Genomic DNA, 72,089 nt, shown 5'->3' with positions numbered 1-72,089 from the left:
TCAACAACAAGATGTGTATCCACATCCACATCACCAACAATATGTAAATCCAAATCAACCATAACAATAATAACTTTTACATCCTCAATATGGATTCAGATCAACAACCATATGCAAATCCTCATAATCAACAATCTTATTACTCACAATAAGATGCTCTATGATTTCTTTGTTAGATCCATCCATCTACTCACAAAAGCCAACACATACCCATCATCTTTAGTAAAGTCAACCTTCACGTCTTCCTCGCCAACAAAGTGCTTTCTTCTTCGAAAAATCTTTCTAGATAGCCAGAAAACTCTCTTTCTAATATGTAGATGCCAACTCAAACAAGACTTCATCATATCTTCAATCATCAGATTAAATTTAGCCCAAATTGAATCCAACTTATCCATCATGTTCCTCTTAAAGTTTAACTACGTCACATCATCAATCTGATTGCAAGACTCTAGCTTCCTCACACTCAACAATCTTCTTTCCATCTTGACAACCTACCTCAATTCAGTAGTTATTAATGCAAGGAAAACTTCGTCATCTCACATCAAAGTTTCACAACTAAAAAGATCCATCTGTGAGTCCTCTGCAATTGCAAGATAGAACTACAATCTGCCACCTCACAAAAGAGATATCTAGGGATCCATAGTCAATCAATCCACCACACAACTAGCATAAGATCGAAATATGATTTGATACCACTTGATGTAGTGAAAGGTAGGTATACCTCCAAAGTAGATGAGCTAGCCCCTAAAAAATAATCACACATCAGAATATAAACAATAACATAAATATTTAGATCAAAATAACACCTATTCTCATAATAGAATCATAAGATTTACATCCAACATGGCCGATTGCAAGGAATTTTGGGTTACACCCTATATAAAGAAGAATAAAACTCAATCCTCATATGAAAAGATCCAACTCCTAACTATCATCCCTCAATATTTTGCTAGCTACTTCATTCTTTAGTGATTCATCCCTACTTGGTTGAATGACTCTAGACATCACAAGACCCTCTACTTTTACTAAGCCAAGCCACAAGTTGGCCTAGCAAGTTACATTAAATAAACACTCAAGCCACAAGTCAACCTAGTAGAATATAAAACACTTAGGACAAGCCCCAAATTTACAATCATAACTAACTCATAATATGAAATAAAATTATGTGGCCTTATCCATAGGTCCACACACCATCCAACGATCCACATCTAGGATCGCACAAGCCAACTCCCATGGATTGAAACTCACAGAAATAATCTCCAAACTCCACCCAGGAAATAAGGAACACATTACCAACAACCACCAAAAGAGATCTAACTCCAATATGATCACTCCAATCATAATGTACATAGGACACCAATAGGCCTCAAACATTACCTTAACTGTGAAAAACATAGGGTCCAAAAAATCCTAGCTTGATGCCCCTACATCATAAATGGAGTAAGTGTGTTTGCAATTGGAAATGTTTATTGTGTAATAAAGTGATATTGACTATATTGTAGCTTAAAGAGAATAGAGTAGGTATCTACTTATTGTCCCCCCTCCATACCCCCCCACCAATGATCTCAAAGATAGAACAAAACTTTGGAAATTGATGGCATGGATTGATGAGATACTATGGATAGTAGATGGAGATTTTAACATGGCTTAATCATTACAAGATAAGATGAGAGGTATGGGGTTTGAGAGGAATGATTATAGAACTTCTTTATGAGATCTTCTATTGGTATCAAATGATAAAATATCTCAAATTGTTTGACCCTTTGGTAGGAAAGAAGCAATAAGTTAATGTTATTTGGTTTACTTGGTACAATTTTCAATAGAGGGATAAGAGGATCTATAATAGACTAGATAGATTTTATTTTTAACATAAATGGCATTAAGCTCAACAAGGATGCTAAAGGATGCAATTTTAGGGTAATCCTTTATACCATTCTTTTCATCACCCAATATATATTTTGGTCTCTTTATGTAGCTCTCCCCTAGCATCTTGGGGATATGGATACTCATTTTCCCTTAATCAAATATCTATTGCAAGATGAGGATGCTAGTTTTGAGGTATATATTATTAGATAGTTCAACTAATAGAACTCTCATATTATTAGGTTATTTTTAATTCTTGAGTTAGATAGTTTAGAGTTGGAAGAAATTACTTCAGATAGCAAGGAGAAAGAAAGACAAGTATGGAAAGGTTAAGGAACCTTTCCTACATAATAAACTCATTATGTTGAAAGTACCATGCAAAATGACCCATATAACATCAATGCCACTATTATTCTTAGGAGAGGCAAGGATAATTTTAAAAGGTTGTAAAATTCTAGAATCCATGGTTGTAAAGTTAGATCCAGGTTGGATTGGCTAGACCATAGTGATAAGGGGTCTAGGCTAATTGTCCAACTTCTTAAAAGTAAAGAAAGCATGAAAAGAATTGATATTATATGGGATGATGGTAATAATCTTACTAATAAAATATATATTGTCATTATGTTTAACCACTTTTATTCTATTATATTTTTCTCTAAAGATGGGGGCCAAAATGTAAAAAAGATCGTAATTTGAATAAAAAATAGTATTCAAAATAAATTTAATACAAAAGATGATAGTAAGTTGGATGTTGAATTGAATATTAAAAAAGTCTAAGATGTTGGTTGGGCCTTAAGTGATGGAAAGGCTCTAGGCAGAGATGACATGCCAATATAATTCTATAAGAGTAATATACAGTGGATTATTGAGACCTTCTTAAGGTGTATAAGGAAGGTATAATTGAAGATTCTATTGTCAACAACAAAAAAAATAAAATTAATGAACTCATCAGAAAATATGCTAACAAGTATCTAATAAAGAACTGGAGACCTATTAGTCTTCTTAATGTGTTTTAAAAAATCTTAGTAGAGACTGGAAAAGGCCCTCCCTAAGGTGGTTGAACCCATCCAAACCAAATTTGTTAAGGATAAATCTACCCTAGATTTTCTCCTTGCTTGATGGGAGGTCCTGAATTGGGTGAAGGACTCCAATCTAAGAGTGGTTGCGTTATGGATAGAATTTTAAAAAGCATATGAGAGAATTGAGTGGAATTATATTTTTCTAATGTTGGAATCTCTTGTATTTCCCAAACTCTTCTATAAAATGGTCAAAACCCTTATGAAGGATGCATAAGTTTGTGTGGATATGAATGGGGTAAAGTTTGACTCTTTTCCATTGTTTATATCTATAAGATAAGGCTGTCATTTGGCTCCTTCCCTCTTTATTTCAATATCAAATGCTATGTACTATTTTTTGAGCGAAAAATCTACCTATGATAGACTTCAAGTAATATCTCCTCCAAATGGGGATGAATTGTCTAGCATTAAAGTTGTGAATAACACTGCAAGTATGGTTCAACTGAATGAAGGAAACAAGAATAATTTGATGAAGAAGCAATATCTCTTTTTCATTACTTATGGTAGTAAATTTTCTCTTTGAAAATATGTCACGTGTTTTTCGAAAGAGAACCCCTCATTATGGTTTAATAAATACTTCCTCATGTGGGGGGTGGGGGTGGGGTGCTAAAGATGAAGTTAGGTAACCAAGTATTCCATTTTATGTCTCCCTTAATCTTCATGAGATGTGGGAGTGGGTAAAAGGGAATAATGAAATGAAGCTGAGGAAATGGAAAAATTACCACCTCTCAATAAATGGAAGGTTTCAAAAAAATTAGAAGTGTATACACTAATCTAATATGCTAAGAACACTAATTTAATGAAAACAAAAGCATTCACACATTAAACCACCATAACATATAAGAGAGACTAAGATAAGCCCTCAATTGAGAATATGAACCATTGAGAGGTTCTTTCAATGAATGCCTTTCTTGTTTTGTGGATGAGTCTATTTGCTTAGATTTGGTATGTGTGCTCAAATTCTCAAGATGGCTTCAATGAATGGAGATGGGTAATGGAAAATTGGTAGCTTTGTGAGCTCTCAATTTGGCATTATAAGGGTATGGGTATGGATTTGGCTCTCAAAATAGCATTATGACTTTACTAAAAGGATTGTGATGAAATGGGTTGGGAGGGGATTCAATTTATAGGCCAACGGGTAGAGGGATGGATGGCTTAGATGCAAGGAGAGATGAAAGCTTAAGGAGGGCTAGGATGCACTCAAAGGAGAGCACATGGATTGTGCTTGTTTAGCACCAATGGGAAGGTGACACTTGTCACAAGGAGGATGAGTGTGAGAGGATAGGATAAGGGGTTGGTTAAAGGCTTGATGAGAGAGGTTGAGTATGTAAGAGGGATGTAAGAGTCATGAGTGGGAGAGGTGTAAGAGTTACGAGTGGGCTTGTAAGAACGTTTAAGGGTTTGTGGGCTTCATCAAGTTTGTGGTTGGGATATTTTGGGGGGAGACTTTGGTTTGGTTTAGGAAAGTCTTAAACTTGTTTAGGGAATGTGACAACATTAGGGGGTGGATTAGGCTTGGGTTTAGGATTAGATTAGGGATGTTAGAGATGTGCAAGTAGATGGCATTAATGAGGTTGGGTGAGTTAGTGGCTAAGCTTGGTTAGTATGGGTGGATGGGGTGGATTAGGCTAAATGGAGGATTAGGGATAAGTTAGGGGCTTTTAGATTTGAGGGATTTATTTATCAAATAGATTTATTTAATAAATGGGGATTTTAGAATTAGATAGGAGAATAGGATTTAATTGATAAATGATAGGTTATTTGATTTATCAATTAGGACTATAGATGATTACTTAAATTAATCAGCTAGGGGATGACAAAGGATTAATTAAATAATAATTTAATTAATGATGCCTTTAGAGATGGCTAAATTAGATTACCAAAGCGGTGTAATCAAATTTAGGTGTCTACAAGAAGATCCTCTCATCCTACAACATCTATTACACCTTTGCATGGTTCTTATCTAATTATCAATTTGCCCACATTTAAAAGTCAATTAAAAAGTTTCTATGGTAAAATAGTAAGGGGGATCTAATAAGAGACATGCAATTAGATGAAAGTGATGTCTTATGAACAAGGAAATAGGTATATTTGTGTTGAAATATTTGAGACTACAAGGAGTAGCTTTGGCTACTAAATGGATTTTCAAATCTCTTGTCAGGTTGGAGCCTATAAAATATTGATAGGGCACAAAATATCATATCCACTCCTAGTAAAGGACTATTTTGGAAGGATACTTCTCTTAGTTATCTAATTGTAGGAAGCTTTAGTGTCAAACTAGTTGATTATGTACTATTTAAGTCTCTTTGGAAGGAGTGGGACTTAGTGAAATAATTGTTTACTAATAATAGAATCTTGAAGGAAAATGGAAAAAATTATAAAGATTGATTTGTGTAGTGGAACCTTCAGAAAAGGACATACCCTTAACACATATATAGGGACACTCTTCTAAAATGTGGGATTCTAAGGGCATTTAGAGATTTCAAGACATCCTAAAAGATGGGCAATTGGCATTTTTCCAGGCCATATCCCTCAAATTTGATATTTCCCCAACCCTGTGGAGAACTTGCCATATCATTAGGGATGCATGTACCTCCCTCACTCTCCCCAAACATGTTAAATGTGACCTAGTTTCTTATACATAGTTCAAATGGCCAAATGATTCCTTTCTTCCTACTTCCAAAACTAATATTATTTATAAATATCTTGTGTACCCTAATTAATTGTTTTCCCATATTAACATGTGTATTTTGGATGTTGGATGGATATTTTTGGAAGTGTTTTGTGCATTTCATAGATGGTCATGTGTGCTAACATTAATATTTTGTCATTGATGTCAACATACTTTTGTTGTTTTAGATAGTGTGTTTTATTTGTTTAGATTAGATGATTTCAGTTGTTCAGATGATTTATTGAAGATCTTATGTTGATATTATGGTTGGTCTTTTAGATATGTTTGGAGTTGATTCGAGTCAACTCACAGAGGTTTGAATGATCAATTGAGTGAGTTATGACTAATTTATCTGTTTACTATATTTCACTATTCTTGTGTAAAATTGTTGAGAATTTTCTTCAAGATGGATTGGATTTTATTATCTCGGTTTCTTCAAATCTAGTAGTATAGTTGGGACTTAAAATTATTTCCTTAGCTAGTGTTTTTCATGATTCAAAGTTTGGAAAGCTATTCTTTTGGTGTGACAGAGTTTAGTGTTATTGTTGATCAGTATAAAGATAAGTGTGCATTTCAATTTCGAGATGTAGTGAAGCTTATAGATGCTATTCATGCTACTTTATAGTTTCTTGGATCATTTTGTGATTGTGTTGATGGTTCACATTGACTATGGTAATTTTCTAGTGCGATTGATATTTCTTCATTCAAGTTCTAGCCAACTTGAAGTAATTTGTTATAATTCTTGGTATGAATTTGATGATGCTATGACATCTTTGAGATTTCCATTTTGGGTTCAATCTAAGTATTTATCAACTTGATTTGAATCACTTTTTAGATTGAGCATAACATTTGTATCATTTGGTGTTGTAAGTCTTGATCGACCTAGTTATTTTTTTATTCATTGTAATGCAAAAACAAGAGAGATCATTTTTTGTAATTGAGAGTAGTGTGTGTGATAAAAATGTAAAAGAGGTAAAAGAGGCTATTATATATTCAATTATTGAGGAATATATTTTACTTCGTATATTGGCATTGAAGATGATCCAAATCATTTTGGTTGTAATGGATAGTTTATTCACCTTATGAATTGTAATTAGAGATTGATTGGTAAACCCAAATGAGGGCCAAATACAATGTTGTATAGTGAGAAGTGAGATTTGGGTTGTTATCCCCTTTTTTATCATATGCTCTAAACTAGACAATATTTTTAGCAGAGTACATTCATCTTGTGGGTTTGAATCCCAAAAAAGTGTTCCCTTACTAGGGTTTCATAAAGAACATATTGAGTGTTATGTGTTATGTTTTGTGGATCTTGCATTACTATTTATCATTAAGATCTATAATTGGTTTATTTGGTTTGAAGACACAACTGTTAGTGTACAATTGATTTACCCTCCAATTATGCTTACCTCCTTTAGGGCCTACTAGTGTTGACTTGACACTTAGATCTTGACATGTCTTCTTTGGGGTAATATTTAAATAACATCTAACATATTCTTGTAGAGCCTAAGATCCCTTTTCATTTGGAACCTCTTGTTACACAAGTTGAAGTTTATGAAGCTAGATGTTGATATTAACATCTGCACTTCTCTTAAAGTCCCCATTCTGTTATGCATATTTTTTTAAAGATTATTGTTAGCCATTTTGTCCCTCCTTCCAAAGTCCAAAATTTGGGGTGGCAGTCATGTCCAATGAGAAAATATTTGAAATTTAAAATATTAGACGTGTAAAAAAGATATATATAAAACTTTGGTCATATGCATTATATCCTAAGTCTTCAGGTTGTTTCACATTATAAACACCTCAGAGGGCTTGTATCTTCTCAGCCTTCCAATTTAAAGAGATCGACAAAAGTCATTATGTGATTATGTGGAGCTACTAAATTTTTATTCATAACGACATAATGACAATGTGACATGCATCCAGGTGGGGCCTCTTGCTTTGAGTCATGTCCAGTAATTTGTAAAAACAATGTGGGTCATAGATCTCTGGATAGATCTAAGGTTGTCATTTTTTCGCTGTGGAAAGATGAACGAAAGATAATTATAGTGGCATAATGACATCACGCTGTGTGGAGGTGGTGGGACCAGCCCATGCAAGGAGTTGTCAAAGTTTTTCTACCATAAATGGGGCTCCAGTTGTCAGGTTCCTATTCACTGCAAATATAAGCACAAGGAGAGAGGGTATTCTTTCATAGTCATCTTTGCTTTCCAAGATTAGTGGATGTCGCTTTATTGCTATGGAAAGTTACACAATGAATATACATAGTGAGATAGTGATGATACAAAATGTGTCCTAGCGAGCTTATCATAGTTCATAAGGTATTGTATTTTCTCCACCATCAAATTGAAGACAGATCAAGGGTTGTTGTTATGTCGCTATAAAAAACTGCTAGATCTTTAGTCATAGAGACATAATGATAGGTTGACATGTGTCCTTGTCGGGCCAAGTGGTGAAGCTGGAATAGAGGAAAGAAAATCAAATGTCACCACACGACATGCTCTTGGAAGGTTGAAAAGTCAGTAGAAAATGGTAAGTGAGTTAAGCTTAACTCAAAGGAAAAAGGTGGCAAAGTCATGAATAGTGGGCAGTCAAGTAGTCAACATAAAAATGGGAAGACTAGTGAGGTGGCAAAATGTTTTGATATCATTGGGTCACGTGGTAAAGGAAAAGGTGGAATTTGTTTGACTTGCTAATATATCTGATTTGGCACATCGTAAACATGGAGAAAAGTAGCTCTATAATGGTAATTCAACCTTTTGATCATCTACAACCACTTTCATTATTCTCCATGCTTATTTAACATAAAGGACATTCAATCATTGCTCTGTGGTTATCCATTTTTCTAATTATGCATTAATGGTCGCCATTTCTGTCTTCTCAAGGCTCTGTTTGACGATTGATATGATTTTCATGTATCTAGATGTGTACAAAGATCAGATCCTCCCCAAATAGGCAATGATTGTTCTTTGCAACCTTAATGGTAGTGGTTGAGCTTTGCCTTAGGGCAGAATCTATCTTAGTTATGCTTGAACTATGAAAGCAAATTTTGTGACTCTTCCAAGGGTCGGTCATTTTTTCTCTGATTCTATAGCATTGCATTCTATGCTTTGCTACTATAATTTTCTTTTGCTTGTGAATGAATATATTTCTCTATTGTGTCTCATCTCCCTATTAATATAAGTGCAAAACCTTCTTGCCTTTGTTAATGTTTTTTTCTCATTCTTCAATCTGTATGATAGTATCTATGTTAGTTTGTGGTGACTAATCAGGAAAGTACTGTACATACTTCATAAATTTTTTGAAAAAAAAATTTGGGCCCTATCTTAGTGGGATTTTGGGCGGACATGTAATTATTAATTATAATCCTAAAGCAATAAAAATATTTGTATAAAAGGGCTTAGTGTTAGGGATTGTTTCAGTGTTGTGATGTGAAAATTGGCTCTTGCGACGGTATTAAGCTGTATGGGATTACAAATTGTAATTAGGTTGTAATCATTGGATCATAATAATATTAGACTTGTTGTTTGGTGGACATAGCCTAGGGATTGGGTGAACCACGTTAAATCTTGGTGTCTTGTGTTCTTTTCTGTGTGATCTATTATTTTCTGATATTATTTATATTTGCATGTAATTTTTATTTTTGTCTATGGTTTAATCTTAATAAGTGGTATCAAAGTGAGGTTGTTTTTCAGTTATCCTCTACAAGAAAGCCTCACAATTGAGTGGGAGTCTCACAGTTGAGTGGGATCAATGGCATATGAGGGTAAACTAAGGGTTGACAAGTTTAATGAGTAGAATTTTCAGTTATGGAAGATGCAAATAGAAGACTATCTTTATCAGAAGGATTTATGGAAGCCATTGGAAGGCAAAACCAAGAATCAGGGATCTATGTGAAATGACAACTGGGATCTTTTGGACAGAAAGGCACTTGGAAGCATTCAATTATGCCTGGCACCATCGGTGGCATTTAATATTACAAAAGCAAAGATGATAGAAGAGTTGATGAAAACCCTAGTGAAACTATATGAAAAGCCCTCTGCTTCAAACAAGGTATTTCTCATGAAGCATTTATTTAATATGAAAATGACAGAAGGTGGATCCATTGTGGATCATTTAAACGAGTTTAACACTATTACTAGTCAATTATCTTCTATGGGTCTCAATTTTGATGAAGAAATTAGGGCTCTCTTGATTTTGTGTTCTTTTCTTGAAAGCTAGAATGGCTTGGTAATGGATGTGAGTAATTTTGTCCGTGGATCTAGTACCCTAAAACATGATGATGTGATCGGTGTTATTTTGAGTGAGGAAACTCATAGGAAATCCTCAGGTGGGTCTACATTAGAAAGTGCTTTGAACACACAAAGCAGAGGCAGAACGACTGAGAGGAAGTAATTCCAAAAATCATTGGAAATCAAGAGGAAAGTCAAAGGGGAGGAGGTCTCAATCAAGAGGACTGAACAACTACTAGTACTTTGGGAAACCAGGGCATAAAAAAAAAGATTGTTGGACTTGAAAGAAAAATGAAGGAGATAAACTAGATGGAGACAAGGAGACAAATATGGTAAGTAACAAATCTGAAGAGGATGCTTTGCTTCTATCTTTAGAAAGTGTTGAGGATTCATGGATTTTAGATTTTGGTGCTTCATTTCATGCTACAACTCATAGAGGTTATTTCATTGATTATGTCCAAGGGGATTTTGGACTTTTTTATTTGGGGGATAATGAACCCTGTCAGATTATTGGAAAGGGAAAAATTAAGATTAAGTTGCAGCATGGGAATCATTGGCTACTACATGAGGTAAGAAATGTTCCATGGCCGAGTAGGAATTTAATTTTAGCAGGGAAACTCAGTGATGAGGGCTGTGTAGTTACTTTTAATGATAAAAATTAGAAGGTTTCAAAAGGTTCCCTTATAGTAGAAAAAGGTGTGAAAGTAGGTGCCTTGTATCTTTCTACAAGTCATATTGTTCCTTCTACTTTAATTGTTTCAAAGAAAAATGAATGTTTAGGAATAGTTGCCACAGTTGATTAGGGGGAACAAATAGCTACTGCAAATTCTGATATAGCACTATGGCACAACAGACTTGGGCACATGAGTGAGAAAGGTATGAAAGTAATTCATTCAAAGAAAGTTTTACCAGGTTTGAAATGTGTTAATATGGATTTCTGTGAAATTTGTGTGTATGGAAAATAAAAGAGAGTGAGTTTTGTGAAGACTAGAAAGGAAAATAAAAAAGGGAAATTAGAGCTTGTTCATACTGATGTATGGAGACTGGCTCAGGTATCTTCCCTTAGTGGCTCTCATTATTATATTACCTTTATTGATGATGCAACTAGAAAAGTATGGATTTATTTCCTTAGACAAAAATCTGATGTATTTCAAACTTTCAAGAAATGGAAATGCTTGGTGTAGACACCCAAAAATTGGAAAAAACCTAAATCATGCAATTCTGATCAATCAATGCAAATTAAAGAGAAAATTAGAAGAAACACAACAGACTTTCAAATAAAAGATCACATCAAGTCATTAATCATCTATCAAATCAACAAGACTTAAATCAACTTTAAAAGAGGAGAAAAACAATTTAAATTCAAAAAAGGATGAAGAAAAAGACAAAGTGTTGAGAATAAATAAGACATTTATTAAATCAACGAAATCATTTATCCTCACAAAATTGAAAATCTCCCTTTTTCATTTTAAAAGAATTAGAAATATCCTCAATTATCCTCAAAACCAAGTCTATTGGACTCTTCCTCCCGGTCTCGTATGAGATATTTTTAATTTCACTTTCACCCACCAGTCAAAAGCGAAAATCTTGATTCTTACCCCAACCCCTTCCGAAATCCTATAAATAGAGGGAAATTCAAGAGGCAAAGGACCCAAGTTTTAGGCATCTTCACTATAGGCACATTTTGATTCATCATTTTAGCATTATCATTTTAGCAAGTTCGTAGCATTTTAGTATTGCTTTTATGTTATTTAGCATCATTTATTGCATGTTTAGCTTGTTGCATATCCATTTTGATAGCATACAATCTGCATTATAGTCATAGATCTTGCATGCATTCTTGTAGATTTGCATTTTTAGCATATTCCCATTCTAGAACTGTCACTAAGATGCTAGTCTGAGAGCTATTTTAGTAGTTATAGTTAGGAAAACATGAGACACTTGTAAAGATTACATTTTGATGATAATATCTTGGTTTTATTTTAGTTAATTGTCAGTCTATACATTCTACATTAAAGTTTCATGAATACGTGTTCACACCGTGTACAAATTGGCGCCCACCGTGGGGCTAAACTAAAAGCCTCCCTATTTTCAAGTTTTTCAGTCTAATCTTTCATTTCTAGTGTAGATCTATGTTTCCTGCTATTCTCTTGTGTAGATTTGATCAAATACAAGCTCTACAACATTTAGGAGGCCTCGTATTAGTGAGAACAATGTCCCAAAGTCTTCCCTAAGTGTACAAGAGCTGAATCTGAATCTTCTGACGCTTCTGCTCTCTATTTTAACTCTTTCTAGAGATATTTTGATGCTTTCAAACTTTTTTTTAATGCATCTAATCTTTCTAAAGTGCATTTAAATTTTTCAGTAACGCATTTAAATCTTTCTGCAACACTTTTGAAGTTTTCTAGAATGCATTTGATCATTTCTAGAGTGCGTATAAAGCATCTTAGAGAGCATTTGCTTTTCTTATAGCACATTTCCTAGATTAAATAACACATATGATGCTTTCTACAATGCATATGAGTATTTCTATTACGCATTTGATAAAATTTATAGTTTCCTAAATTTAACTTCCAGATCCAAACCTTGTTTGCTGACAATTCCCTTCCAAGTAAATGAAAAACTTCTAGATTGTAGACAGCGTGCGAGGGGAATGAAGACCCTCCTAAAAATTCCTAGCCTTTGCTAGCTCTGAATTAAGTAAGTGGACCTCGACTCTTGTCAAGACAAAGTGTGACATTTCAAAGTTCCAAACATAGCCCAATAGAAGTGTTCAATCTCATTGATCCAAAATAGAAGTAGGCCTATGCTCTCAACTCATTAGGGTTGATCAAAATGCTTGACCTTTTATAAAGATTGGTTACAATTGAACAAGGAAAGAATCCACACACAGTGTAACTAGGAGTCCCTCTGTCTTTAGTAGTATAAGGGCAAGTGATTAAACCTTTGTGTTTGTTGTGTTAGGGAGCCAAACAGTAAGGATATGCTCTCACTCTCCTCGAGTGATCAGATTCTCGAACCTATTTGTGACTTCCATTTCTCACTTTTCACTAGGTGGGGTTATCTAGCCATGGAAAGGCTACCTCTCGAGTTGCCTTAGTAGGGCCAGTGAGAGGGATTGCCTCCCAATCTTGTATTCCTAATCAAATGCAAGCCACCCATGTTCAGAATATAGCCTTTCTCGAGTAATCCTATAAGGATTGCACCAAACCTCCCTAGCATTGGTGGGAAGCTCTCTATCATAAGAGAGGTAAATCCGCACATAGTTGGTCAAACACTAAGACCCACTTCAGATAACCTTGTTAGGAAGCCATTTTCTTGCATTTACTAGGTGCATGTTGTTTTACATTTTGTTTTGATCTTACTGCTATCATGCTTGCAAGTGCTTTAAACTTAATAACAAACACTAGTGTGGATCACAATCCATCGAGAAAGACAAACTTCAAACTAGTATCAAGAAACCAAGTCCAAGACAAAGACACTGCTGAACAACCCTAAAAGTAGCTCATATACTGCATAAAACAATGCTTCTGAAAATCCCTATAACAATTTTGATCTCTATTATCATGCATATTCCTATTAAACAACACATATGAGCCTTAAAAAAATGCATTTTCCCAGTTGAATGACGCATCTAAATCATTAAACAACACATGTAATATTTAGAATAGCACATATGAGCATTGAAACAATCCATATGATCAATTAAACAGTGCATCTGACCAATCTTGTGAAACATTTGAGCAAAAACATAAAACATAGGCCATCTGCATGCACAATAATTGTGAACAAATGACCAATTTGGATACCCTTTTCCTTGCTGGTGTAGACACCTAAATTTGTCCAAAACCCATTTCCTGACCAATTAAATAAATATTTATTATTTATTTAATTCCCCTACCTTTAATTAAATAGATTTTACATTTATTTAATTATGTTCACCTTTTCTTGATTTAAATAAACTAAGGTTTCTTTAAATCCTAACCTATTCCCCTTGCATCCTAACCCATTCACTTTAATTAAGTAAAGTACTTCGTTTACTTAATTAACCCCTTCTAATCCCACTTGGAATTAAATATTAAATTTAATTATATTTGAGCACATGGCTACTAACTTTAACCCTCACCAAACCTCACTTTCCTAACCTAACCCATCCTTCTAATCTAGGTCAACCCACTTATCCACTAATTAGTCCTAATTTCTCATCTAATTACATCCTTAATCATTTGCACAATCCTAATGAAAGGATTAGCAAACCCTAGTCACATGTGACATGTGACTCTTACACACTTACAACCTTGTCCCCCTTCACATGTGAACAAAAGGTGTCTCACACATGTGTGAGAAACCTTGAGCCTCCAACCCTCTTACACATGTCATTGACCCATCACTTTCAAAGGTGTCTCACACATGTGTGAGAAACCTTGAGCCTCCAACCCTCTTACACCTATCATTGACCTATCACATCAAAGGTTGCTCACACATGTGTGAGCATCTTCCCCCTTTTGAATGGTCAAAAACCCTAATCCACATGGAGTCTACTTGGCCTCACCTCATTGATCCTGAGAGATCCTAGCCCTTAATCTTGCATTTGATCTTAGTTGTCCATTTCATCTCTTTTCCTATAAAAGGAGAGCCCTCTCCTCATTTTCCACAAGCACTATCTACCTCATTGTTATGATGCATGATTTGTGAGCAACCACATCCCACAACAATGAAATCATCTAAACTTGATGATTTCATGAGGTTTGCATATGTGTTATTTTCAATAGTTTAATGCTCTTTTTATTTCATGTTATCTTTGTTTACATGTTATCTTGCATATTTTGAGGTTTGCATAATCATGTAGGAATAGATGCATTAGTTGCTTAGTGTTGATTCCGTTGATTACATTTTTATGCAATACAGCTAGTATTTTACAAAGTCTGAGAGATTCCATATTTGACCAAAAATATCTTTTTTCGAAACAAGTAGAGCTACAAACACCATTATCAACCCAATAGTTATCATCACTTCCTTTTGCACATCAAGCCAGAAACATTCGGAGACACACATCCATTCCTTACTTGACTTCATGAAAGTAAAACTTAGCCTATCAACATTAGTAAACACCTTGTCTGATCTAGCTTGTTACCATAAACAAATCACGGTCAACGGGAACCCTTGCCTTTCAAAAAAAAATCCTAAGAACTAAAGGAATCCAACTCATGTTTCATGCCACCACATAAAACCAATACAGCTACAAAACCAAAGCTATTGCCTATATGAGTGAGTGCTAAAATAGCTAACATAACCATTAAGCACACAAAACCTTTAAATCTCCTCGAGCCTACTACAACAACAGATTGCCCATAGAATGTAGCTATTCGCAAGTCACCCTTGTTCAATCAAAACTCATAATCTGTGGCCACAATGGGTTCACCTAACATATGGGATAATAGAAGTATTGAAACTAAGATTGAAGATTTCCAACAAAATCTCGAGCTTGTCGACATCATGGACAAGATATTCGAGAAGCATAAGGAACATTATATACAAGCGTTAGCACAACAAGGTGCAAAATTTCCATCTAACTTTGATGTGACTAACTTAGAATGAGATGAAGAGTAGTCACCGCTAGACGTTGTCACTCTAAAACTACAAGACCTACAAATAGAAATGGGAAGAATGAAGAAAGGAAAAACATAGCCTGCAGAATTCAACCTCGAGAAGGTGTGTCCTCTCCCATTTGATAAGAACATTACCTTCACTCCTTTCCCACAAAATGTACAAATACCAAAATATGATAAATATTTTGGCACATTAGATCTGCAAGACCACCTCAGACAATTCTATACCTTGAGTATGGAATTTGTCCATGACACGACGTACTTGATGCGACTATTTCCTAAAAGCCTTGGAGGGCAAGCCATGGAGTGGTTCTCTAAGCTACCCTCCAATATCAAAACCTTTGACCAAATAGCTTCCATGTTCATCTCCCAATATTCCTACAATATCAAAAGGGAAGTTACAATAGTCAACCTATGCAAGACGAAACAACTCCCTGGCGAGTCATTCAAAACTTTCTTACAACGGTGGAGACATACTTTCACTAAGTATCATAGAGACATACCTGACAAAGAGAAGACTGACATCTTCATTAATAGTCTCTCCAAACCAATGAATTACTGGCTCCAACTCCAAGGGCCCACAGATTTCAAAACCACCTTAGAAAATGCTACTAAGGTAGAAGAGACCTTACTAATTAATGACATCATTAAACTATCAAAAGATGGTAAGGGCTTTTCAAATAACTCCATGCAAACTCATAATTCCTTCGATTAGGCTACTAATAAACAAAAGTCGTGGTGGAAAAACAATAACAAGAACACTGTTAATGATGGGATGGTTGAAGCCAACCATGTCAAACCTCAAACCCAATCCCATCTAAACCAATCATATGTTGTTGTCAACAACACTAACCCAAACACACCCCAACAAGACAATGCCACCCATTCTATTGACGCAATGTGGAAACCCCCTTAATGAAAAATCAACAAGTTACTTACAATCAAGCTCCCCCTACCTACAGATATCAATCCTTTGATATACCCAAGGTGTATACTCCCATCGGGGTGTCTTACGAGAGTGCCTTGCAAACCCTCTTGGCTGATGAACTCATTATACTTCTCGAGACCAAATCCTATGAACCCCAAGTCAAACTAAAATGGTGGAATGACAAGCACATTTGTGCTTACCATCAAAATAGGGGGCATTTAAAAAATAATTGTTTTGTCCTTGACGGGGCAATCCAAAAATTAATCAATGATGGAGTCATTAAAGTAAACAACCTTAGCAATAATGAAGACCATGCGGCCTTCAAGATCCCCTTCATAAGTCATGAAATAGGTGAATCCTCCAAAGTCAATCAAAATGCACCCCCTCACACTAAGGTTAATTATGCGCATCATTATGACAATACCATTAACATGATTTCCAACTTTGATGACACTGTAAATGTCATCATAGTTAAAGATAACAACAAAAAATAATCCTCAAATGTCGTTACCCAAGGCCAAGCCTCTAAAGTTATCCTACCAGGACCTATGACAAATCTCGATCATGCAGCTGCAAGCTACTCCTTGCCCAAGTACAACCTGGTCAACCAATTACTTAAGACTCTGGTCCATAACTCTATTTTTGAACTATTACAGATTTCCCCGGAGCATAAAGAAATACTCACCAAAGCCTTAGTACCAAATGACCCGGATGTGAGTAGACTTTAGAAAATGGTCAGCAACCTAGTTGCCCCTCACTATGCATCTTTTTCAGCCCAAGATGACATGTTTGTCATCTAGCCCCAAAACTCTCCTTTGCATATTAAAGTCTTTATCCATAGAAACAGAGTTAAGCAAGCATTGGTTGATGGTGGAGCAGGCCTCAATATTTGCACACTCAATTTAGTAAAAGCCCTAGGGTATACAGAGGATGTTGTTGACCCAAGAAAGAAAATTACCATCAAAGCTTATGACAATGAGGAATGATCCTCCAAAGGCATGGTTATTTTACCAATCAGACCAGGACCAGTTGTAAAAGAGATTGTTTGCCAGGTCTTACACCTACAATTAACTTATAACATCCTATTGGGAAGATCATGGATTCATGACATGTAGGTCGTTCCTTCCACTTATCATCAATGTCTTAAATTTCCTTACACGGGGCAAGAGGTGACCATACTGGGAGATAAACACTTTGTCCAATATTGTAATTCCCTTGTCCCTCACAACAGGGAAGAAACTGACACACCAATAGATGACATCAACCAATCTAGAACCATAGACAGTTCATGCTCTACCAACCGAAACAACAACTACTCATCAATTTCAACTAAGGGTAAAGAGAAAGTGGGTTTTTTAGGTCCTCCCGTTCCTTCACCATCATCATCCAAAGACCCTAAATGGTCACACTATAAAGAAATGGATAGATTGATGAAAGAATTTGATAGTGTAAATTGCATCTCAAAGGGGTGGGTTAGTACTTAGTCTCCCTATTTGATCCCTTGCTTTCTTCGAGATCTCATGGAAAACCGTTACCCACCAAGCCTTATCATGCACATTTTATTAAAGCAAGCAACACACCTCCAAACTTAGTGGCAGAAATCAGTCAACAAAACATTGATATTTCACCCCACCTACATGGAAAAGGTTTTGACCTAATGAAAAAGATGGGATACACGGGAGATGATCCTTTAGGGAAAGGGACATGCATTATTGAGCCTTTAATGGCACAATTCAGATCCAATAGGTCCAAAATGGGGGTAGGATATGATGAACAAGACAAGGCACAAACCTCTTCTGAAGCTCATCCTAAGCATAGTGATTCCTTCTCTTCCACCTTAGCATGGGTACCTAAACAAAAGGATGGTTACAACCAAAAGACAATTGACATCATAAATGTGCATCTATCCCTCTTAGGGTCACATCCCATAAAAGAAGCATCTATAAACACCTCTAATAATGAAGATGACGATGATTCCACTAAATGGGAATTTGAGTCATTATCTGAGGAGTCTCTTCACGATAAAGAATGTGATGTAGTTCACATACCCACACCTAATAGTTTGGCTACACAAGGAGCAATCTCTAGTTCGAGACCCACTTCACTGAGAATCAGGATATAACAGAGCAACTTAGAAGATGATGAACATGTTGAAGGGTTTCAATTTCAAACCCTATTCCCTGACTTCTTTCTAGTAGAAGTTAAAGATGACTACTACAAGTCTCTCACAGGCTCTACTTTTCCCGATACTCTAGAAGAAGCTCATGTCATAGATCTAACTGATATAACGTATGAGCCATCCAATGAAATCATGTCTTTAGACCCTATTGAACCCTTTCCATATTACAAATCACTACCCCTAGTCCATCCTGAACTCATTAACTAAGATACAACAGAGCCTTACCACATCCCTCATTTTGACACAGATTGTGAAGTCTTCATCTACCTTAACGTGGTTGAATCATCTCATTGACAAAGAATATAAGAAAGGCATATAGTCGAGTCTAGTATCAATTACCTCAGTCACACTAGAATGGGTCAAGCATTCCACAACCCCAATGATCACTACCAAGTTGTGGCTGACCTCGAGAAAAAAATAGAAACAAATAGAAGTGACACATCCCAAGGTGAAAACCTAACTGTGGCACCCACAAATAGGGTGATTGATACTTTGCTCGAATACTCCGAGGAAAGATCTTCCATCTTGATTGAGCCAACAAAACTAGTCAGCATTGGTATAGTGTAAGAACCAAGGGTCATTTATTTAGCACAATCCTTAAGCATAGAGGAAAGACAAGCATTCATCCGCTTCTTTGAAGAAAGACAGATAAAATTTGCATGGTCTTATGTAGACATGCCCAACTTAGACCCAAATTTAATCCTCCATCATCTCAACATTTCTCCAGAGGCCAAGCCAGTAGAAAAAAAGCTTAGAAAGATGCATCCCCATATAGCTCTATTAGTCAAAGTAGAGTTAGAAAAGTTAATCAGCACCAATTTCATCTAGCCCTTGGCATATGCATCATGGATATCCAACATTGTTCCCATAACAAAGAAGAATGGTAGCATACGCATCTACATCGATTTCCAAGATTTAAACAAAGTATATCCCAAATATGATTTCCCCCTTCCTAACATCGACACCATTGTTGATCTAACAATGGGTCATTCCATGTTTTCACTCATGGATAGGTTTTTAGGGTATAATCAGATCAGGATAGCACTGGAAGATCAAGAAAAAACAACTTTTACTTATGAGTGGGGCACATTTTGTTGGAATGTAATGCCCTTTGGGCTAAGGAATGCTGGGGCTACCTATCAATGGGCCATGACCACTATCTTTCACGATATGATGCATATCTTTATGAAAGATTATGTGGATGATATCCTTGCCAAATCCTATAGTCGAGAAGAACATTTCCCCACACTAGCCAAGATATTCACCCGCATAGAAGCATTCAAAGTTAGGCTCAATCCCAAGAAATGTGCTTTTGGTGTCAAATCAGGCAAGCTCCTAGGATACATTATCTTGACCAAAGGGATAGAAGTTGACCCTAAAAAGGTACACACCATAATCAGTATGCCACCTCCAAAGGACCTAAGTCAGTTACACTCTCTTCAAGGCAGGCTTCAATCAGTTCGTCGATTCATTGCTCAGTTGGCAAAAAAGTGTATACCTTTTACACACTTGCTACACAAAGATATAAATTTTAAGTGCAATGATAGAAGGCTTTTGACTTACTCAAAACCTACTTGATGAATTTGCCCATGTTGGTACCTCCCATACCACAAAAACCTTTGTTATTGTACATTTCTAAAATGGATAAATCAATTGAAGCCCTCCTAATGCAAGAAAATGACCAAGGAAAAGAACATTCTATCTATTACATCAATTGTACCTTGGTCAATTATGAGCTCAATTACTCTTTTATTGAAAAGGCTTGCCTAGCCATAGTTTTTGCTTCCCAAAAGCTATGTCACTACCTTTTAACACACAAAGTCAGGCTCATATCCAAAATTGACCCCTTCAAATATCTTCTCAGCAAAACAACATTAACCGGTCGATTGGCTAAATGAGTGATGATCCTAAGTGAGTTCAATATTGAGTATGTTGATAGGAAGGCAATCAAAGGATAGGCCATTGCCAATCAATTGGTAGATGCACTTATAGAGAGTTCAAATCCTATCCTAGCAAATTTCCTAGATATGTACATTCTTTAGACATAACAAGTAACATGGAAATTCAATTTTGATGGTTCCTACACACATCATGGATCAGACATCAATATCTTGTTCATCATGCCACTAGGTGTTACCATCCCTAAGTCTTACAAACTACTTTTCCCTTGCACCAAAAAAATGGCTAAATATGAAGCTTTGGTCTTGGGTCTCAAGCTAGCTTTAGAATGGAAATTGACAACACTAGAGGTTTATGGAGACTCCTAGTTGATCATCAATAAAGTGACCGACACTTATCAGACCAAAGATGAAAAATTATTGCCTTATAAACATATGGTCGATACAGTCAAGGCATGTTTTGTTCACATCACTTTTGAGCAAATTCCTAGAGAGAAGAATAGAGCAACAGATGCTATGGCCACCTTGGCCTCCTTACTCCAGGTCCTTGAGCAACATGTGCAGTATGAGTTCTTAGTAGAAGAGGTGGTTCAATCTATGTTAATTCAATCCGATTCCCTTATCATTTGCCACTTAGACACTTTTGATTCCCTTTGGTACAACCCCATCATCACTTACCTCCATGATAATACCATTCCTTCTGACCACTCATGTACTAAAAAATGAAATTTCATTTGACAAACCTCACATTACACCTTGGTGGCCGATACATTGTATAGGAAAGGTCTTGATGGTACTTTATTTAGATGTCTCAAAAAGGACGAGTCTAGAGTTGCTATGCAGGAAGTCCATGCAAGGATTTTCGGGGCACGCTCTAGTGGGTTCACACTAGCAAAGAAGATTCTTAGGATGGGCTATTTTTGGCCAACCATGGAAAAGGATTCTATAAATTATGTCAAAACCTAAAAAAAATATCAAATCCATGGTAACCTTGTTCATGCACTAGCCCAAAAGCTCAACCCTTTGGCCACACCATGGCCTTTTTATCAGTGGTGATTTAATTAGAGCCATCCATCCACCATCCTCTAGCAGACATAAATGGATTATCACCACCATAGAATACTTCGCCAAGTGGGTCAAAGCGGCACCACTTGCTGACTCCACGGGGAAACAAATCTCTTCTTTCATTCTCAACTATATCATTTGTCAGTTTGGCATACCCCATGCCATCCTCATGGACAATGCCCTGTACTAATTGATGAATTATGTGAAAAGTTTCACATTATACACCACTCCTCATCAATTTATTACCCTTAAGGCAATGGCCAAGCAGAGGCCACCAACAAAACCATTATCAACATCCTTAAGAGAACTGTCAATGATATTGGTAGAGATTGGCACTTATAGTTGAACCTTTCCCTTTGGACCTATAGGATGAGTGTTAGGACAGCTATAGGTGTGACACTCTTCTCCTTGGTATATGGCTATGAAGCCATCCTTCCTTTAGAAGTTGAGATCCCATCTTTGAGAGTTACTCTTTGAGACATCCTATCAGATGGGGCTTATAGAGTGGCCCATCTAGAATAGCTAGAGTTGTTAGAAGAACATTAGCGTGCAACACATGAACATCTCAAAGTGTATTAGAATAAGTTATCAAGACATTACAACAAAAAGGTCAAACCCCACATTTTTTAGATTGGTTACCTAGTGCTCTGAGAGTACCCTAAGAACCAAGTGGTTAGAGAAAAGAAAGGAAAATGGGAGGCTAATTAGATTTCTCCTTATATTATCACAAAGTCTTTTAAGACTGGTACTTACAGACTTTTAGATTGTGATGGCGCAGACCTAGCAAAACCCATCAATAGTATTCATCTCAAGAGATTTTATGTTTAGAGCCTTGAGAAACACATCAAAAATAAAAAAATACTAGAAAATACCCAAAAAATAATATAAAATAAAAATTGTACAAAAGAAGTGAGAATGCCACCCTTGGGTTGAAAGGGGGTGAGAGACAACACCTTTGGACTTCCCTGAACAACACAAGTCATTCAATGCTGAAAAATAGTCAAGACAACCCTCAAGCAACTACCTCTGGACAAATTTTGCTTGTTTGAGGCTCATCCAACATAGTCAAGTTACTTTCACACATACCTAATTGAGGAACACTTGGGGGTCACAGTTTCGTCATTCTTTAGCATCAGATGTAGTTCATAGCAATAGAGATAGCCAGTATGACAACAACAACAAGGAGCACAAAAAATTTAGAAAAATAGGGAGTTTGATTATGTATTGAGATACCACATACATGAATTGCAAGAAAATCAATGCACATCTGAGCTATCCACCTTGACCAATGATCACCAATGCTTATTTTAGCCCTCATTCAACTCGTTTGATGTCCCAAACTCCTTTTATTACTCCCCATGTCCCAAATGTAGCCATCCAAGCCCATGTTAATGCCTTTTGGCCCATTATGGTCTCCTTGCCTCTTTAGGTGCCTCACATGGCCCCAGTTACCCCTGTATTCTAACAAGTCTCACTCACATCCTCATTCCACTCCCAAAAATTCCAAAATCATCGAAAAGTACCAAAAAAGATAAATTCAAAAGTCATCTAAAAGTACCAAAAAAAATCAAACATTACCTAAAATTACCAAAAAATTCAAAAACTGTCCAAAATTATCAAAAAAAATTTGAATTTTGCCAAAGGCATTCAAAAGGGGGTCATAATTACTAAACATAGCCATGAACACTCAAAAAATTAACAACACCCCAAAATTCCTGTCAATTCCTACCTCACTTTAGCTCAATTAGGCTATACAACAAGACATTATAATTTTTGAATCCAACACATCTCGTTGATATTAAGAAGTAGCCCTAATCCTCACCTCTTTGGGTTGCACTGACCCTTGCCCCCTAACTTGCCTCACTTGGGCCCAAAATTAACACTTGGAGTTCTGACTGATCCACCAGCTCCTCGGAGGTTCACCGAACACGCTTTGCTCTTTGCCCTTGCCTCATCGACTTTCCCTAGCTAGCATCACCCTCTTGTTGCGATTGATTTGGTGAGCTCGACATACTTTAACTTGCATGATTCCTGCAACTTCTCAATATATCTAATAATCACATTCTACTCTTCACCTCACCTTGTTCCATTCCCATGTTATCCGCTTACTTATAACCGTTAATCACTTGAGACTTGTTCCTTACTAGCCTTCCACGTATTCACTCTCTGCACCCTGCCGCACTAGTACTCAGTACACTTGACCCTTGGCTCCGACATTCAGCCATCCTAATTCTCACTAATGCACACCGCCTGGTAGCATCTATTGCTAAATCACCATCGACACATCCCATGCTTTCTTATTTGCCTAGTACAATAGTTGCTCCTTGGCAAAACTAAACAAACTCGATACTATTATGCACAATTGGAAGCATGCCTGGTCTGCAAATAATGGTTTTCTACACTATCATGTGCTTTTAGTACCTCGATGATATGCTTAACTAGAGGTACTAGGATGAAGTCATGATATTTTTACTTGTTTTTCACTGTTTAACTCCAATGATCCTTTGGTTTTGTGCTTTATTGGTGTCCACTTGTAAGTGCCTCCTCTCATTTGGAGAGCCATGTGTACCTCGACCAATTTTGTGCACAATCTTAGGTGAGGTCTTCTATATGACATGTGACTGTTTGCATGCCTATTTTTATTCTTTTGAAGCTATAGTTTTTGTTTTTTAGTTGTTGTCATATTTTCATATACATTTTTCATCTTTGCTAGTACTTCTCGGCATGACATAGTATTCATATCACTATAGCTAAGCTAGTGGTGGTTGTTCTTAGTCATTTTTTTATCACACGCTCTATGATGACAATTAGTTTGCATCTCCTTAAAAAAGTGACAGTTAGTTGCATTCATCTATTTTGTATTTTCATCTTGGGTTCCTTGAAAACAAATGGTTGGCACATAAATTAGGATGTAATTCACAAATATTAGTCAATGAATTCATGATTGGTTATTGAATAATGAATAATAACATCAACATCAACATCAAGACTAACTTCTAGTGCTCAACTATCATGGACTTAGTCTCTTCGCAACATCCACACTAGCATTACACCTCATGATTTCACCTTTTCATTCCACTCATGGCGTTATGTGGCTTTCAAATCTTAGATAATTCTAGTTACTATCCAATTTCATCTCCTCATCTACTACCTTGCCTGGCTTTTGAATCTCAAACAATCTTGTTTAACCACACTCCATCTCATCTGATTCCCTACATCATCTTTTCTCACACTCCATCTCCTTTCATTTTGCTATATCATCCATTCATTCTGTGGCTTTTGAATCTCAAAAGTTGACACTCCACCTCACAGCCTCCGAATCCCAGACAATTTCATTTCCTTCCATTTTTTGCCTTCACTCACACTTCATTTGTCACAACCCATTTTATCACATTTTCATTTATCTTTTTATCTAATTTCATCCTATCTCCACACTTGGACATTCCTTTTTTTTTATTCTCGTTTTACCATGTTCGATTCCATGACACTTTGTCACATATTCGTGCATTTACATTTTTATGTTCTTTACCCATTTCATCTCATTCCATATCATTACATTGCATTACCTCCCATCACAATAAGTTTCATTTCATTCCATATCATTATATTACATTACATTGGTTTCTATTTCATTACTTCCCATCTTATCACATATCATCTCTTTCTTTAGACATTTAATTTCATTTCGTTACTTATTCCATTCCATTTCTTTCATCAAATATTTCATTTCATCACATCTCCATTTCCTTGCCATTTGATCACATTTTGTATTCACTCACCTATTTCATTTCATTTCATTACCTATCATCCTATCATATAGCATTTGGTTCATTAGTCATTTCATCCCATTTTATTACCTATTTCATTTCATTTCATTTCGTTACCTATCTCAATCCACTACTTATTACATTTCATTTCATTTCATTACCTGTTTCATTTCATTTCATTTCGTTACCTATCTCAATCCATTACTATTACGTTTCATTTCATTTCATTAACTATTTCATTTTATTCGATTTCATTACCTATTACATTTCATTTCCGTTCATTTCCCATTTATTTCATTTCATGTCATCGCATAACACTTCGTTCATTAGACGTTTCATTCCATTTGATTACCTATCATGTTATCACATATCACTTGATTCATTAGATGCTTCATTCCATTTTATTACCTATTTCATTTTATTCCATTTCATTCCCTATTACATTTCATTTCATTTCATGTCATCACATATCACTTTGTTCATTAGATGCTTCATTCCATTTCATTACATATTTCATTTCATTCCATTTCATTACCTAATGTATTTCATTCCATTTCATTACCTAATGCATTTGATTTCATTTCATTACCTACTTCATTTTACTTGCATTTCATTTCATTTCATTACCTATTTCATTTTATACCATTTCATTACCACCCCATTTCATCTCATTATGATCCATTTTTCACAAATTCATTACATTACATTAGATCATGTTACATTTCATTATATTCCATTTTATTTCATTCCCTTATGACCAATTTCATTACATCACATTTTATTTTTACCACATTTCGTTTCATGTCCTTACATTCATCGTATCACATCACCTTTTCGTTACATCATTAGGGACATATCATCTAGATTCTAAATCATTATCCATATACATCAAACATTCACATATATATACACATCCGCATCTACTACTACTATATCCATCAAATAAAGAAATCACATGCACGCATAAGTCCATGGTATAACAAGTGCACACATCTAAAACATCACTAAGCCTAGATATCTCATAAAGCCACATGACAATTAGACAATCCATCAAAATGCTAAAATCACATGAATATCAGCTAAAATGCACCATCACAAACATCACATGATCATATAACATGAACGTCCATAAATCAAGGATCAACTAAGTACATCAGCATAAATGTCCAATGAACATCAAACACATAATCATACATAATAAGGAATGAGGCCACAATACATAATGAACACTCATCCATGTGAAGGGGCCTAATCTGACGATCCCTGCTCATTGGGGGCCCTGTTGCTGACCAAACTATCTCACCACTTGCTTGAAACAAAACTACTCTATCATAGCAGGTACTCGACCAAGTAGATACCTCAGACCAAAAAAGTACACCATCTCATCATCATCCTCTGCCCATGGCTCTGTGAACTTGTAAGGTCTCCACACAACCTCATCCATGTCATCCAAAATCCACTACCAATGCTCTCGGTCTTGCCCAAATGGGGCTGCATGATCATACCAGAATAGGTATACATGAAGGGCATACATTGAGGCAAATGTCACACACACACACACTAGATGAGTAATGGGCAAATGCTCCCATGTCCATATCTTTAACAAAACCACCCCTGTTGATAACAATGACATGCTAGAATACACCACCTGATTAAATTGTGATATAAATGAGCCAAAAAATAGCTACCCCATTCAAATATCCATGGCTTGTTGATCATATCATGTATCAGTCAACCCCATTCAACCAGACACTCTCACCCTCAACGATCTAGCAACATAAATCCCACTATCAACCTAGCCAACACTACAGACAATGCATCATGTTGTAACATCTAAAATTGGGACATGTTGTCATCACCAATACTATAATCCTTGAATAAGTCTTGAAATGTAGCACCATCGGTAGTCTGATCATAACAAACCAAATCCCCTACAGTCGAGATCCAAAAAATCCTGTATACATCCTCGAGAGTCACTGTCATCTCCCCCATCAACAAATGAAATGTGTTGTAGTTCAAGTGCCACCGCTCGGCCACAGTTGTCGATAATCCCCTGTTCACTCAGAACTAGGGCATCTATAACAAATATATGAAACCACATTTGTCTATCACCTGACAATCGACCCACTACCTCTAATGGCCACATATATAGTCCTTGTACCATGAGCTTTTTCCCACACACCTGTTGATTCATCAGACAAACAAAACACGTCAGTCTTCATCACAAAGTGATCATCAAACATCAATCTCATATTTATATCTAGCTGCCTAGCTACTGGTTCTACCTTGGGCCTATTGCTCATCTTTCTCTATCCTGAGTCAGACTTGCTTGTCTTCCCTACTCTGTATCTTGAGCTTAGGCATCACCTATCTATCATCAGATCGATCGTACAACATCACTTCACAAATAATCGACTACTATTGTTTACTCATTATGACCATCCTTGGCTGACAGATTAAGAATCTAGTCTTTTGCATTATCTTATGCTCAACTCAAGCCCTACACTCAATTTTTGCACTCCGATAATCTTTTGCACTATTTCCTAGGACATATGTGCTATCAAATCAATTCAATGCGTTAAAATAGGAAAATGCACTATTTTAACATTCGAAAGCACTCTTTTATACATCATATGCGCTATAAAATGTATATGCACTAATAAAATGCTCTATGTGTTGTTTAATAGGGAATAAGTGCTATTTAGTGCAAAAGTGTTCAAAAATATAGCATATGCGCTATAAAAGCACTCGGATGCACTAAAACTTTTAAATGTGCCATTAAAACCCCTATATGCGCTATTGTTTTATCCTATGCACTAATTCGCCTAATATCTAGGATTTTATATGTGCTGATTCGCCCTATGTATGTGCTAAAACATTAGTCGAATGCATTGAAAGAATGCATCTACGCTAAAAGAACATATAAATGCGCTAAAAGACTAATATTACCACATTTGCCCTAAAAATTCACGCAAAACTCCAAAAACACAAGTAAAAGTACAAAAATCTTGAAAATAGAGGATCTCAATGATTTACTAGGGCATTGTAGTCTGCTAGACACTCGTACTAATGACCCCTCTCGAATTTGTGCTCTCGTAAAAGGACCACCACCCTCGCTGACTCAAAGCCCCAAATCACCAACTATAAAAGGGGAGTGTAGAAATAACAAGGGTAAAAAGTCTTTTGCCCTATTTAACCCCTCTAAGGGGCATTTATGTCACTTTTTCACCCTATTTACCCATTATTGGCATCTTTTTTCTCACCAAACCGAAGTGGGTATTGTATCAAACCCACTTGATCATCTTTATCTGTCAACTATCCAACATTTCAAAAATAAAATTGGAACCTACTTAATCTTCACACTTCCATTATTTTTTTCCAATTTCATTTCTAAGGGGGTAGTATATCCATATCAAATTGGGGCATCAAAATTTTTTGAAAAATAAAAAACGTTCTACCCCAGCCAAAAACATCAAGACTACCAAAACCAGACTATCTAAACAAAAATATTGCAACACCGTAATCAAATCATCAAATCAACAACAATCAAAACATCAAATCATCAATGATTAGATATGAAACCATCAACAGACAGACACCACGACAATGGTGAAATGTCAAAATCTCATCGAACAGACATCCAATCATCAGAAGCTAACCTAAAATTAGAAAATCAAGATAGTCTTTGAACTAATATGCTTCCCATATTAGCTCAAAGAGGGGCATTTGTAGACACCCAAAAATTAACAAAAACCTAAATCATGCAATTTTGATCAATCAACACAAATTAAAGAGAAAATCAAAAGAAACACAACAGACTTTCAAATTGAAAATCACATCAATTTATTAATCATCTATGAAATCAACAAGACTTAACTCAACTTTAAAAGAGGAGAAAAACAATTCAAATTCATAAATGAAATTAAAAAAAGGAGGAAGAAAAAGACAAAGTTTTGAGAATAAATAAGACATTTATTAAATCAAAGAAATCATTTATCCTCACAAAATTGAAAATCTCCCTTTTTCATTTAAAAAGAATTAGAAATATCCCCAATTATCCTCAAAACCAAGTCTGTTGGACTCTTCCTCCTGGTCTCTTATGAGATATTTTCAGTTTCACTGAAAATATTGATTCTTACCCCAACCCCTTCTGAGATCCTATAAATAGAGGGAAATTCAAGAGGCAAAGGACCCAAGTTTTAGGCATCTATACTATAGGCACATTTTGATTCATCATTTTAGCAAGTTCATAGAATTTTAGTATTTCTTTTATGTTATTTAGCATCATTTATTGCATGTTTAGCTTGTTGCATATCCATTTTGATAGCATACAATCTGCATTATAGTCATAGATCTTTGCATGCATTCTTGTAGATCTGCATTTTTAGCATATTCCCATTCTAGAACTATCACTAGGATGTTGGTCTAAGAGCTATTTTAGCAGTTGTAGTTAGGGAAACATAAGACATTTGTAGAGATTACATTCTGATGATGATATCTTGGGTTTAGTTTAGTTTGTCATCAATTTATCTGCATTCTACATTAAAGTTTCATGAATACACATTCACACCATGTACACTTGGTTGAAAATGAGACTGGTAAGAAATTAAAATGTCTTAGATCTGATAATGGTGGTGAGTATTGCAATCATGAATTTGAAGATTATTGCTCCACTAATGGTATTCATAGACAAAAAACTATTCCAAGGACTCCACAGGAAAATGGAGTGGCTCAACACATGAGCATGAATATAATGGAGCATGCAAGGAGCATGAGGTTGCATGTTGGATTGCCCTTACACATGTGGGTAGAGGTTGTCAATATTGTTGTATATTTGATTAATAGAGGTCCCTCTACTCCTTTGGGCCATGGCATTCTGGAGGAAGCATGGACTGGTAAGAAGGTGGTTATTCTTTTCTCAAAACCTTCAGTTGTGAAGCATTTTCTCATATAGATTTTGATAATAGAACCAAGCTGGAAGCTAAGTCAAAGAAATGTGTATTTTTTTGGATATGGCATTAATGAATTTGGTTATAGGCTTTGGCACTAGTAAATTTGGACTCAATTTGTAACAAATTTTGGTCAAAATTTTGACCCAGGTTGGTTGAAATTTTGACCAAGCAATTCATGGCAATTTTTCTTGTTGAAATTTTGACCACCTTACAAGTTGGTCAAAATTTTGAAGAATACATTCATCAAAAAGTCTTTGTCTTTGGTCACTCTAATTTTCCATTTTTGTTTGAAATTTTGACCAAATATTGGTCGAAACTTTTCAAGAATTGGTTGAAATTTTGACCAAAAATTGGTAGAAAAATTTCAAGAATTGGTCGAAATTTTCTCCAATTTTTGGTCAAAAAATTTCAAGAATTGGTGAAATTTTGACCAAATATTGGTAGAAAAATTTCAAGAATTGGTCAAAAATTTGACCAATTGTTGGTGGAAAACCATGAGGAGATGGTTGAAATTTTGACCAAACTATGAGGTTTAAAAAAAAAAAAATAGAGCGAGTGAATCCCCCAATGAATGCCTACCTGTGGACTCTCTTTTAGATCATCTTCTTGGACTAGTGCAATTTTGGAAGAGGCTTGGCAATGATTGTCATTGTATAGTGCGTCTGTTCAGCAATTTTGAAGTTGATCTAATGGTGAGCCCTCATCTAGCATCAAGGTTTCACATGAAGATTTTCCATGACAACAAGGTTTCAACATAGATGGAATCTCAATCCTTCTTCACATGAAGGGGATATTCACAATTTCCAAGTTTCATTAACTAAACTGGTAGTACAAATTAAGAAAAATAAACACACTAAATATCAACTTAAAGAACATGTAAGTGTCTTGATTTCTTCTCTCAAATCCATGATAAACAGTTCAACTCAGCCAATCAACACAATAGATAATTGTTTTGTCCTCAATTCAAAGAGCAATAAGGATATTACTAGAAAGATTTACAAATAATAGTCCTATGGAAAAGTAGAAAAACAGTCAAAGAAATAATAGCAAATAGCCTTAAATTTATTGGGGAAGCAAAAAGATATACAGTGAAATTGATATTATTGATATTAAGAGAACAAAGGTCAAAGAAAAGATAGAAGAAATAAAAAGGAGTCTATATGAATTAAAGTTCATAAAGACCTCAAAGAAATGACTGCAACAAGTAATGATACACATGTTGCTAAACAATTTTTTTTGAATGCCAATGAGAACATATGCCACTTGTGGTAAAATAAGTATAGTATGGAAGATGCTTGGACTCGAATAGGATGTTTTAGAGAAAACTAAATTTCGAATACATTTCCAAGAGTTGATGTGCAACAATGAATAGCCAACAAGTGTGGGTTACTGAAGTATTTTTCTGAATTCTAAACAATGCATGACCTGATCATAGTAGAGCTATGCATATGCCTTACAAAATCACATCATAATACTCCAAATTCTGCAATGTATGTTTATCTAAGAATGATCTGTCATGTTGAGACCCTTCAATATCACTATTGAAGACTAGTTGATGCTATTGTCCTACTACTATGATACTACTATCACTTATAGTTTGGGAAACATCCACCGGATGCTCCTGTGAAGCCAAGCTTCATAGGGATTTGGTAAAGTTGGTCACAGTTGCGGTGTCATTGTAAATTGGAAGGTCTGGAAACATTGTAGTGGGAGATTCATTTGAACCCATGTAACTCAAAATGGCAGTTGTTGTGCTATTGTCAATATTTGATTCAGATTGAGTAGTGTCTACTTTTGCAACCATGTAGTATTTGGCTTTGGCTTGATTAGCTATGAGAAGTACATCTATAGTCTGACTAGTTGTTAACATGAGAGTGTCTATTTTGTATGGATTTGTGTAGGAGGCATTCACCAATACCACTGTGAGATTGTGTGATGCAACCTTGAAAAAGAGGTGATTATTGACTGTAACATTGACAATACGAAGAAGATATGTTTTATCCTTGTATAGTGAGCCTTATTGTTCCTGCATACATCAAATTTCATTACTCACTATGTTGATTTTGTTTAGTTAGAAATGGACAAATTGTTTAGAATTAACTATTTTTGATCTATTGAGCTATACCCAATCGAATCCAAAGTCTTTTCTAACAAAAAGAAAATGGGTACCTAATGTTGAGCATGAATAGAGGTCTCTTAGTTGTCCATTTATAGTGAAAGCATTTGAAATATTGGGCGCACCTCTAGTTTCATTTGCTTTAGCTTCAACTTCAATGGAAAAACTATTCCACCACTCCCCTGTTCATTTATGTAAATGTAAAGTTTAAGTAGTTAGAGTGACTACTAAATGTAATGACTATCTAGTAGGAACACACAAGGAAAATTCTAAGAGATTGAAAGCTACAAATCATTGGCATATAAATTCCTTATTGGAAATTACCCACTCTTTATACATACATCATTAACTTAGATTAATCTTGTAACAATAAAAAATGAGAAAATACTTTGTCAAAATAGAAATACACTACCACACTTCATCTTATTGGAGAAACCAGAAGACTAGGGGGGATATTTCACCTCTAAAACTGCTTCTCTAATCATCTCCTTAACAGTAATAAAAAACACATCAAACTTTTAAAGATAAACTTTGAAATGATGCCAATGAACGAACAAAGAGCTTAGTAAAATTTGAGACAACCAAGTCCTAAATCTCAAGAAGTGGCCCCCAAGACACTAAATTTACAGAATGAAGAAGCTGATAAGAGCTTTATTAGAGAATGCAAAGTGTTGGGGAGGATTCAACACCATAACCTCATTAAAATCATAAGTGCATTTTACTTCCCTAGCTTAAAAGCTTTGGTTCTTCAATATGCATCTAATAGAAGCTTAGAAAAGCATTTGTACCCTGAAACAGATCATCAAAATGCTCTTCAATTGGGATTGAGTGAATGTTTGAGAATTTCCATAGATTTAGCACATGGCATGGAATATCTTCATTATGATTGTCCTCTACACCTTGTTCACTGTGATTTGAAACTGAGTAATGTGCTCCTAGATGCTGACATGACATCCCTTGTGAATGATTTTGGTATATCCCATTTAATTGCTACAAACCCCATAGATTCATTAAGTACATAAAAATTTTCACTTAGAGGATCTATAGGCTATATTGCTCTAGGTAATTATTTTCTTGAGTATCTTTTATATTGGCATTGTTATTTTCCTTAATAGATTTTCATGAATAAATTTGTTTGCAGAGTATGGGTTGGGCAGGAATGTTTTTGTGAACGGAGATGTGTATAGTTTTGGAATCTTGATATTAGAGATATTTACAAAGAAGAGGCCAAGTGATGAGATGTTTGTGGGAGATATGAACTTGCAAAAGTGGGTGGCGACAACTTTTCTAGAGAGAGTAGCAGCTATTGTTGATGCTGAGCTATTGAAAAATGTGAATGAAAAAAGGAAGACAACATATGTCTTATTTCTTTCATTAATTTTGGTTTTCTTTGTATCAATGAATCGCCAAGAGAACGACCTTCAATGAGAGACGTAGCCAGGACATTGGAGAACCTCAAGGAATCATTGATAGGAGGTCTAGCTACTTCTAATTTAACACCAACTATATCAAAGCTCCTACACAATACCAATGTCATATAACCATTGGCCTCTTGCAGTCAAAGTTCTTTATTTTACTTTATGATCTTCCTTGAAACCTTTATACCAAGTTAATCTACATGAAAAATCAGATATTAAAATTTTATTTCTAAAACTATCATAAGAAACACATTAGTATTTGTTAAACATAAATAAATCAAATGCTTAAGAGAAATTTTCATGAACCATCAGGAATTTAAAAAAACACAATCCTTTTTATCCCAAATATTGTCATAAATAATGTGTATACGACAACTGCAAAAAGCTTTATTTATGAATGAAGTAGCTAGCAATGTGAGATGATAGAATTATACAAATTAAATTCAATTGCATATCCCAGACTAAAGAGCAAAGGGAATTGTTACATTAAGTACCATGGTAGATTCAAAAACAAAGACAACATCAAACATACCTTTCTTCTTGTGGCATTCCAGAATGAATGCAGATTGATGGAAAGTTACACTCCACAAGAAGCTTGTTTAGTTTTGCAACTCTGTTAACACTCTTGAAAAATATCACAACTTGATTGAAGTCCAGTGCATCAAGCAGATCATTCAACTTTTGGTTCTTCTCTAGCTCGCTTAGTTTGATGTAGTGCTAGAAGAATCTCAAGACATAAGTACCAAACACAATGAAAGAGAGAATGATTTACTATTTTATTAGACATTATAAAACTCAAATAAATTCAATACTTGAACTAAATTATGAAGTGTCAATTTTTCCTCATTGTCAAAGTATATCTCCATAGGTTATAAATGGAAACAAATGTGTGTAACATTAGGTGCTGTGATTGCCATCAAGAGCCAACAGTGCCACAACAATTCCCTCATTGATCCAAGGAGCACATGTTGAATGAAAAGTACTGAAAAGGTTCAACTAGCAGCTTTGTGGTCCAATATACCGTCCCTAAATTCTAAATTTAATACTTTGCTATATCATTGAATTAATTATTTATATTATTGTTACAAAACTAGTAATAGAGGCCACATGTAACTCGTGTCTCCACCATATACAATGAATGAAAGTTGGCCACCATAGAAAATGCAGCTCTGCACTAGCTCTAAGGCAACTCCATTCTTGCAAATGCAAAGAAAAGGATTTAGGTAACATGCAATCCCAACTTTGGAATTACAATAAAGCTATGGCATTCCAATATCGATGACTAGTGATGAGAAAGCAGAGGAAAAAAAAGGCTTGGCCCAGAAATATAGAACTTTAGAAAAACATGAATCACCTTTGCAAATGTGTGCTACCAACTTATGGCCAAAACATGAATCACCTTTGCAAGGGTTAAATAAACATCTTAAGATCAATACTACAGAAATAAGCATAACTAGTATTCTATTATCTCCCCTATTTTCCTACAATAGAAGTTAATAAATGAGTTGATGAAATAATATTAATGACATTAATTATATAATTATGACTAATAAGAGAGTGATAAGATATAAAATAATATTAAATAATGACCATACTAATATTACTACTTATGTCATTATTATTATAATATATATACTATATTATTATAATATAATATATTATAATAATATTATCAAATATACTTATAATATAATCATATATTAAGAATCAAATGACACCTAATGTGACTCTAAGCATAGTCATGTTTGCTCAAGGAAATATGTATATAATAAGGCATAGAGATTAGAGGAACAAGGGGAAAAGAAAGAAAGACAAGGAGCAGGGATAGTTACCACGAATGAGAAGGATATGAGAGAATTTACAGAGACTTAGGAAAGAAGCATGTGTAATAACCACAACCACTCATGCAGAATATAATAGACCTAGACTCAACACGATGGGGGGGATTATGGCAGACCAATACCAATATAGGAGATGAATTAGAAAATAATAAGAATATTAGTAAAGAAAGCTACGACAGGAACAATGTACATCAACAATCAAATTAGGATATTCAACATTTTATATCTTAGAATGATTTCTTTGTGTTCTGTATAGAGAGTTTAGATCGAATAGGATAAGATGATAGGAGATTGCACACATAATCGATTACATGACCGAATAGTTTCAGTGCTAGCACAACCTTCACAACCAACAATATAGTCACCAAATTAATTAGACACCAAACTAGGTGTAATCGCAATGGGTATTAAGAAGAAGGTGGAGACGTTCAAAGTTATTCAGAAGTGATGATATACAAATACCTAGCATTCAAAATTATATTATCTAAACAGGGAACAGTGGCATATGATTATATTGGCATCTTAGAATGTTGGTACTATATATCTGATATAAGTTTATACTAGTAACAAGATAACAAAGAGAGTATGATATAATTACACAAGAAAAAAGAATAATAACTGTGTCTGAAATTGAAAGGGAAATATGATTGGAAAAATAAATTGTTGGCAGAAATGAATACTTTCAGCACCTAACATATGATCATAAAGAATCATAAATGATGTATACAAGTAGACATCCCCTTTAGAAAAATCAAAAAATTCACATAGCAGCTACAGGGAGAAAGAAAGATATGAAACGATGGAAAGGAATGATGCCAGTATTGATGTTGTTGTGGGGATTCCATGTGATCACATCAAAACTAATCAAAGCCCTATAACAATCATATATAGTGATCAAATTGATTATTAAGCATTGAGGGACAATATGGTGTGGGAGCGATCAGTCAACAAGCAGCCATGGTGGAAGGTAGCGATCCTATTAAGAAAAATCATAAACAAGTGATACAATATGTATATAAATAAGGAAATATTAAGATATGATAGAGATAAGAAATAAAGGTGATACTTAGGAAGATGAAATTAAAACATATGAAGATTATATATAAATGGATAGAATAACTACTAGTTATGGAAAGTCATCAGAAGACACATCTACTCATATATGAATAGTTGTAATGTTATATAGACAAGAAAGAAAATAAAAAATATAAATTATTAATTATTAACAAGCAACTATGAGATGAATAGGGATCAAAGAATACTATAATTGCACTCAATTCTAATAAACACGAAGACATGGAATGGGTAATGATACAAGGCATGGGTGAGAGTAAGATTGAATGATATAGAGATAGCCAACATTACAACTTTGTTGTTTGCATATCATACTAAATGCACAAAGGAGTAGAGAGAAAGATATCTCTTACAAATTATAGTAGTTAGGTCAAATCTTGAGGTATTCTAACTAAGGACATTACATATTCTACCTGAATAAAGCCACTTTAAACGAACTAAAGTTTCCCCAATCATTAAAGTGATATATAATGTAGGATTAAATAGGTCAACTTATACATAAGACATTACATCTTTCATGAATCTCTTGCAGATGGGCCGAATCTCCTTGCTCAAAGTGGTAGAGAACATCATAACTTGCTTGTCATGAGGGTCATCTTGAAAATCTCCTAGACATTTCTCCGCATGTCTACAGCATTAAAAAAAAAAAAAAAAACATACTAAAGAGGCTATGTAATCATAATCTATTTAAAAAGATATCTATTGACATACCAAGTGATTCCAACATTCTATCACACTCATCAAGGATAAAATGTCTGACATTTTTGAGACTCAAATCTTTTTCCCTTGCTAGAGCAAGTATCCTTCTAGGAGTACCCACCACTATGTGTGGACACTCATTTTTTAACAATGCTTTATGGACTTTAATGTTTACCCCTCCATAGAATACAACCATCTTCAAGTCTATTAAATAAGTGATAAATCTCTCAAATTCATGGCATATCTGCAATATAAAATAAAACTGGCAAGAAACCATTATAAATGGCAATTTTAAAATAGAAGTGGTAAGAAACCATTATTAATGGCAATAACTAAGTATAAAGTAACCAAAAAAGCCCAGTTATCAAAGAAAAAATTCCTCTATATCAATCCATAAATTAAAATACTTGATATGCCAATTCTCGAGTATGACACAAGACAAGAGCTACAACTTGCCTAGGAATAGGTTCAATCTATTGCAGTACGAAAAGAACAAAAACTGTGGTCTTTCCCATTCTAGACTTAGGCTGGCAAATCACTTCCATTCCTAGGATGGCCTGGGGAATGCATTCATATTGTACTGATAGAATCAAACAAAATAAAGTGATATCTCAGTTAGGACATTCACAATTGGGCTTATTTCGAAATAGTTTAAGATAGCCATGATTATGCTCCAACTTTAGAGGCACAGTGCAAGTAAATTACCTGCAGAACATTTACATGAAGTTATTAAAGAGACTATTTCAACAAAAATTATAAGTACTCAGTATTCAATCAATGGGCACTGTGATAATTACATTATCTTTAGTCAAATAAATAACATTTTGATATATCTCACTATCATTTTGGGATTGAATTTAGATATCAATTCCTTCCATGGGAAAGATACAAATTTGCATATAACTTACATGAAACACAAATTTCAAGTATTGAAGAAAATTGATGCATATGCTACCATTAATTAGCATATATAGTAAAACATGTATGAAGCAATTTAAGAGTCTCAATAATCAAGTTTACAAATCTATGATCACATCACAAATATGTGATTGAGACTTCTTTAGAGTTATATTTATATTCCATAATACACTTTAGTAGTTTAAAATTGTAAGTTGATCAAACTCAAAGCCATGTATATTCATTATGTTAGTTTGACAAAGTATATTGTAATCTATATATACTTAATGAAATGTTGCAAAATGTGTAACAATAGGAACACCTCTCATTCTATGCGGCTAAAAATGAACTATTTTCCTTCCTTACCTTGATGATAATTCTATTCTGAGCTCACAACCATGAGAGAAAGGGAAAATCATGAATAAGAATTTAAAGGTCATACTTTCATAAATGAAACATTATGGTTTTGACTCTCCTTCTCCTTCCTTCAGTCATAGTGAAGGTATATGACAACTTATTCAACCATCTTCTACACAATGATGTGCCTTAGCTAAACTATGTATCTTAAAGGTGGCTTGCAATTCCACTCATCACAGAACAAGGTCAAGTTGTCATTAAAAATATTTGAAGAGAGTAAATAGCCAAAACAAAACTACATAGAGGAAACAATATTCCAAATGGTTATGCTTCTTAGAAGAAGAGTTTGAGATAGATAAATAGCATTTCTAGAAGCAATATACCTTTTGTATACTATATCTTATTCAACCATATTTTACACAATGACGTGCCTTAGCTAAACCAACTGTTTGTCCTAAAGACAACTTGCAATTGTACTCATCCTAAAAAAAAGTCAAGTTGTCATTAAGGATACTTGAAGAGAGTGAATAACCAAAACAAGACTACACAGAGGCAATGATATTCCAAATAGGTTTGCTTTTATGAAGAAGAGTTGGAGATAGAGAAATAGCATCTCGAGAAGTAATGTACCTCCTATGATGAAAGCCAACCAAAGTTGGTTTTGATCCAAATGCATCCTCTAGCCTGGCTAAGTACCCAAAGCCCTATTGTGCAGTGATAGATCCTTAAAACTTATGCCACCTTGGTGAAACAAGTTGCAAATTCCGTCTCACTTGAGAAGAAGTAATGCTCTTTCCTCCAAATGTCATTACCATAGAAAATCTCAATAAAGTACATCTATTTTACCAAGAATAGATGTTGGGATCCACAAGACAAAAACATATATACCATATTTGCTTGAATGATTGACTTCTTCAAGGTGATACCTCTGTCTAATCTAAGAAAATTTTCTCCCAAAACCAACAAGTTACTAAACAATCTACTGATAAGAAAGCTTTGGAAATCCGTAAGAAAAGAGAGATCCCCAAATACATACTTAGGTAGTTGGTCCACTAGGAAGTTGAAATGCTTTTTGTCCTATTTAAATTCTCTTAGATGAGAGTTAATAGAAAATTATTGATTTGTTTAGGTTAATCAATTGTCATGAGAACTTTCCATAATCAACTAGGTTCTTTGAAAAATCTGAGGTTGCTTAATATATGCTTTACCTTGCAAAAGTGTCATCTGCACTGTGGAGGTGAAAGAATTCATATGACTTGAGCTTATAATACCCTTGAGATAAGTGCTAGCTTATAATACCCTTGAGATAAGTGTTATCTTATAACTTCCTTATTATAACTTTCAAATAGTAAAACTATGTTTAAAAGAAAATAAATTAACATTTTCAAATATTTTATCACCTTCTAGACTTAAATATTGAAACAGTCCTTGATCAATATTGGGAATGGAGGAATTGGCAAAATATTGTGATATGTAAGAATATGTAGTTTCTTACCAGTGCTTTATGGTTACATCATTGGAGGATGAGTGGGTTGGTTTGGCACTAGAAGAGTGTTATTGAAGTTTAAGTGAATTGTTTCTAAATTTGGGAAATCCTGTTTCATGGTTTTGTTTACTAAGTTTTGTAGGGGCTGTTTGATCTTTCGAAAAGATTTTTTATAGATTCAATGAAGGCGGCTTTATATGCACTTTTTGGATTTAAAATAGTATTGAAAGAAATAGAGACTGAAATGTTAAGAATAACCAAATGATGCCAATTTCAACTTTGAAGAGCTCTATGACTTGAATAGCAGAGGTATAGAAGTAATAGCAGTGGCAACATACTTTGTACAAAAATGTCAAAAGATGAAATGCAAAATTGAATGCTTAATCTTGACAAGTCTTAGAGACCAATGTTTCCCAAAGGCTATAAAATAAACATTGTCATCATTATTGTAAACTACATATTCTTAGTGTTATGAAGTAGCCTTGTAAATAATACTCTTACAGTGGGGCAAATAGTTGCATTTGACATTTGTGATTTGTTGATGAGAATAATTTTATTTGCATGCATATACTGTTGTACTTGTATTAATTTGGGAAAATAGTTGTGAACAAGTGATATAAAGTTGGGTTTTTTTGTGGAATATGTTCTTAGGATCTATGGGTGTATATGATCTCGATTCTAGGTGTTCTAATGGGCAATCTTGTCTTTAGCAAAAACCCATGATTATAGAATATCCACATTGAATGGATTGCCACTTTAGCAACTGTGTGGTGCATCTTATCAATGAAATAACAAAGAGGGTATACAATGGATGTATAGAAAAACTAAGGTGAAGAATAAGAGTCTTGTGGCTAGAGAGGGGACACACACATCAAAATAGTTTGGTTGGGCTTGTATATCTCTTCAACCTTTCAATCTCTATTGTGACTAGAATGTCCTTATTTAAAATACAATTACTTAAATGTTACTAGAAATTTTTTTTAGAATGTTTTAATTCCATGACTTAATGTTGTTTGACTAATTAGTGTTGCATTGGATTTCTCATAGTTGGCATTCCAAATTGTAGGTTGTGGGTGAAATTGTGGGCAATGACAACATATGCTAGGCTATAGATTGCAAGTTTGTGAATTTTGGCAATTGTCACAAGAATGGTTGCTGATGGTTGTATGGAAGCATGCCATATTGCAAATGCTAGAATATGAGATGTCGTAGGGGATTGCACTTGAACAAAAGTTATTGTTCACATGTACACAAGGTTGTCTAAAGTTTTATAGTTGATATTAGACTGGCTGTATCATGTCTTTGGTAAATTGTGGAAACTAAATTCAGAGCTGCCATAGAATTACAATTTTTCTTATCTTGCCACTTTGAATACTGGTTGTGCACCCTTGGCTAGTGTGCAGTTGATGGCCTCCATTTTTTGATATATGTCATAATGATAAGCTACAGATTGATCTACTTGACTATCTAATCTCTCCCTAAGTGACTAAAAAACCTAGGGTCCTAGTAAAATGAAACAGTGTTGGTAGCCACAAATATATTGCAACATGATTGAAGAAAAGACATAAAAATATATTTTCCTTACATGCAACCATTATGGAAATATTTGAAATTTCATTAACTAAAATAAGCAATCATTGTGGCATTTTCTCATGTAGGTGGTTTCCAAATGAAATCAATGCTAATGACTCCCTAGGACATTGAATATTAGTAGAGGATTGTAGAGCCCTAGCTTCTTTGTTGTGGGCTTTGTAATGCAATAGGGAATACAAGACTTGGTATGGTGTTCAACGTTTTCAGCATGGAAGACCCCAAAGAATTGTTGTAGTATTGTTGCTAGTGACTTGTAAAATGAAGTGAATCTATTGTCCAAGCATTTCCTTTGAATTAAATTCTCACTTCCATATATATGAGTTTGTAATTGTTGATGTGTAGTAAGATGTCCAAGGAGGTGGTTGGGTGGCATCCAAGATACTTAATTGTAGATTGTAATCCCTTGTGCAGGGTTATAGATGCAAGATTGTGTGGTTGACTTGCTTCATTTGATTATTTGTCTATGAGGGAAAAAGTCATTAAAAGATTTAATTACGTATCTAGGCTCTCCCACAAGGCTCATTGAAATTGGCTAACAAACGTTTGATCACAATTAAACATAATGGATGCTAGTAGATGAACACAACCACAGGTAAAGAAATATGCACAAGGACACTTTCCTTGCATGCGACCAACTAATACAACAAACTTCTAAAAATTTGTTTACTACAACAAACATAGAGTAACTTTGGTAAATTTTTCATAGGTAGTTCACCCCTTTATTCCATGCTAATGATTTTGATAGATTTTGTGTTATTGGTAGAGGTTTGTGTTATTGGTTTGCACAAACATCATATACTCTTGATTGTTGAAAGGAGAACATATTGCAGAAATCTAGAAGGGCATATAAATGATACATTTAGATTATTTTTGCATTGATTATGACACATGGAATTAAAATCTCACCAAGTTGTAACCTTCAAATGGAAAATCATGTGTCGATTTGACTTGTTTGAGTATAGACCATATCCCAATATCAATTGCATAAACCCTGTGCCAGACTTTGCAAGAACATATAGATTCAACTTCCTCCAGCGATATCTTTGCAAGAACATGCAGATATACCTTCCTCCAATGATCAATATCACTGCAAAATTTACTTGCAAAGCCCCAATATTACCTGCAATGATACCCTACATTGGTGGGAATGAAATAACATAAAACAATAATATCATACAACTATAAGCCTACACCAATATATAAGATTAACATATTTTTTCTTTCTTATGACTCGAGTTGGTCAAAATTTTGACCACCTTGGGAAAACTTAGGACATTTTTTACTAATACGAGAATGAAAACCAAAAAAGAAAATAAATCATACCTTTCATCAAAAATTTTGGTAGAAGAACAAGTGCAAATGTACTAGTCTAGGATTTTGAAAATCATAAAATTGGAAGAAGCAAGGATGTCATATTCAATGAGAAAGTTTTGTACAAATATCTATTGCAACAACATGAGAAGAAAGAAGATGATTATGTAGGGCTAGATGATGCTCCAAAAGATGATATTCTAGCCATTCCTCATAATGTGCAACAATCGCAACAACAAATACCACACACACTAGCGAATGTTAGATGGTCAACAAGGATGAGTAGACATCCATAAATATTTTCTCCCTCTTTGTATTCTATTTTACTTATTGATGCTGGTGAACCTGAATGTTATGATGAAGTTTTGCAGGTGGATACTAAGATTTAGTGGGAGTCTGCAATGAAAGAAGAAATGGACACTTTGCTATAAAATAAGACTTGGGATTTATGCAAATTAACTATAGGTAAAAGGGCTTTATAGAATAAGTGGGTTTACAGGTTAAAAGAAGAAGATGGAGGTAAGAAAATATTTAAAGCCAGGTTAGTTGTAAAAGGATTTGCACAGAAAAAAGCCATTGATTTTGATGAAATATTTTCTCCTATTGTTAAGATGACTTCTATCCGTACTATTTTGAGTATTGTGGCTATTGAAGATTTATGTTTGGAGCAACTTGATGTTAAAAAAACCTTCCTTCATGGTGATTTGGATGAAGAGATATATATGGCTCAACCATAGGGATTTAAGGTCAAAGGTAAGGAGAACTTAGTGTGCAAATTGAAAAAAAGTTCATATGGCTTGAAGCAAGCACCTCGGCAATGATATCTAAAATTTGACAGTTTTATGCATGAGCATGGATATAGTAGGTGTCATTTAGATCATTGTGTTTACTTTAAGAGGTTGGGTTATGATAGCTACATTATTTTATGTTTATATGTTGATGATATGCTTGTAGCTAGGTCTAACATGGATCAGATAAAGGGGATGAAATGCTAGTTAGCACATGCATTGCTATGAAGGATTTGGGGGCAGCAAAACAAATCCTTGGTATGAAAATTTGCAGAGATAGGAAGAATAGGAAATTGACACTATCTCAGGATGATTATGTTGAGAAGGTGTTGCAAAGTTTCACTATGGAGAATGCTAAACCTAACAACACACCTTTACCTAGTCATTTAAAGTTGATTAAGGAGATGTGTCCCAAGAGACAAGAAGAGGAGGATAAGATGTCCAAGGTACCCTATGCTTCAGCTGTAGGAAGCTTGATATATGCTACAGTATGTACAAGGCCAGATATTGCACATGCAATGGGAGTTGTTAGCAAGTATATGAGTCATCCCAGAATTGAGCATTGGAATGTAGTCAAATGGATTCTCCAATATTTGAGAGGAACATCTAAAGTGTTTACACTTTGGGGGCTCTACTACTGATTTACAGGGTTATGTTGACTTAGATTTGGTAGGGGATATTGATACCAGGTGGAGTACTACAAGTTATGTATTTACTATTGGTGGAGCAGCTGTGAGCTGGGTTTCTAGGTTACAAAAGGTTAATGCTTTATCCACTACAGAGGCAGAATATGTTGCTGCTACAAAGGTAATAAAGGATATGATATGGCTTTAGTTTTTTTGGAAGAATTGGGACACCCTCAAAGGAATAGTTATTTGTTTACAGATAGCCAGATTGTCATTCATCTTGCAAAGAATTCTACTTTGCATTCAAAGGCAAAAAACATATAGTTATAGTACAATTTCATTTAGTTAGTTTTGGATGATGGAAAGTTAAAGCTGGACAAGATACATATTAAAGACAATCAAACAGATATGTTTACCAAGGTAGTGATATGGGAGAAGTTGAATTCCTCTTCAGCTTCGATTGGTCTTCTAGATCAAATAGGAATAATAGAATACCAAAGTCCAGGGTGGTTTGATCCAGTGGGAGCCCCATGTGGTAACAATATTGCTATAGGATTAGTCTCCAAGTGAGAGATCGTTGTCTAGTGTAGAGTCTGATCAGTCCCCAAGTGGGATATTGCTAGTTTGTGGTGACTAATTAGGAAACTACTGTACATATTTCATAAATTCTTTGAAAAAAAATTTGGGCCATATTTTATCGAGATTTTGGGTTGACATGTAATTATTAATTATAACCTGAAAGTAGTAGAAATAATTGTATAAAAGGGCTTAGGGTTAGGGATTTTTTAGTGTTGTGATTTGAAAATTAGTTCTTGCGACAATATTGAGCTATAAGGGATTACAAATTGTAATCAGGTTGTAATCACTGGATCATAATAATATCAGACTTTCTATTTGGTGGATGTAGCCTAGGGATTGGGTGAACCATGTTAAATCTTGGTGTCTTGTGTTCTTTTTTGTGTGATCTATTATTTTTTGATATTGTTTATATTTGCATGTATGTTATTTCTATCTACGGTTTAATCCTAACAATTTACTTTGCCTTGGATGTTATAGAGTGAAGTTCCTTCCTTGTAGCATCTCATTGGGTTTTTGATCTATATGTAGCTATTGAATTAGAGAAAAGGTTGAATAAGTATATTTTGAGGTTATATTGATGAATAATGCATTGTTAGGTAGAGATAGGACTGAACAAACTATTTTGGTGTATCACCCCTTTAGATTAGATTAGGTAGTTTGCTTCCATGCATTCCTTCTCCCTTTTCCTCTCAAGAGTATTTAGATGAACCTTGATAGTAAGGAAACTGGCCTTCTCTAGAGACTCAATCACATAGTTCAAGTCCCACAACTTGGAGATTGTTTCAATACTTCACAAGGTTGCCTTTAGGTAAAACTTTAGGAAAGGATGCAAACTTTTGTGACAACAATTTTTGGCACCCCTAGTGGGACTCTCATATTGAAGCATTCTAAGTTCACTAGTGTCAAAGAAGAACTTCCAATAATGTCGAGGAAATAGTGATGCTCTCAATTTTCCAGGCCTTAAAGATGCTTGCAGTCAAGAAATTGGTGACTCCACTCTACTTTCAGATCTAGTTTTAGACCAAAGTTGTTTTGATTCATGCCCACGTCTCACACAAGGGCATCTTCTAGAGGTACATTTCAGTATACTAAGCTTTCATTTTCAAATCCTAGAAGAAGGAAGAATAGAATCTCTCAATAACTAGTTAGGAGTGCAACAGTAACACATACACCTGCAAGATCTCTTTCTACTCCTTCTATTTGTAGATCACAGCCTAGGATGCCATCTTTCCATTTAAATAGATAAATTTTCCTTATGGCCCTTCCTAGAGCCCATGCTTTTTCCACCTTCAATGGTGGAAATCCCCTCCTAGCTCAAAGACATAATATCCTAGTTGCAACTCTTAAAAACATAACTAATTTTACTAGTGAGACTTCCATCTCCCCTATAGAACATATTCAAGAAATTTCACAAACACTTTGAAGATAAAAGTGATCATTTACCACTTTTGGAGCAACTAACAACTATCAAAAGAGCACCCTATGAATATATGACTGATTTTAATTATAGATTTCAGAAGACATGGGATAGAATACCTGTTGCAGTAAAGCCCACCCCTGGTAATGCTTTCTTATATTACCTTAGAGCCTTTAATAGTGATATTGCTACCACTCTGCAATCTATGGGAGGAGATACCTTACCTGCTGCCTATGAAATTGCTATAAAGGCAAAAAATATCTTGATGCAAGGAGGGAAGCTAGCTCCAAGGCCTCCAATTCCATTCTTTCCTGACATGCCTAATCATTAGCCTAATGTATCCCTTATCCTTACCACATCTACAAATCAACCCCTTTCTATTGTCCCTTTAGCCTCCACATGTTCAAATGGAATAGATGAAATTGAAGATATGATATAGTCTATGATGCAAAATATAGAGAAGAAGTTGCAGGGTCAGGAGAAGAAGCTAGAGGATAGGTTCTCAGTGATACAAAAGATGAGTAACAAGGTGGTGACCCCAGAAAGGAAACAAGCTCAAAACAATAAGCCTCTCCCACTTTAGTATCAAGGTCCCATACATAATAGGCCTCCAAGTCAAAATCAAGGTCATGTTCCATATAATCAGAATAGACCTATTGGCATACCCTTGCTACAAATACAAACCTAAAAAGGGCATTAGTCCCTCAGAATAATCTTGCTTAAGATCAAGACTTTTTCCCTTCTTGTAACTATTCCTATGGATATTGTATGTGTCAGAAGGCAGTATCATTCCTAACACTAACTACACAAGAGCAAGCACCAGGGAAGCAACATAATGTTGGCCAGTCTCCTGATACTTCCCATCTACATCAGCGAGGTGATTATTCTTTCATGAACCATCATCTAGGGGAACACTGCCATGCTAATCAGGATGCCATAACACATTATACTAGAAGTAAAAGAAGAGATGTTATTCCCCCCATCAATTCAAGCTTCAACTTGAGATGTTTCTCCTCATGTGCTAGTGATGAATGCACAATCAAATGTTGCTCCTCAATAGATGCAAGATATGAGCAACAAGAAATCTATTGGACCTTAAACTTGTCAAATTCAACCACCTATCCATGTAGCTTCCAAGGCTTCAATCAAAGTAGCTAATACTCCTTTCAATGTGGTAGATCAAATGAAAAAGACTAATGTCAACATCTCTATTTCGGATGTAGTTGCTACTATACCATCACAAAAGAAGCTACTGTAACAAGAGATAGAGAACATGGAGGTGAAGGATCAACCACCTAGAGAGGATGATGCAACAAGCCTGGTGCAACCAAAAAAAGAAGGAGAAACAAGTAGGAAAAGTAAACCTCCTCCTTTTTATGTTTCTTTGACCATAGGGGACATGATAGTTCATATCTGCATAAGAGATTCTGGAACTAGTAGTTCAATAATGCCTAAATGTATAGCTAACCTCCTTGGTATTAAGTATGAAATAATGGTGAGGGATGTCCTTCAGTTAGATGGTAACTTTGTCAAGACTGTAGGATCCTTAAAAATGTGGAAATGGCCTTGCATGCATGCCCTAGTTGTACTGTAATTCAAGATATATCAGTAGCTGAGGTTGAACCACATTTTTCCATCTATCTTTCTAGGAATTTCACTACACAAAGAGGAGGTCATATTGTAGTAGATTGGTCCTATATGTTATTTAGAACAAGGTATGGGACAAAAGCTTCCATAAGAGCAGAACCTCTAGCCCTTAATCATATAGAAACTTATACTCCTAGCCCCATAAAGATGAATTGCACTATTCATGAGATAGATGATAAAGACATAGCATAAGATCCTGCTACTTCTTTGGTAGAGGTTCCTGATTATCTTTTGGATGAGTGGGCCACTGCTTACCAATTTAACCAAGTGCAAGAAGCTAGCGAGACATGTTTGGGAACCTATTGCATATTTGAGGAAGAAGCCCCTATTCCCAATCTTGTAAAGACAAAATAAAATACAAGCGGATTGGGGAGTATGTTTTTTGATGGCTCAAGGGCTGGTGTCATGCTCATTTCCCCTGACTTGGAGAAATGCTATTTGTCTTATAGGCTCTAGTTCAACTATACTAATAATGTGGTAGAATATGAAGCACTGATTTAAGGCCTCCAACTTGCTCACAAAAGAGGAATCAAAACTCTAAGGGCCTTTGGAGATAGTTAACCGGTTGTTAATCAAGTAAGGAGCCAAAACATCACTAAGGAAAATTTTCTCAAAGCATATAAACAAAGAGTTTGGGATTTGCTTGAGGGTTTTCAGGCATTCAGTATTCAAATTATTCCTTGAAGAGAAAATAAACATGCTGATAGATTAGTAGAAATAGGTGCTCATTATGATGTACTAGAGCATGTTAAGGATAACAGAGAACAACACATCTGATTGGTTGTAAGACCTAAAATTATACACAACCATACAAATTGGCAAGTGTTTGATTCTGATGTGAAAATTGTCAATTTCTTGCAAAATGAGGCATAATTCTTTGCAACAAACCAGTCTAGGCTCCAAAGTCAGTATGGACACCAAATCATAAACCTAAACTCCAACAAATTGCCTAAAGGTTTAGTCACCTTAGAAGGAATAGTCAACTTTGATGATCAAGTAAGGGGCAAAGGCTTGAACCTGGCTACAAGTAAAGATGATCACATACCAATTGCATTACTGATGGGAAGACTCTTAATTTGGGAAAAGTATGCTTTGAAATCGAACAAGAATTTTTTTTTCAATTATTTCAAGAATTCAATGATATATTTGCATGGACATATGATAATTTTAAGGGTTTTGACCCAAGTTTGTTTCAATATACCATATATTTGAGTAGTGATGCAAAGCTTGTTAGGCAGAAGCAAAGACCAATTAACCCTAGGGTTGAACCATTAATGAAAAAGGAGTTATCCAAGCTTATAGAAGCCAAACCAATGTTTTCTATTAAGCATTCCTCTTGGGTAGATAACCTTGTTCCTATTAGGAAGAAGAGTGAGGAGATTAGACTATGTAGCTTTTAGAGATTTGAATAATGCCTTTCTTAAAGATTGCCACCCTATCCCTTCCATGGAGCAGATATTATCCAAAGTCAATGCTTTAGAAAGATTTTATTTCTTAGATGGGTTTTTAGGGTATAATCAAGTGTTAGTCCAAGACTCTAACAAATACAAGATTGCTTTCACTACTAAATCAAACACTTATGCCTATAACAAGATGCGTTTTGGACTAACAAATGTTGGTGCTACTTTTCAAAAGGAAATGGAGATGGCCTTCAAGAATGTGATTGAGAAGTTTTTTTAGGTTTACCTTGATGACATGACAGTCTACTCCAAGAATGTGGTAGATCACTTTGGTCATCTGAGGCAAATGTTCATCAACTATAGGGAGTATTGTGTGTCACTAAATTCAAGCAAGTGTGTGTTTGCCACTAATCAAGGAAAGCTCTTAGGACACATTGTGTCAAGAGATGGGCTAACCATATATCTAGATAGGGTAGAGGCAATCATTACTTTCCCACTTTCTACTCATAAGAAAGGGTTGCAAAGCTTCCTTGGCATAATCAAATTTGTAAGAAGATTCATTCCTGACCTTGCCTCCAGGGTGAAGCCTCACACAACTATGTTGAAAAAGAACATGACATTCACCTGGAAAAATAAAGGGAGAGCTAGTTCTAAATAAATTAAAGGAATAATAGCATCAACCCCTAGCCTTATCAATCCCAACTTTGATAAGGAATTCATTCTCCACACCCTAGGGGGTGAGTCAAGCATCTTAGCTGTCTTAACACAACTAAATGATACAAATGAAGAACAACCTATAGCCTTTTTTAGTGAAGGGATAAAGGATTATGCAGATAAGTACAACTATGTTGAAAAGTAAGCTCTTGCAGTCATGAGAGCTCTAAAGAAATTCAGGCATATTTTGTCTCACAACAAAGTCCAACTCTTAGTCCCTCATGCAAGTGTGAAGGACTTCCTCCTAAGCAAGGACATCAATTAAAAAAGAGCTGGATGGATCACCAAGGTTATGGAGTATGATGTTGATATCAAGATCACCAAGATTGTAAGAGGTAAAGGACTATGTGATTAGATTATTTCATGCTAGGAGACAACTAAGGAGGTTGCTCTAGTTATAGAAAAATGTAGACACAACAGGGGATGAAAACCTAAATAGTTGGATGCATGACATGAAAACCTTCTTGTTGGGAGAAGGATATCCACTAGGGTTGAGTAGAGCCAAAAGAAGGCAATTCAGATTGTAGTCTATCCCTTTTCTCCTAGTGGATGGGATTCTTTTTAGGAAGGATCTTAATTGAGCCTTATTAAGATGTGTCAACCCTGATAAGATAGATAGGATGATTAAAGAATTTCATGATGGTCCTGATGGTGGCCACTTCTTAGCTAGAGAAACAACCATGAAAGTAATGAAAGCTGGTTATTATTGTCCAACTTTGTCCCATGACTATCATAAGCATGTAAGGAAATGTGATAAGTGTGCCTTCTTCTCAGATAAGAAAATGTTAGCAACTCTTCTCCTCCATCCCATTTAGGTTGATTGTCCTTTTACTCAATGGGATTTGGATTTTATTGGTTCAATAAACCCACCCTCTAGTGCTAGTGATAAATGGATTCTAGCAGCCACATATTACTTTACAAGATGGACAAAGGCAGCGGCTTTGAAGGATTCCACATAGACTTTAATGGTTGAATTCCTTGATGGAATTGTTACTAGGTTTGGTGTTCCTTCAACAATAACATCAAATAATGCTAAGTCCTTTGCTGGGGCTCAAATTTGTTCTTGGGTAGTTGACCATGGTATATATTTGAGCACCTCTTCAAATCACTACCCCCAAGAGAATGGCTTGGCTAAGTCCTCTAATAAGAAACTAATAAGAATCATGAAGAGGATAATTGAGGATAACCAAAGGTGTTGGCATTCAAAACTAAGGACAACCCTTTGGGCTGATAGAATCACACTTAAGATAGCAATAGGGAATTCACCTTTTATGCTAGTATATGGAAGGGAAGCTATGCTTTCTATTTCCCTTGAGTTCCCCTCCCTTGAATCATCTCATCAATTGGAGCTAATTGAAGATGATGCCATGATAGTTAGGATGGCAGAATTGATGGAGTTAGAAGAAAAGAGACAATAGGCTATGCAGACACTTGAGACACATAAAAAATAGGTCAAAAGAAGTTTTGATAGGAGAGATAAATCTAGGGTTTTTAGGGAGGGAGACCTTCTTCTTAAGTGGGATGCAGAAAGAGCTAAACCAAACAGGCACTCCAGATTTGATGCTATGTGGAGTGGTCCTTATATTATCATTAGTTGTAAAGAGGCCAACACTTTTCAATTATGCAGGCCTAATGGTGATGTCCTGCCAATTCTAGTCAATGGAATTTACCTCAAACCCTGCTTCTACAGAGGGTCAAAGTTTTCTGTATATATTAGAATAGTCTCCTATTTTCCAAGAAGTGAATGAGAACATGCTTTTCTCTATGCAAGCTAATTTTTTTTGAAGTTTTTGAAATTGCAAAGAAAGCAGAGGTTGCAATTTTTGTTGGTTTCATGATGTACAGGACCTCATTTTTTGTGACTCTATAACCTAGTGGATGTTTAAGGCCACTGGTCCATGCTTAGTAGGCTAGCATCCCCTCTGAGTCACTAAAATTGTTAGCCATTTTCCCCCTCCTGCCAAAGTTTGAAATTTTGGGTGGTAGTCATGTCCAATGGTCAAATATTTGAAATTTCAAATATTGGATGCGTAAAAAAGATATATATGAAACTTTGGTCATATGCATTATATCCTAAGTGTTCAGGTTGTTTCACATTACAAACACCTCAAAGGGCCTACATCTTCTCAGCCATCCGATTTAAAGAGATCAATGAACATCATTATGTCATTATGTGGAGCTACTCATTTTTTATTCATATTGACATAATGACAATTTGACATGTGTCTAGGTCAGGGCTCTTGCTTTGAGTCATGCACAGTAATCATTAAAAATAATGTGGGCCATAGATCTCTAGGTAGATCTATGACTATCATTTTGTCACTATGGAAAGATGTATGAAAGATAATTATAGCAACATAATGACATGTTGAATGGAGGTGGCAGGACCAGCCCATGTAGGGAGTTACCAAAGTTTTTCTACCATAAATGAGGCTCCAGCTGTTAGGTTCCTATTCACCGCAAATATAAGCATAGGGAGAGAGGGTATTCTTTCATAGTCATCCTACCTTTTCCAAGATCAATGAATGTCACTTTCTTGCTATGGAAAGTTGCATGATGAATATACATAGCAAGATAGTGACGATGCATCATGTGTCCCTGTGAGCCCATCATAGTTCATATGGTGTTATATTTTCTTCATAGTTAGATTGAAAATAGATCAAGGGTGTTCATTATGTCACTATAAAAAATTGCTAGGTCTTTAGTCATAGCGACATAATGATAGGTTGACAAGTGTCCTTGCGGGCCCAAGTGGTGAAGCTAGAATAGAGGAAAGAAAATCAAATGTCACCACATGGCACACTCTAGGAAGGTTGAAAAGTTAGCATGAAATGGTAAGTGAGTTAAGCTTAACTCATAGGAAAAAAGGTGGCGAAGTCGCAAATAGTGGGCAATCAACTAGTCAACATTAAAATGGGAGGACTGGCAAGGTGTTAGAACATTTTGATATCATTGGGCCATGTGGAATTTGTTTGACTTGCCAATATATTTGATTTGGCACATCAAAAACATGGAGAAAAGAAACTCTTTAATGGCGAATTAACCTTTTGATTGTCTGTAGCCACTTTCATTGTTCTCCATGTTGGTTTAACATAAAGGACATTCAATCACCTCTATGTGGTTATCCATTTATTTGGTTATGCATTAATGGCCACTGTTTCTATCTTCTTAAGGCTCTGTTTGATGAATGATATGATTTTCCTACATCTAGATGTGTACAAAGATCAGATCCTCCCCATATTTGCAGTGATTTTTCTCTGCAACCTTAATGGTAGTGGTTGTACTTTGCCTTAGGGCAAAAGCTATCTTAGTTATGCTTGAACTATAAAAGCAAGTATTGTGACTCTTCCAAGGGTTGGTCATTTTTTCTCTAATTCTATAGCATTGCATTCTATGCTTTTCTACTATAATTTTCTTTTGCCTATGAATGAATATATTTCTCTACTATACCTCATTTCCCTATTAATATAAGTGCAAAACCTTCTTGCCTTTGTTAATGTTTTATTTCTCATTCTTCAATCTATATGACAGTATCTACTTTGCCTTGAATGTTATAGAGTGAAGTTCCTTCCTTGTAACATCTCATTGGGTTTCTAATCTGTATGTGGCTCTTGAATTAGAGAAAAGGTTGAATCAATGTATTTTGAGGTTATATTGATGAATAGTGCATTGTTAGGCAGAGATATGATTGAACAAACTATTTCGGTGTATCACCCCTTTAGATTAGATTAGCTAGTTTGCTTCCATGCATTCCTTCTCCCTTTTCCTTTCAAGAGTAGTTAGATGCACCTTGATAGTAAGGAAGTCAGGCATTCTCCAAAGACTCAATCTCATAGTTCAAGTCCCACAACTTGGAGATTGTTTCCATGTTTCACAAGGTTTCCTTTAGGTAAGGCTGAAATTTTTTGTGAGAACAACTATTTTCTAGGGAAGTTTGTAGATCTTTGGTATTTCTTTTGAGAATAAACTTTACATTTAGCATATTATATTTGGATATATTCTAGGGATGATGATGTATTGCAATATCTTGTTGGGAGGTCAGTGCATCCATCCCTTCTAGGTTGGTGCCTCTATCCAACATAGACTGACGAATTTGTGACATGTGCTTAACCACCTCTCATGGATCCTTGTCTCTGGTTGTTGTAATGTTCATTGAAAACTCAAGCTTTTGGTGTAATGGAAGCAATGATTCCAAAAAGTGGTATCAAAGTGTTGGGTTACAAGTTCAAATCCCTCGGGTCATGCTGAGGGGGGATTGTTGGGAGGTCAATGTTCCCATCCCCTCTAGGTTGGTGCCTCTATCCAACATAGATCAACAGATTTGTGACATGTGCTTAACCACCTCCTATGGATCCTTATCTTTGGTTGTTGTAACATTCATTGATAGCTCGAGCTTTTGGTGTAACAGAAGCAGTGATTCCAACATATCTTCGATCTATATTTCCTTTAGAAATTCTTTAAATTATATAATGATATGAAAATGACAATATATTTAATTGAAGGAGTAGAGAGATTATGAGGTCTCTTAGGAGACACATTTTTTAATAATATTTATGGGTAGGTACATATGGTACCGAGACTCGACAAATAGAAATTTGAAATATTTCTTCAATATGGGATTGATTGGGTTTTCAAGTGGGAAATTTTACATGGGTTTACATGGGCAAGGAGAGATACTAAAAGGTCTCCTTTTGCATTTTCCCTAGAAAATTTTATGGGACATATCAAAGATCAATTAAAAAGAGAGGTGTAGCTAGAAGTTCCAACATTTTTGGTAGTGTAAGTCTTCATTCGCCCCTATTTGAGGTATATGGTTGAGGGGGAGAAAATCAGATGGATGGAGGGCCCTCTTGGATAGGTAGCTTAGATTAAGCAGTAGAATATAATGAAAGAAAACAACATTATATACCATTTTTCACAGTTGTAATTGTACACTAATGGAAAATGATGTAAATTCATATATTTTGATATTACTAATATTTGTAATGTCAATATTCAGTGTGTTGTTGAAGAATCTTGTCTTGTTTGAACAATTGTTCATTCACAAACTAATATGTGGTTTTGTGACAATGATATTGCTTGATATATAATGAGATAAATTATTTAGAATACTCTAAAGTTATTAGAATATAATTGAATCTAAAAATTACCATGCATTATTTTAATGATCAAACTACATAACTATGTTGATACCATTTAATTTTGGGCCCATTCTAATATAATTGAATGTAATCACATAATGAAAAGTTGAACACTCTTGTGAAAAGTTTGGCTATTTTCCCAAATTAGTTACCATTAGATTGTTAGACTCATTTACAAATGGGTCACTAGTTCATGAACCTACCAAACATGTGATACAAAGAAAATAATATCTTTAAACCAAGTTATGAACATCACTAAGTTTTCCAATTCATTAACGTAACAAAGGGTATAGAAATGGTTAAATTTCACCGTGTTCATAAGTTTATGTATTTGTAAAGTTACTAGTATGTCAATTTCATTTGTAGGTTTTTAATTTCACCAAAAGTGTGAAGCATGCAGAGAGAGAGAGAGAGAGAGAGAGAGAGAGAGAGAGAGAGAGAGAGAGAGAGAGAGAGAGAGAGAGAGAGAGAGAGAGAGAGAGAGAGAGAGAGAGAGAGAGAGAGAGAGAGAGAGAGAGAGAGAGTCTTGAAAAGTTATTAGATTTAAAAATATTTGTATGCTTTCAAAAGTTTCAACAAAGTAAAGGTAATAAAGAAACAAATAAGATCTTCCTCAAAGTTCACATAATTTGAAGCTTTCATAAAGAAACAAATAAGACCCTTCCTCAAAGTTCACAAAATTTAAAGCTTTCTTAAATGTTATTGTACAACTTTCAAATGTCTAAAGTGCAAGTGTCAAGTCTCTTAAGGTTCCTAGTCTTTGAGGGTCTCATCAACCTTCTTCTCCAGGTTAGACATCCTCTGCACAAAAGCTTTTAGCTCTCAAATATCCACAAGCACCATGAAATGTTTCTTCTTGAGGATCACCTTGGTCCTTTTTCCTAACCCCTCTATCTCACTAGTGTAACATCCACATTTCCTAGGTCTTAATTAACAACTTAACATATCAAAGAAATACAATTATTACTTCATTTTCATGGGAAGACAATTAAATTAGTTATGTTCATGTGAATCAGATTAATTGTTAAAATTAGTTAAATGAAATTTCTTAACTAAGAATTGAAAACACCATCAATGGATTTACTGTGAAAATTAAAATCTACATACCATGGACTTTGAGACCAAAATCAATCAAAGGATGCTTCTGCAACCACCTAGGTTAGTCCACAAATACCATTATAACAATATCAAATGACAACTACCATCTAATACCACTATATCAAAATCAAAAGATGATTACCATTAAACACTACTACATAAAATTAGGGCATCACATGCCATTGTATCAATTAGGGCATCAACAACCATTAGATCATTTAAGGCTTTAGGTACCACTATATCACTTAGGGCTTCAATTACCATTGGATCATTTAGGGCATCAACAACCACAATATTAATTAGAGCTTCAGATGCCACTGAATTAGTTAGGGCTTCAGATACCACTGTATCATTTAGGGCTCTAGATACCACTAAATCAATTAGGGCTTCAGATACCACTGTATCATTTAGGGCTCCAGATATCACTGTATCATTCCTTTCATTCTGATTGCTTAACTGTAGTAATAACTCAAGATTAGGAGATATGCTCATATTTATTATTCATATAAATGAAAGATTGATAGAACAATCTATCAGATAAATCTATCTCTCACAACTAAATGTAAAATAATTGTAACGATGATATAACTCAATTAATCTTACCTTCATCTTGCATATACATCATAAAAGTAAAAATACATGTTTTTGACAAGCAATTGAATGTATAGCTTATCTTTGTTTATTGTACATCTGACAACTTGGGGAGAGGTGAAATATTGTTAGGGGCTTAACCACCCAACCTTAGACCATAACTTATCCCCATGCAACCTCTAATGAGAGAGGCCCTCCCAACCCAGAATAGACAAGGATCATCTTGTCATCCACTGAGCATCCTAATATCTAACCACACCACTCGAATCGATAGCGGGAGATTGCAATAACATGATCATGCATGAGCTATTAAATATATTTCATTTAAGTTATTCATGTTTGATTTCTCTTTTGCTTTCTTGCAAATTTATTCCACCTCTTCACCATACATGGCTACCTGGTTGGTGATCTCTAGGTGTGTTACAAGATTATGAGCACTTTGCCTTTTTTTACCTCTACACCCTTTCATGGCTACATTGCCGATGAATCCTAGGTGTATCGAAAGTTTATGAGCATTCTGCTCTTGATATCTTTTATCATGAATTGCAACATTATAAAACTTGCTCTTGAGATCAATAAATATCATACAAGATCCTAATACATTTAGAAACTTTTCTTAAAGGGATACTAATCAACTTCTTTAATGATAAATCTAGTTACATTAAATGTAAAAATGCAGTTCATTATAAATTGTAGTGTTTATTCAAAAATTTAAAAATAACATGATCATAGACAAAGAAAAGAGATTTGGTTGCTATAGAAATGGACATATTGTAATGGTAACCTCATAACCTATTAAGGATTCGGCAATGCTTTGATGATCTTGAACTCTAATCAGTTCTTTCTAGCCACTTAAGATGTTATCTTTTGTTGTTCACAGTCTCTGATTCTTAGCAAAAATTACTTGCACGACAAAGGATTATATAACGTTTGGTTATTTAAGTTACTAGTTAATAATTGTAGGGATTTGACAAATGTAAAAATACAGAGATACTAAGAAGAAATTAGGTTTAAAGAAATTTGGAAAGAACACTACATAAATAATTCAGAACTATGGAGAACATAAAGAATGGTAATATGTCTAACTCCTCTCTCGACTTCCATATAAAGGAACAAGTCGTGACTTCTTGGCTCCCATCGATTTAAAAAGATTATAAGTCGATTCAAATTTTAAGTCTTTAATTTGATTAAAATAAAAAGAGGGAAAGATAAATAAAAGGTTGGAAAGATTATAGTTTGATTATTGTCAATTTATCATGCCAAGTGTTAATCAGTTAAAAGCAAAGAATATTAAAATGGAAAAATAAAGTTGGAAGATTATAGGTTGAATATTATTATTATTATTTTTATTTTTTGGTCGGTAAATGGCCAATGGCCATGATAATTGATTATTACTAAAATAAATACATACAATAGCATTCCACCGTTTAAATGGGCATTGGTAGGAAAGAACGGGGAAAGAAAACCTCTAGTTTGGCCCGAGACCATGGTCCTATATTATTACACCATAAAATGGGCATACCCTAGTCAAATTATTCCTATCTCATCTATTATTAAATCGAATTTACAAACAATTCTTGGAGCATAAGCTCTTTGAAACATTACATGATTTTTTAACAAAGATCCATCATATTCTTTACATTTTTGCATAGTTGCCAGATTCAAGCTTTTCTGTGTAACCAACTTGCCAAACGTCTTAGTTAATAATAAAATTTGCAAAGTTTCTAAAACACCTACACTATTTAAATCTATATTTATATTAAAAAATCATCTTAAATACCGAAGCTCTATATTATACAAGAATAAACTAAAATACTTTCCTAAACTTGTCAAGATCTATACCATAATTAAACCTGCCCTAAACCAAAATGAAAGCTAAAAATAAAATTCTCTATAAAAGCCTCCATTATGAATTCAAATCGAGAGCTGAACTAAAATTAAAATTACCATAGTTGCATATCCGCTGTTAAAAGCCAACTAAAAGAAAGAGGCGATCATGCCAAAATCACCTATCTACATAGTATCAAGATCCATCTTGCATCAAAGGAATACCAGGCGGGATGGGCACACTACTACCACCCATTCTCACTTTCAACATTAGGACATCAGAATTAGGCCTCTTAGCTGTTACAAACCATCCTCTAAAAAAGCCCAACTAGGGGGGTTTTATGATATCCAATTGTCTATTCTTTCATACTACAACATGTCAACAAATACTTCAATAGTCAAGCATACAAAATAAGCCCTTACCAATATCAATTAACCAGTACTCAAACATATATCCATCATTGTCAAAGTAATACTAATAAGTGAATCAAATATCACCCTAGATGTGCTTGAATGAACTTAGAACAAAGAAGAATTCCTGCTAAACAACATGCATCATTTTAGGATTTATTACTTGTTGTCATCGTGGTGATTCTTGTTATTGCATTACCATTTGTTGCCCTAGATATAGAAATGACCTATAATGCAGCTAGCATGTTTGATCTATCTCAATCATTTGAGAGATTAAAGGAAATAAAACCATTTAACAAGCATAAAGCATAATATCTTATTTGAGGGCATGAAAAAAGGAAAATTTTGACATCCACTAAAAATCCCTAAAATCTAATATAGTTGTGGATCCTTCCATAAATAGAGCATACAAACATAATAATCAGAAGATATGCATGCAATGCCTAAAAAATCTTAACCCCCACGAGTGTCCAAATCCAAATCACTTCAAAGAGGTAAAATTAATAACCAGACTTCTTGTATTCCATATAGTATATATACATGATATAATTGAGTTCATCTTTCCATTCGTCTACATCTATAATCTTCTTACATCTAAGATTAAAGTTCATATAGAGGGATGTCATAATCTATTATCCATTACATATACCTATCATATAAACAACAATTTATATGATATCTATCTACTGCCATATTACTAACCCTATCTCAAAAATAGAGAAAAATTCCTGAGAGGACACTAGTAATAACAACTTACTTCCAGTACACCATGATAACTTTAGGGATATCATTAGAGTTCTCCACATAGAAGTTCAGAGGGAATTTGAAGTCAGATTTAGCCCTGCTAGTTTTTTCCAAGTTCGGAGTGTAGAAGTTTAGCGCATCAAGATTGTCTAAGACCACTCCCGGCTAGATATATGTATTGAATAGATTGAGGTAATTTGTTAACCAAGCTTTGCTTTCGTTCACGATAATTCATCTCCAGCAAAGTAGAAATTGAATGCTTGCCTTCATCTTGTGCCATTCACGATAAAAGGCATAGTTCTTACGAATTACCAATGAAGGACGTTGATAAGCCATTTCTAATTCAGGAGACCCCAGAGGAAGATTCATATATTTCTTTGGCAAAGGGATTTGAATCTTGTCATCTATGCTGTTAACTGCTTGCTCCAGATCCTTCCTCCATACTGGATCAAATATGTCATAGTAGAGTCTGATAATGTCCCCCACCTCAACCTTTGCTCTTGCCATACAACCAATGAAAGAGCCGATGATACTGGTAGTCAAAAACCCCTTCCCCAATGGATCTGCTAATGGTAATCCTAGAAAGATCATCCACCAGATAGAGAATCCTGTTCCATCTCTCTAGTTTAACATTTTCATACAATGCCATTATTTGGTTTTCGGTAGCATGATAAACACTAATATTTGACTCCAAATTCAAGGGAAGAGATAACCAAATGATAGTGATGGAAGGTGACACCCAAGGAAAAAAAAAAGGCAAAAGAAGGTTCTAGAAACCTATTTTGCCATGATGACATCAAATGATGTCACCCTCAATATCTAAACACGAGATGGCCTTAACTGTTACATGATGATACAATCATAGAAAAGGCTAAAACCAGTAGAGTAGATAGGTGTGAATACCTGTCCCTCACCACTTCATGATTAGAAACAATCAGACTAAGGATCAATTAAAATGTCACCACTAAAGATAGAATAAGATATAATGATTAGAAACTTCAGCAAGAGCCATTGTAAATAAATTGAATATCAATATAAAAGGTATTAAATATTAATATATGAGGATATATGTTTATAAGTATATATATATATATATATATATATATATATATATATGTACAGATACATATATGTATATGTACATATACATATATGTATATGTATGTGTACATATACATATATGTATATGTATGTATACATATATGTATATGTATATATATATACATGCATATATATATACATACATATACACATACATATATATATATACACACATATATATATGTGTATATATATATACATATATATATATATATATACACACATATATATGTGTATATATATATGTATACATATATACATATGTGTGTATATATATATACATATGTATGTGTATATATATATATATACACACATATATATGTGTATATATATATACATATATATGTATATATATATATATACACATACATATGTATATATATATATATATACACACATATGTATATATGTATACATATATATATACACATATATATGTGTGTATATATATATATATATACATATGTATGTGTATATATATATATATATACACACATATATATATATATACATATATATATGTGTATATATATATATATACACATACATATGTATATATATATACACACATATATATATGTGTATATATATATACATATATACATATATATGTGTGTATATATATATATATATATATATATATATATATATATATATGTATATACATAAGATTGAATTTGAAAATATAAATATTTATTAATACAAATGAAGAAGGATCTTGAGGAACACAAATAGCCATAATTAACCTGGAATAGGTGATATATCTTTGATGATCAAGGAGTTGATCCCATCCGCCCCCAAATTTGCTAAATAATCCGCTTTCAGATTACCTTCCCAGAAAATATGACAAATCCTGCTATCTGCAAGCTTGTCTAGAAGAGCGAGAAATTCTTCTAACTTAGAATTAAGTATCCAATTAGGGGTTGTTCATATTCTAATCGCATTTAAGATTATCTATGAGTCTCCTTCTATGATAACTTTAGATAAACTTAACTTATGGTACTACTAAAGTCCTTGGTTCAAAGCCTCTAATTTTGCTAGATAGTTGAAAGTTGGTTGAATAGACATGGCTTTTTTGGCTACCCAGTGACCTAAATCATCATTAATGATGCATGCAATACTTGTTGTACCTAGGTTACCTCTAGTCGCACCGTCAAAGTTGAGTTTGAACCATCCTTTCGGTGGAGGACCCCATCTACAATTTTCCCTTGCCTCCTTACTAGTCTTTGCATAGAACAGAGGAGCATTAATCAAGTTAGACCAATTCTTCTTCATTTGCCCATCCCAAATAGAGAAGGATCCTTCTTCTTTCTAAGTATTCCTAAGATGCAAATTAGTTGTTTCCCCTATGCTAACTTCCATTTTTATTATTAACTCTTCAAGCTTCAATTCTAAGTTATGGAAGATACGTCGATTCCTTTCCTTCCAAATTTCCCAAACTAATATGGAAGGACAAATGTTCCATAGTTTATTATAAATGCCCTTGACTAGATTAGTAGGCCATCCCTTGAGAAGTTTAGGAAAATATTTCAGGAAAGGAGATGACCACCCCAACTTGAACCTGAGCCATTCCCAACATCTTTAGGGAAAAGGACAGTTAAATAAAATATGATCAGTGTCTTCGCTATTCTGTTTACATAAAACACATCTGGATGGACCTTGAAAACCAAGTTTACATAACCTGTCCATGGTTAGAATTTTATTTTGGAAAGCCTACCATAAAAAGAATCCTACTTTTGGGAGACATGAAGAATCCCAACAGAGTTTTAGTAGAATATCCACTTTCTCCCATTTTTGAGAATCTAATAAAGCCCTATATCCATTTTTCATGCTATACTTCCCATCATTTGAGGCTGCCCAAATGAGTTCATCTTTCTTCTCTAAATGCTTAATCCTCCTATCTTCTAAAAGTTTTTCATAATCTTTAATTGTTTCAGCATCCACACCGATACCATCTAGAGATTTCCACACCCATTTAGGTTTGCCTTCTACATAAACCACTGCCTTGTAGTCACTGACTTTATTTCCCCATAGATTCATTAATTTGTCTTTGAGATCCTTAAGGAAAAATTCATTTCGTAAAGGGGGGTGTCCATCCCAAGAGTACTCCTAGAACAAGTCCTCATCGCCCTTGCCTACATCCCAAGTCAAATACTTACAAACCAATGGCAACACTTTATTACAAAGTTCCAACTCTCTAAACCTCTAGGAGGGCTTTCCATCCTAAAGATCGATAAGGGATCATCCACATTGAGATATTTTTTGTATAGAATCTTAGCCCATTTGTGCTCTCTTTCCTTATAATGACACCAAATTAATTTTGCACCTAGGCTTCATTTTGCCATTGTAAATTCTTGATCCCTAGCCCACCCAAATCCTTAGGTTTACAAATGTTCTCCCATTTGACAAGTGCCAATTTTTTATCTTCTTCACAATCCTTCCAAAGAAAATTTTAGACTTTAGATTCAAATTTTAGGAGGTTCCGCTTGGATAAAGGGAGATAGGATAGGGGGAAGGATGGATTGGCAGATAAGATTGATCTGATCTTGGTAATTTTTCCTGCCTTTATCAATCATTTATCCTTCCAACAACTAAGATTTGCATCCTTTTTTTCCAAGGTATTACACCAAACCTTACTAGATTTTGACCCTTTCTCTAGGGCAATTCCCAAATACTTACAGGGGAATAAACCTTTTTTGTATCCCATGATCTTGCAAATTTGTTGTTGTAAATAAGATCTTGTATTAATAAAATAAATCTCTGATTTGAGCTCATTTACTTTCTACCTGAAGGCTTCCATATAAGCTTTAATGATGGCTTTAAGGCTAAGAGCTTCTTCAATTGTACTTTTTCTAGGCAAGATGGTATCGTCTGCATATTGTTGATGAGTAATGTTAGGCATATTTCTAGTAACAGAAATGCCTGAATTTTTTTGATTTTTATGTGCTTTAGCTACTGCACTCCCAAGAGCCTCTGCCATGATGATGTAAAGTGAGGGGGATAATGGGTCTCCTTGTCTGATACCCCTTGATATATCAAAAAAACCCTCTAGTGTTTCATTAATGAGAACTGAGACTTTGGGAGTGGATATAAATTTGAAAATGAGGTTGGTCCATTAGTGAGAGAAACCAAAAGCTTCAAGAACCTTACATAGGAACCTCTAATCAACCATGTTGTAGGCTTTTTGAATGTCCAATTTCATGAACATGCATGCCTCTTCCTTCGTACAAGCATAATAAATTGTCTCTTGAATGGTAATAATGCCATCAAAAATGGATCTAACTAGTACAAATCCTATTTATTCCTTTGATACTATTTTAGAAAGAATACCCTTAAGTCTATTTGCTAAGATCTTGGAAAAATCTTTATAAACAGTATTACAAAGTGCGATCGGTTTGAAATCTCCCAAGGTTTTAGGTTTTGATTTTTTGGGGATTAAGGTGAGAAATGAATGATTGATTCCTGATAAAAGGGCACCCCCATTCTTTGAGGCTTCAATTTCTTTCCATAGATCTATACCTATTATGCCCCAACATTTTTGAAAAAAGAAAGCTTGAAAGCTATCTGGGCCAGGAGATTTATTCGAATTCATATCAAAGACTACCCTCCTAACTTCTTCCAAGGTAATAGGTTTATTAAGACCCTTATTATCTTTGGATGTGACGATTTTTGGGATTACCTTGAGAAGATTATATTGGGCTGTAATTATTTAAAATATTTTTAAAGTATTCTATGAAGGTATCTACAATTTCACTTAGTTTGTTCGTTAGAATGCCCAAGTGGTTTTTGATACATGTTATTCTACTCTTTGATTGTTATATAAAGTAGAATTGTGGAAAAATTTCATATTTTGATCCCCCTCATCTAACCATTTCTCTCTAGATTTATGTCTCCAAAAAATTTCCTCTTTGGATAATATATCCTCTTGCCTTGTTAATAATTATTTTTCTAACAAATAGCTGTCATTGTTCATACCTTTCCTTATTCCATTTGAGAATTTGTTCCTTAAGCATCTTCATTTTGGTGACAAAAACAAACATCTTTGAACCTTCAAAGTTGTCTTGTGCTCACCACACTTTAATATTATTGATGAAACTAGGGTGTAAAAACCACATTTTCTCACATTTGAATGAATTCCTAGCAGGTTTATGTGGCTCTGAAAATTCAAATCTAACCAGAAAATGATCGGACCCAGTAATCGACAACATAGAAGATTGAAAATTTGGATTATTACCATCAAGATCACCTTTAATCTATTCCATGTGAAAGTCCCATTACTGATTGGTATATCAATCATGTTATGAGAATAACACCAATCTTTGAAGTCTTTAGATGCTTGTGATAATTGTTGATTTCCACCTACTTTTTCATTATTATCTAAAATTGGTTAAAGTTTCCACCCAAAAGAAATAGGCTGCCCTTAAGATTACTCATAAATAAGCCAATATCTTCCCAAACTAATTTTTTATCGAGATTGCTAATTGGACCATAGACATTAATGAGAATAAACTTGAGGTCTGATTTTAAACTCTAGACACTACCACTAATCCAGTTATTGCTGATGTTTAGAATATCTATGGGAACCTTTCTAGGGTTCCAAAAGATACCTAAGCCCCTTGAAGCTCCTATTGATTCTTGAAATACATAATTTCAAAGACCTAACATCTTATCTAATTTAATTTCTTCCAATTTATTTGGTTTAGTTTCTTGAATTAGAACAATATCAGATTCAAAGGATTTGAGGTTATGTTTAAATAACCTTTTTCTGCTAGGGGCATTAAGACCCCTAGCATTCCATGTAGTGATCTTCATACCTCCTTGGGAAGGCACGTCCTCTTCCCATTGTTGAATAACTAATCTATCTTTTGTGGTTCTCTGCTATGCCCATTTGCTTCCCTGAGTTCCCTTTAATGATCTTCTTCCTCTTTTACCTTTCATTTTGTTGCATATGGGTGATTTAAGACCTTCTTGATTCATATGAATCCCAATTTGGTCTAAATTTACTTCTGGCTTCTGAGTAGCAGTAATCTTCTCGCAAGTTACTTTCCATTTTCTTCACTTTCGAGTTCTTTTAATATCTGTTTTATAAGACTAGAATGCTTTCCTAAATCTGTATCTAAACCCACTTTATTGTCATTGCTCATGTCTTTGTCCTTTTGTTTTGCATCTATACCTTACTTATCCATCTGAGATTGGCTCATGTTATTATCCTCATTCTCAATGTTTAAAAGATCTTTTCTAAGATCTTCACAAGTATAATTGTTCCCACCTAGTTTGAGGATTCTCTGAATTAAATCCTCCTTCTGAGCATCCGTGCTTTGATCAATATTCTCAAAGAAAAATACTTGAAATAATTCATCAGTTAGGTGATTATGGCTATCTTCTTTTGATTTTGATGTGCTCAAATTCTCTACTGTTGGATCCACAATACTATCCCTGTTCAAGAAATCATGAAATTCCTTTATTGGAAACTTGTCCGCTTTCTTTGTATCCATTTCCTTATCCTTTTGGTTGTTGTTTGGGGTAAATGGTGAGCTTATTGTAGTAGCTAGAGTTTGCCAAAACTTGTATAGGTTATTAGTAACCGGAGTTACTATTTTGTTATCAAGTTCTTGTGACTGACAATGCTCCATTTGGATCTTTTCCTTCTAGGTTTATATTCCTCCTCATTTTCCCCAATTGGATCAAATAACAAAGAATTCTCTTTGTCCACTATATTGCTTTCTTTATTGTCTCTTGTAGCCTCTGCTTGCTGTGATTTTGAGGTCACTCTGTGTTTGACCCTTTCACTTTTGTGACTTAACTTAAACTCTATAGACTTTTCATTAGGTGGGAGTTCTGTCTCCATATGTTCTGTTATGGTGGTGTTGAATTTTTCCTTTTCCTTTTCTTTATATATCAATTATTCTTGTAGTTTTTGAGGTTCTCTATCTCCATTGTTTTCCTTGACTGTGCCATTTTCTGCTATCTTATTCTAACCCCTGCTACTTCTTGATGCTTTTTTCATTCCTTTAGATCTCTGTTTCTTGATAGAGTTGACATCATTAGTCATTTCTTGTTTCTCCTTATGGTCAGCCACTATGATTGATTTAAGCTTAACCTTGTCTACTAGAAGATCCTATGTCTATCTACTGACTGTCCCTTCTATACAAAATGGCTCTGTCTAGAACTCAAACTTTTCATGAGGAGTTATAGAGATGTTCTGATCTAAGAATCTTTGACTTCTTCTTTTTCTCATGATTCTCATCCATGGAAATTTACTGTTGAAATCTAAAGTGAGAGGTAAAGTCTTGAATCTAATTTTGTTAATGCCATCTAATCTTATAATCTTTGATATTTTGCCTTAATAGATTTGTAGTTTTAGATCATATGTAGCTTTGTTAGTTATTACTTTTTTCTGTATTTGTGTTGATTGATTAAACTTAGTTTTGATGAGTATTTTGACATTGTTACAACACTAAAAGGTGGAATCAATACCAATAAGCTCTTCTAGAGCAGATCCTATAGACCTAAGAATCTCTATTTGGAGAAGCTCTGGCAATAAAGATTGGATATTAAACCACGTTGAAACCATAAAGTCTAACCCTTCTACTCTAAAAGCATGAGACCAAGCCACAAATTTGACAGCATGACCTTTAAAGAAGCACTTAGATACTGAAATGAATTCTTTCTTAACAGAATCATCCATACAATACAAATAAAGAATCATATCTGAGAAGTGAGATATACTTACTTGTTCATCGCAATTTTCTTCTAGCCAATCAGAGAGAAGGGGGAAATCTTTATAAGGGCCATTCCAAACCACAAAAATTCCTCCCTTTTGACATTCAAGCCAAGTATCTTCGACTTCTTTGTTGGAAATAAATATAGTGTTATTTGCTATTTTAACTAGAGGTTGTGAATCATGATGACTCTTAGGTTTTGAAAAAGAAAGGGCATTCACCATTGCATGACAACGATGCGGCAGGATGTCTGAATTCAGGGTAGAAGTATCGAATGTAGGATGAAACCTAGACCTATTGGAATGAGGTGATTCAAAAGGCAGTTGTGATTCTAAACCTATTGGTTTTTGAGACAATTTGCGAGAATGTAGATGGGCATATTTAGTTAAATTGAAAACCCTAAATTGATTTCCCAAGATTTTAATGGTAAAGAGAAAATGAGGTCTAAAACTACCTAATATATTTGAGAAGATAAGAGGAATTTCAGATGCAGATGTCTGCCCTTTTAATGTCTTTTGCTGCAATCGTGTCCCCTAAAGACTCTGATGACTTTGTTATTTTTCTTAGAATTTCTCCAAGATGGAGAAGTTGTTTTCCATTTCAATGGCATATTTAGATTTGTGTGAATCTTGGATGGCCAAATAACCTTGTGTTATGCTATGGTCATTTGAAACAGTTCGTGGATAACTGCCATTTGAAAGGGGCAACCAAGGGCTTTTTCATCTATTCGCCATTTTTAATAAATAAATGAATTAAAAAAAGAAAAATCAATTATTATTTTATATTTATACATGTACAAGTAAATATATTAATGAGGTGACATCACTTTATTAAATTATTATAATATAATGATGCCATTTCATTTTTATATCTATATGTACGTATATACATATATATTAGAATAACATGGCAAAATATCATTTAAAATCCTTTAAGATACATTTTTTATTTTAACTCAATATTTATGTTTTCCTAGAATATTTTCTTAATAGCTCAAGCAGGTCCCACAAATATATCCTATGTTCAAGTTGCTAGGTCCTCAACCCATTTGCCCAGTGATGGTGATGCTCCTATGCCTAATTCTTTGTTGACAATGTTTCCACCCCTTCGACGTGCTTCCTACAAGAAAATTCTCTGCAGTTAAATCATATTATCATAACAAGTTATAAATAATCATAACGACTAATCGCCTATTCAATTTCATGAATTCATGATAAATAATTATAATGACTAACCATCTTACCATTTTGCAGGATTATAACAAATTTAACTGTCAACTGACTTCATGTGGACCTCAATGGCTATATTTTAAATTAGGTAAAAAATTAGGATGTAACAACTAGCAACAACATTAATGTCTGGATCCACCATCACAATAGTTTTCTCCTGGTAAGGGGCTTCTAGTATAATCATGATGGCCTTCAAGTTGGACGCGATCATTTTCATATTATCTTGGATATGCTAAAGAATCTTCTTAAGCATGTTATCAATCTTATCCACCTTTCTATTCATGTCCTCTACCTTCTCTTCCATTATTTTGGTACAGTCCTTTGCACTTGCAAGCTCTTCCAGCACCATCGCCTTGTCATTGAGAGACCAAAAATTATCATCATTAAGGTAATGACACTTAAGATTATGTGATATCCCTATTTTAAGATAGAATTTTAATAATAATTAGATAATAAAATGTTATAAAATAAATAATGATAATAAGGTTATTTTTGTAAAACTAGGAAATGATAATTATTTAATCTATATTATTAATGAAATAATATTTAGTATGATATTTAAATAAATAAAAAATAATAATTTTTCAAAAAGTAAATAAAGAAATTAAATAAAATACAAGAGACAATATTGTAGAAAGTATGTTAACTTTCTAAATAGAATTTTATAATAAATAATAATAAACAAAAATTAAGTAAATAAATAATATAACATAGAATAACATAAATTAACTAAATCTAATGAAAAGTCAAAAGAGATTTAACAAATAGAAATGACTCCTTAAAATTAAGATATTAAAGGGAGGGGAGTTTATTTTAGAGAGGGAAAAAGAGCAAGAAGAGAAGAGAGGAGTTCAAAAAGGAAAAATGGAAGAGGAAAGTAATATCATGAAGAATATAAGGAAGCGACTTTTTGAAAAGGTATGAATGATATTGAAAGATGTGAACCTTCAAAAGGGTCATAATTATGAATAGTTGTGACTCTTCAAAAATATTGTGACTATAAAGTATTGGAATTTTTCCAAAGGATTTTAGTTATGAAGTGTTGTGACTTTTGGAAAGGATTATAACTATGAAGTGTGGTGACTTTTCAAAGGATTTGTATTATGAAAGGTTGTGACTCTTGGAAAAGAAAAAGAGGTAATAAGGTAAACATTTGTTATTTTAATTTTTGTTAATATTAATTATGATAATAAGGAGGTAACATAATTATATGGAAATACCAAGGTAATAAGAATGAACATTTTCTTTCTTTTGACATAATTAAATAAAAGAAATAAACATCTAATCGGTGTAATTAATTAAGAAGAGATAATGATTCAAGAAAGATCTCAAGATTATAATAATCAGTAAGAACTAGGTGGATAAGAGGGTAGGGCTAAGTCCTAAGGTAAAAGGGGAATATACCGACTCTTGGGCTTAGGTTTATCGAGCTATGGGACCCCACCACAATGTTCGAGGACTGAGGTATGGTATAGAATCTAGGCATGGTGAGGGATGGAAAGCACTCATTTGAAAGGTGAGGACCAAGGTCCTGTCAAGCATTTAATGCAGTCTCCTTGTCCAATTCCCGAATGACCTAGCCTATAAATACAATGTAGTAGATAGGATATGAACATATATGAAGAATTATCTTTGATTAAATAATGCAATGATAATCTTCTAAATTGATTCCTTGGAAAAAACAAGAAAATATTATAAGCCCTTGCAAGTAGGGACACTACAGATTAAGGCTTCTGACTTCATGAAATACCCATTTATCCAAAAAGGAATAAATGGCCTTAGCTTTGGCAATTTTCAAGACTCCCAAAGTAGGTTCCTGTTTGTCATGGAAGTCATGAAGGTTAAGCTAAATGGAGGCCTCTTTGAGAACACTTCCCACTTTTTGAGAGCCAACCCCACTTTAGAATCAAATACTTTCTCCCTAGACCTAGTAGGGGAAATAGGAATATCATGCTCCACTAAGCTAAATAGTCCACCTAAACAGGGATTTTCCCTTTTCTTTTTCCTATTTATCAGGACCAATAAAATAAATATTAAAGATGTGCACCTCTTTATTATCCTTGGAATTCTGAGAGCCCTTAGAAGCTAAATGGTGACCGTCTTCATATAATTCATGATGAATACTACTTAAATCATCATTGTCATCCTTCATTTACAAATCCTCACCTTCTACATGCCTCTTCATAGGAGGCTTAGCATGCTTATCAAACTCCAACTTTTTCTTTGTTGTCTTAGGCTCTAGAGAGGCACTGTCCTCCTCCTCATCTTCCATATCCATACCCTTCTCCTTATCAAAAATTTTACCCTAATTTTTTTGGTTTCTTCAAAATAAAGCAAGAAGGGGTAGGGTTCTCATGGTCAATACTAGTTGAGCTAGTTAACTACCTCTTTCTTGGGACCTTGGACTGGATAGGCATAAAAGAAGAAATAGGTGTTATCTCCTAATAGTGGTAATGCATAATAATGAGCAAACCCTCAAAAAGAACTGGATTCTTAGGGTTCTTCCTATTCTCATGAAGGATATGATTGAGAAATAAAAGGATAAAGTAGGGGAAAGGTATGAGGACTTTGTGGCTAAAATGGTTTAATAGAACAAAATGATAGGTGTGATCTCTGGTTAACCTACCATCAAGAGTGAACTACTACATGATGGCCATGAGAATCCTATGCCATATAGGCTTCATTTGTTCAGTCTTGTTAAAAAAAGATGTCTTGAGAAGCATTTCCCACTCTTCTTCCATTTTGGGAAATTGTTTAACAACCTTGTTAGAATTTTTTTACTTCTTAAAAAACCTCACACTTGTTAATGGGAGCCTAGTGATCTTCATAATAGCATTCTTCTCAAGGAAGATGGTTTTTCCATAGAGTGTAATCATTTCATTACTTGATCCTTCTACAAAGAGTTTAGTCACCTTCTTATCATAACCATATAACCTTTCCATATAAGGGGTAACACCTTTTTTATGATTTCTGCTCCAAACTTTCTTATCAACCTTTTAGTCTTCACAAGTTGAAAGCTGCT

At 34.5% G+C, this 72,089-nt stretch overlaps 1 pseudogene; it reads right to left on the bottom strand.

The window, feature by feature from the left end:
• Positions 1–27,200: 27,200 nt before the first annotated feature.
• LOC149556144 (DEAD-box ATP-dependent RNA helicase 15-like) lies at positions 27,201–37,963 on the bottom strand (annotated as a pseudogene).
• Positions 37,964–72,089: the final 34,126 nt, after the last annotated feature.

Source organism: Cupressus sempervirens, chromosome 5 (genome assembly GCF_028749045.1).
Source record: "Cupressus sempervirens isolate cs-2001-9-10 chromosome 5, ASM2874904v1, whole genome shotgun sequence".
NCBI classification, from domain to species: domain Eukaryota; kingdom Viridiplantae; phylum Streptophyta; class Pinopsida; order Cupressales; family Cupressaceae; genus Cupressus; species Cupressus sempervirens.
The sequence above is the reverse complement of the archived record's forward strand: the minus strand, read 5'-3'. Positions and strand labels throughout refer to the sequence as shown.